Source organism: Haliotis asinina, chromosome 9, assembly GCF_037392515.1.
Source record: "Haliotis asinina isolate JCU_RB_2024 chromosome 9, JCU_Hal_asi_v2, whole genome shotgun sequence".
In the NCBI taxonomy this organism is placed as follows: Eukaryota; Metazoa; Mollusca; class Gastropoda; order Lepetellida; family Haliotidae; genus Haliotis; species Haliotis asinina.
This window is the reverse complement of record NC_090288.1, coordinates 8,722,312-8,794,400: the sequence shown is the minus strand read 5'-3', so window position 1 is coordinate 8,794,400 and position 72,089 is coordinate 8,722,312. Positions and strand designations below refer to the sequence as shown.

The window sequence follows — 72,089 nt, the reverse complement described above, 5'->3', positions numbered from 1 at the left end:
TTTTTACCCCAAGATATTTCTTACAAGCATATAAATATTTCTAAAGCATCGGAAACTCTGGTTCCCCATATCTCAGCGCCATACCACAAGATAGGACATATTTTAGCATTAAAAATCTTGAAAAATGAATTGTATGATAAGTCACCAAGTGGTTTATGCATTTGATAATGCCTGATAAGATTTTTCACCTTGCAGTGAGGCTTGAATTATATGCATGGAAAGATGGTTTGTAAAATTAACTCCTAAATATTTATAAGAATTACTTGTTTCAATAGCAGAGCCTTTGTGATACCAGTTTTCACCTTTTGCCAAATTTCCACCATTTTTGAAAGCAACGATTTTGGTTTTAGTTTTATTAACAGTCAACTTATAATCATTGCAATAATTTTCTAATTCATTTATCATTTTTTGTAAACCACCTTTTGTACTATAAAGGAATATGATATCATTTTCAAATAATAATGAAAAGATTTGAAACATATCTGGATGTAACCGAATTCCATTTGTACATTTTCCTTGGATCTGGATCGCCAATTCGTTGGTGAAAAGGGAATATAAAAATGGCTTAAGATACAGCCTTGTCTGACTCCAAGTTGACTAGTAATAGTGTCTAACAAATCATTATTATTTCTGACTCAAATCTTTATATTTTCATATATACTTCCCAATATTTTGAGCATTTTAGAACGAACACCATGTCGTGGCACAAGATCCAGAAGACCCAATGATCCTTGGTAAGGTGGTCCTACTTTGGTTACTAGTGGTCTATAGGTTGGTTTTACTGTATAATAAAATCATTCTGATGAAAATAATTTGTAAACTAATGATTCATACTGACGTATTCTATTGTTTAACTGTCATACATACCTTACCGTTATGTGCTTTGTTAACGCGTATGTAATTATAAGTAACTTGATCGCATCAATTTGTAACCCTAGTATTGCCGATGCGATGTAAAAACCCTCTCATCCACCCGTGTAAATCAATCCATCATGCATCCGATAGCATTAAATAGCTAAAGTTTATTTGTTTCTTCTTTGTTGTTATATGATAAACTACATCGAATATGTCGTATTCTGCAAGAATTTCAGGATCACTCTTCCACGTGTTATATGTGTTAATTTCTTTACTTGAAACTGTTCAACATATGGATCGCCAAATCTCTTTTCCTACCTTGATACAATATAACATAGAGCAAGAATAAAGTTTGTGGCAAACGGAGTTAATATCATGTGGATTATGATTAACTCAGGGGATTAAGTTGAAGTTGTATTGTGCCAAACCTTGTACACCATTATCCCGCATATGCCATTAAATTTGTTGACTTTGGACATCGCTACATCAACAAAGGGTCAAGACAATGATTGAAAAATGTAAGGAATTACCATCTAAAATTCACTAAGGAACCATGACCTGGAATTCTGAACTTCATCTGCAGCCTTTGGTCCCACGCACTGTCCAAAGCATGCTCTTTCCTGGAAGACTTCAGGGAGGGCCACGTGACTCTTCTTCAAACGTGGTTTGAACGTTGGAGCGTTGAAGGCCTCAGCAAAGTCCCAAAAAGCTCCATTGGGAACTGCTAACGTTCACAACAGACCTTGAAAGACTGTTTATCACACCACTGTGATGGGCTAGGTAATACATATTTTGGGTGGGCGTAGTGGTTAAGGCGTTACCTCGTCACGCCGAACACCCGGGTTCGATTACCCACATGGGTGCAATGTGTGAAGCCCATTTTCTGGTGTCCCCCGCCGTGATATTGCTGGAATATTGCTAAAAGCGGCGTAAAACGTAACTCACTTACTCACATATTTTAAAAATTGTCTTGATTTTCAGTAAGTTTCAATGGTACAGGCATAGTCTTTCTTATTGAATAATATGATAACAATATTGATCAACAGATGGGTAAATGATTCGATAATCCTTGCATGACAGGTAATACAAGACGAAGTGACCATGACGATAATGACTACTCGCAAGTTGGGTGATTAACGTACAGTTGAATTTCATAATTATTGTTTTCATCTATCCTAGAAATACTTCAAAATACTGGCTTGAAATACTGACTTACTGCACGTAATGTTACTACCATGTTGTGTGAAACGGAATAGTTCTGAAACACAATTTGCTATCAAATAAGTATTTCAAGGCAATCAATTCGAAGATAGATGCAAATTTCTTCTGTTCATAATGGTCAGGTCTGGCTTTTCACTCAGTTGTTAGTGAGGAAGTCAACGCAAGTGACAAAAAAATGTAATTATAGAAAAATGGATTTTGTGGCTGAAAAGGTATCGAATCTATTTCATTTGTCAATAGCTTCTGATAAAATTCGTTTCACCGCTATTCTGTTGCTTTCTGTAATAAGGCCAAGAACGATTTGACTCTATTTGTACCTGATACCTGCGTCAGGTAATTATTGCCTAGATACTATATGGCACTTAATTACAGGAGTATACACAATGAACTGAAGCGGTGCAAGGCATCAATACTGGTTGGCGTGTTGTTCATTTATCCATACAGAGGAATTATAGATGCTGTTCGATCGCAGCATCTTTCATGCGGAATTAAACGACATCTGAAACGAACTTTTCTTATTGAGTATTGATTAAGTAAAGATAAATAGTTTCGTCATTGCTTTTGTAACAACGTGGGACTGATTGGTCTGTGCTAAGTTCACATTTGGACGAGGAGGGTGTGATGACAAAGGGAAGATAGGACTGTAAATTCAACTACATATTTTCTCAATGAGTAGAAAGCATTACTTACTTCTTCTCATTTGGATCAGTATTGATACTATACGTACCAATGTTGAAGTATTTGACAGATACTTTGGCTACCATATTCTAAGCGGGATATTGGAGTCTATTCCCTGTCAGCCATCTGACAACCTCTGCACAGTGGCAAAATGTAGTGGTCACTGTCGCTGCAATGCTGCTTGTGTTGTCATCAACTTCAACACCGCCACCAGTGTATGCCAGCTCCATGACGCCAGCGTTCTGAACAACAACGCCACCGTGGAGGAGAACATGCCCGAATGGGTTATCCTGGAACCGCAGAATGGTAGGTGTTTGTGAATACAATAAGGTCCTAACCATTCATTGGCCCCTGCATGTGTATGTAACAGGTGCCATTACTGGGTAGAATACCGCCAGCTGGGTTTGTGACAGGTGCCATTATTGGATGCAATACCTACCCCTGTTGCGAACACTTGGAATTATCATGATTTGATGGTCATTCGTGAACGCACATGTAGAGAGTCGGAATCTGGACACTTTCAATTGGTTTCTGAGCATTTGGGGATTATTTGATTTTCGTATCGGTGCAAATAGTTGGGATGGTGGTGTTTATGCGTGTTTTGGGGCTATGGAACGACTGTGAGTGGGTTTAGGATCATCCCGATATTTTGTTATAGCAATACTGGAAATGTGTACTTTTGCAACAGATTTGGTACTCCAGGAACGATGACAGCAATTTCCCAAATGAAACCCTTGTATTAACTTGAAACCGACAAGGGCATTAGTGATATTCTAATCGTGACATCGAAAAAATATCGATACAGAACAAGTTTATAATAATTAATTCATGTTTGAAATACTAGTTTCACAATACAGACGTATTAGGGCCAAGGAGGAAATGCATGAAAACAGGGGTACATAAAGACCATTGAATTTGTATCACGTAGTAGTGTAAATGTCGCATTGTAATCTCCCAACATATTGCTATTTCAAAATAGATATCCAAAAAGCAGACAAGAAAATATGAAATTAGCCAAATGTAAAACGCATGAAAACGCTCCCTCGTTTCTTTCAGATTGGTAGACCTAGTATAACCTGACAAATCAACAAACTTCTACAGTGATCGAGTCGGGTCTGTCCCTTCTACACAAGGGAAGACAATTGCTCAATATAAAACTCGTCTGGAAAAGTGCACTGGCTGCACTTGACTGCTTGAAATTCGTTTTCATGTTTTTCAATCATTTCAAACAAGATTACATGACCTTTTGTTCATTATCTTGCTCATCGTTCGCATGACAAAGTGCAGACGTACCTTTGCTCAGTATATTCATCTAACAATTTAACAAATTTCCCAAATTAAACTAGTGCTGAAAAGAAAGTATACAGAGTGTTTGACCAAACGTGAAAAGAAAACAAAAGTATATATAAATGAACATCTGTTTCAATTTCAATTGAGTATTCAATTGTACAATGTACAGCAAATGTACAATTTCACTTCATACAAAGTCAAAAGTACTGTTTGACTGACACTGAAAAACACGCGGTGTCATAGTTTGAACGTTTAGACAAGTCTGCTAAATGTAATCACATGTTGAATCAATCCTGAGTGTGACCACGACTAGGTTCACAACACCAGAAAACACGTCGACGCTCTGATAAGGAAAGACGTTAAGCGCGTTCCGTTGCCATTCCTGTAGGGGACAACGTTGCAGTTACAGAGCGGTGACTAAAATGAATCGCAGTACCTAGCTGACTTTCGAGGATATGCATTAAGCTTTTGAAGCATTATTATTGTACTATTATTGTACCAGTATTCCTTCATAGTCAGTAAGTCACATTAGTTTCCCTTCCGCCCAGGCCTTTCCTCAAATGCCCTAAATGAAACATGCCCAATTATCGCCTCATATCTCTCAGACTTCTTTTTCAAATTAAATGTAATGGCCTATTTTGATAAAAAGTATACATGATTAGAGTCTAGGCTTTCGGACCACCTGCATAGGTGAGTGGACAGCAGCTACAGGAATATGGAAGATCGGTGGTTTTAAATGCGTGAATGACGATGGGAACATGGCATAACTTTCACTCTGTAATGTTTCAGGTGCCCCAAAGTTTGGCGAGTGGACTCTCGTATTCAGAGCAACCGCTGGCATCAACCAATCAGCTCTTGAGGAATACATGAACTCCACTCGTCGCGACGACCAGTACACTATCGTCAACAAAGTCCCCACGGGTTGCTTGTCCCTCAACGGTTCAATCCCGTGTGACCGTCAATACAGAACCAGACATTTGGAGACGTGGGATCACTGGGGCGTTTCCCAGGTGAGATGTGTGTGGATTGCATTGTCGTAATGTATGTTACAGGTGATGTATTCATGTGTGGATTCCTTGATTGTAGTCTTACACATGATGTATTCATGTGTCTAGTGCATTGTAGTGCCACACGTGAAATATTCAAATGTGCACTGCGCACTTGTTCTCCATGTTCTGTTTTTCTATGTTTCCTGTCATAAATATATAAAGATATGTCCTATATATAGACTTCTATATTTGTATATCGATATCCCACAACATCTGAAGTAGTTATTCTTATTATTGACAAGCATACATTTACACACGCGCTATTTGCTCGCTCGTATAGATCGCACATCAAATATATAGAGCAACCAAGGTAAATATCAGCCTAATTTGTTAATCTATCACATATTTAGAGGTATCTATTTTGGATGCTCCAATGATGTGATGTTTTGATAATACATGTATTTCACAAGGCGTCTCGGTGCTCCCAAAGTCGTAGCTGACCGGGCGACAGACTGCGTCTGAACAGACGCTGATTGAAAACATGATAAGTGTGATTTCTCAGAAAGTAAATAAAGGTCTATTATTGTAGTACTATGATTCATGGACCTTCGGAAGAACTGAGGGACGGTGGGGTAGCTTAATCGTTGAACATTTGCTTCTCATGCGAAAAATTCGGGTTCGATTCCCTACGTGGGTGCAATATGAGAAGCCCATTTTGGGCGTCCTCTTCCGTGATATTGCTGGAATATTGTTGAAAGACTACACTTCCTCACTCACTCAAAAGAACGGTTCTGTATCCAGAGTCCGATAACCATGATTTAATTAGGACGAAATTCTATCTTAGGTTTTACTGGGTCTCTACAAAGATGGCGACACGATTGGCAACGTGACGTTTGATTGCAACGGATGCAGCGTCACTTCCTGGTTTGAACGTAGTCACGTGATAGCATCCTCGTGGAACGATTTGATGGCACCAGAAACAACCACCAACCTATTCAGCATTGAGGGGTAATTGACAGTTTTAACATTTAAAGATGTATATTGTACATCGGATATATCGTGACGGGTTTCAGGTCTTACTTGTGAGATATTGTTTAGGAAAATTGTCTGAATCTTACCACTTTCATTTGCAAAGAAATTCTTTCCTTTTCTCCATCGTACATGCATGTTAACTCAGTGATCAACATTTTTAATTTGGACTTCTATCAAACCTCTTAAGTATTTCTCTGAAATTCAAAGGGCGTTTCTCAACAGACGGCTTAAAACCGTTACATCAGCGTTAAGTTTAGAATCGACTTAAATATGGATAACAATTTCTTGTTTCTTGTATGTAGTGACGTACTGGTGTAAACTGTTGCATCTATATCAAGATACCTTTGCTGATAGTAGATCATGCAGGGTCAACATATACAATATTCACATCTGGCGTGTGAGGAATCCACAGACACACACGTACGCACGCACCTACAGAGAGTCAGTCACACACATTCTCTCTCTCTCTCTCTCTCTCTCTGTGTCTCTCTCTCCCTCTCTCTCTCACATACACACACACACACAGAGAGAGAGAGAGAGAGAGAGAGAGAGAGAGAGAGAGAGCGAGCCAGGTAATCACCGAGCGTGTGTTGTGAAATTTCACATGTGTAACGCGCACACGTGCCTATTCTACCAACAAATATGTAAACTTCAGCGAAAATTGACAACAACAATCATGATCGTTTGTCAAACAACTTTTTGTTCGGGTGTCCAAAATTATGACACAAATAATAAGACTTGGTTGGTCGATTTCATGTGGCAACCATTATAAACCGAACCACTTCGATGTCTGACTGGTCCTCATCCTGGAAAGGATGTGACGCTTGATAAAAGGCAAAGAAAACCAAACAGCAGTGAAAGCTACAAACGTATCCTTGAGTACATTACACGTACACGCATTTTGTTTCTAGACATGGCAATCGACATTTCGTCATCAACGAAATATACCTGACCTGTGATACCGACCAGGGCTGGTTGACGGTGATAGACCACCATCAGAGTGTTGGGTGTCCCTGGGAGGAACACACTACCAGCTTCCCTTACATCCTGGTCTCTGCTGAAGAAACAAGCACAAACTGGACATACGGCAGTGAGTGTAAATGTTTACGTGCATCACCAAGAAATCTTTAGACTCTCTGCTAGATAAACACACACACAGACACACACACACACACACACACATATATATATATGTATCTATCTATCTTCCTCCCTCTCTCCCTCACCTCATTGTACATACTTAATTATATCTCCTTCTACTATTGTGCTTGTATATGTTACAGTCAGATTGTGAAATCAGTCATTTCGTGAAAATGACTGAAAATTCCAGTCGAAATGACTAAGACTGCCAGCCATCTTTTTTTGTATAACAACAATCAATGTGCTTGAGTCATTTCATGAAATGTCATTATACATCTTAATCTACCAAAGTGAATCGCAATTCAAAATCACTTATTGATATTAACAGTAAATCTATTGTGACAGCGAGTGCTGCACTTTCTTTGAAGCGTTTACACTTGTTTGTTTGACACTTGCTGTGTCCAGGGCAGCCACACCTCACAAACCCCTGTCCACCACATATAGATGAAACGAAATTTCACGAGAGGACTGAAGCGTATTGAGTATTGTTGCACAACAAGTATTGTTGACGCCAAATGGCTGGCCATAGTCATTTCACGAATCGACTGAAATTTGTAGTCATTTCACGAAATGACTGATTTCAAAATCTGACTGTAACATATATATTTATGTATATATGTGGCTTCCTCTACGTTAATATGAATATGTTGTTAACTATATCATTTTCCAACTGACGAAAGGGCAAGAACTAGCCCAGAAACGTGAAAAATAAATCAGTAAGTTTTCACTGTTCATGTACTGTTCATACAACAATGCCAGTTTAACTCTAACCCCTTTGAACCAATGCCGAACAAAACAAAATATACCCGTTTGATAACGAATTTAATGCGACATTTGAGAGCAGATTCCATTGTGACGCTGTTTTTTAAAAGGTGACCTAAGAGCATGATTGAGAATGAACTATAAAGCAACGGTTTGTAACTCATAAATACACGGACATCGATACAAAGCAGCTGGGACAGTTGTAGAAGTTGTTGCTACAGGTCGCACCATGAGAAAGCACCTTTAGACGTAACCTGACGTACGTCTGGAAAATAGGTCATTGGCAATAGAGATGCAATACTGAAATCAGTGTATAAGGTGATTTTATCACTACCATTTTGTTTCAGACCCAGTCGCTGCCGACGTGATGGCGATCATGGTGAAGTTGTAGATGTTCACGTCAACGACCACCTTGACAAACCACTGCTGTCATGGCAACCATCACCAAACTGTCTTAGGCCCACTGCAACTTCTACACTGGCACAATGAACACACATCCTATTTGCTGGACACATCCATTGGACAATTTGTGTTTTTCTACCAATCCCGTCCGATGGCACTGTTATCTCACGCCGTAATATTCTGGTCATCTCTATTTGACTTTTGCGAAATAACAGGAATAACTGAATATGCTTTTTTGAAGTGTCAGAAAAAACTGCCAGTTTTCAATGTATACTGTTTAATGTGTAGTTTCTTCATAAAGCTCGGCATCATGGCAGTCATATCTAGGAAATGATAACAACAACGAATCATTCACCTCTTTTCCTAAAGTCGCAACGCGTTTGGTGCATCGTTTTATGACTTTGATGTAATGATCTATGTTTCCTGTACGGCTGCTGCTATATAATGTTTAATGTTGAACTGAATGTGTAAACTGAAGAGAAAAATAACACCTCTTAGCTGATTGTCGAGTCCATGTGAGAAATACATTTATATGAACGGTGATGCATAAGTAACGAGCGAAATGACGGAGATTTTATGGCCTCAACACTCCGTCTGAATCTAAACAGTTTCAGTCAGCACACAGATCCCTAAAAGTAAGACATTCTTCACAAATAAAAATCTGTGGCGTTTGATGTTGCCAGGAAGGTTGGATGATTGATAAAGATTGAGGATATGTGATGGCGAGAGTTCCTAATGACCGCTGGAAATTCCTGTCCTAAATATGAAACAGGTCAGAGACGATTACACGATGCCATTTACAGTTATGTTATGTTATGTTATCTTGTTATCTTGGGTTGATGATCGACAGATCTGTGTTTGCGTTTGATGAGGAACACGTTGGTCTTCATGAGGGACACGTTGGTCTTAGTAATATAGGACAAAGACGTCACCGTGTGTCGCACAGACCCAGACCCACAGATCAGTTGTACTTCTACCAAAGGGCACTAGTGGGGGTGTTGCCATGGCTACAGCTGTAAACAGAGCTACACTGGCAGACATCAACACAGTAAATCTGTAGTTCTATTTACTGATAACAAGATACAAGAGTTATTACTAACAGTATGGCACACCGGAAACTGTACATGACATATTAGATGCAGCGCAAACCAGTATAATACTTGTGTTTATTTCACAAAGTGGTCAGTCTGAAGTTCTGAACCAAGTGTTTCGATCGAAATGATTGAACTACTGCTACATTAATCGTTTCCCTGAGCACCTCTAGTGTTTGGTCTTGTCATCGACATTAGACACTTGATGTGTCAATGCTATATAGACGTTCTATTGATTTTCAATGTTATGTAGATTTGACACATAGATATTCAATTGAATATACATAAGTATCTGTAATAAATCTATATCATGCATGAAAATATTGGCTACGGTCAAAGAGTAGTACACATGTAGTGTGTGTGTGTGTGTGCGCGCGCGCGCGCGTGTGTGTTTTAAATTTTGAAATGAAGTTTAGATGATGAATACAAACACTCACTTTGTATCACGAAAGCCTCTTAAATTTGAAACAGCACATGTCTCTTCACAGAGTGAGCATTACAGTGAAGGAACACTATCAAGGTAGCCAGTAAACGTTATCACTTTCACTTTGAAAACTACACGGTTATAAGAGTCCATGGGTGTCAGTACAAACACGTTGGGAAAAGTTCCAGCTGTCAACAGTGGCACTTATGATTCAGCATCAAAATGGCCAGAAAATCGGTTTAAAAAGTTTTTAACATTCTTCACATGGTAATGCAATAAGCACAAAACTTTGTATCCACACGTCCTCAAAGGCATATGCTCACCTACTGTGCAAGAAATTAAACCCACATGCTGCAACTGATTGAATACCAGTAAATCAGAATTCGTAGCCCCACATGTCCACTAACGATTAACCAAACATGGTACAGTCTATTACAGCTCTTCTCTGCATCAGCCAAAGAGGCACAATCATTCAGCAATACTCCCACGACCCTCTGCACATTTCACTTGACTGGTTACAGCTTCAACTGGTACAGTCAAAATGATACCGATATGAATCACAATCTAACTCCAAACTGGTTCATGATCAAATATGAACGAAAAATGGGTTTAAGTTATAGATGCCTATTGTGTACATTTTTGAAAGTTTTCAACCGCGTAAAGACCCAGATATATTTTTTAATACCTGTTAAAGTAGCAGGGGAGACCAGTACAGCATTTAACATTTTTATCCCATGCAATATGAATTTATATGATGGACTTAAAGGTTCTTGATTTTCTAAGAGTTGTTGCTAATTCTAAATGAGGGAGTGGTGAGGTACTGGCTCAAGCTCCACATTGCATACCTCAATCAATGTCAGCGATGATTTTTGAATTTTATCAACACACAGTCGTACATGTCTTTCAGTTGTGCACACATATTCCATTCCTCAGGATGACTGTTAATGTCAGAGCTAAATAAGGTCACAGGCAAGATATCCTGAGCCTGATATCAATGATCAGAGAAGATTGTGCAAACACGAACTTGAAAGTGTTGAAAAACTGAAAACAAAATGAAGCAGATGGCGTCTTATTAAAAAATGATGTAAATCTTTCAAAATACCATGTTCCCAAGTGATGTCAGAAGCCGTTTCAAATTAAAAATAGATGCATGATGTTTTTTACAAAGGGTATTTTTATAAAAGTTTCTAACATTACAAACGGTTGATAGTACATTGATTTGTGCGGTAACCGCAATGAATTATTGGTTTCCAAATGCTACACTAAACGATGATTGACCGTTCATTACATTGACATGCAAACGCAACTAGTTAATGATATAGATCGATAATTGGAAGGATCTGAATTGTCTTTTTCAATGGGAACAACAATGACATTACGCCAAGGACATACCAGTCCTCATCTCTTAAAATCAGTATTATGTAAAAACTGTCACGTTTCCTCGCTACCATGATTGTGTTCGATCCCTCACTAAGAATGAATCAGAGATATGTGATCGATCAAATATAAGGTGGTTTTTTGCAATATAGTGAATGTCATTCCCCATCAATTTTCATATCTGAATTAAGTCTGACACAAGGCTCTTATTTAAATTTGAAAACACATGTTTGCCAAATCATTCGTCGCCCTCTTGGGAAGGATAGATCGCGGTCTCACAATTATCCTTGTGCGGACTGAATCAGCACGGAAATATCGATTTGTGTAAATGGTACTGTTTACAACATCCATATAGCATTCAAACATGGAGTGTGCAATGTCGAAGAAAATATCAAACACTAGAAGTGCTCAGGGAAATGATTAATGTAGCAGTAGAGTCGATTATGTCGATCGAAACACTTGGTTCAGACCTTCAGACTAACTATTTGTGTAATGCTACCTGGTACTATGTTAGTATTGTATGCCTCTGTAATACATCTATTGTTTACAAATCCTGATATATCATACAAAATGTACAAAATCTTGTACCTGGTCGGTATATTCAACAAGACTGTGATTTTAGAATGTAACGGCGCAAGAGATAATGATGTTTTCCGGTGTTTACGCATGTGAAAGGCTCCCTGTTTACAGCTGTAACCATGGCAACAACCCCAGAGTCCTTGGGTAGAAGCACTCCTTGGGGCAGCTGTTTCTGGGGGGCTGTGAGATACCCACTGACGTCTTTATCCTATATTACAAAGACCATTGGCGCCCTCATCAAACACAAACACAGATCCGTCGATCACCAAGTCAACATGACGCAGACCGTTTTATCATCGTCTCTGGCCTCTTTCATAAAGGGCAGCTGTTTTCACATTTCAACCTCCCAGCTTAGTCATCAGATATTCTCGGTCTCTATTAATTTTGAACACCCTCCTTGCAACGTCAAACACTTCAGAGAGTTTGCCCTTGTTCTTGTGAAAAGAACTTTTTACTTACATGTTTCTGTTTGTTTATACCGAGTTGTACAAGGCAACTCGACAATACCGTCAACGCGTGGTAAATGACCGACTTGGGAATTAGCCGGAATTAAGATGAAAGCATAGAAGAGTTCAGATTTCTTTAGTTGGTTACACAAGACATGACAAAAACAAAATACACGAATGAGGTGACATAATCGTGTTCACGGTCGTCCCTACACAGACATTGTAGAACTGGAATACCGGACTCCACTTTGACAATGTAGAGGCGAGCATATACATACAGTCCTTGACAACAATTGCCAGGCAAAGAACCAACAATGGGCAGAGAAACAGTAGCAGTTACTTACTCAGTTGAATGGATGACACACAACTAGGGGTGAAGTGTGTACGTGGGGGGAACCAAGAACAGTCAAAAGCACCATACATGGTTCTTTATGGAAGTGACAAAGGAACAGGGTGGCTGACAAGACAACTGACGCTTGGCTACATAGTTTTTGGTTTTAGAAATATTGTTGGATTGTTGACCTGAATTAGACACTATAACGCTAACAATATGCAAAACGGTATTGTTTATTTTCTCCAACGGTATTGTTTATACATTTAGTTCAACAAGGCTTTAAAAATACAATGGCAGCTGTATAAGAAACGTTAAGATGTGTGATGGAGTGTCAGCTGGACAACATAAGCAGATGGAACACGCGAACAAGGTGAATGATTTAATACGATTAGCATGTCCAAAGGTCATTACAACATCGTAGTCATAATCGTACATAAACACACACAAGTTCGAGGGAAGAGGTAAAGTTTTGTTGAAATTTTCAGTTTACTATGGCTGCCATGCAAGAAGATGATTTGCGAGCTTTATGACGGAACTCCATTATAGGCAATGCTTCAAAAACACTCATCTGTACTGACATGTGATACAGACTAAAGCATTGTCCTATGTATGTAAACATTGCTTGTCAGTTTGATGGCGTTTACCATGGCAACAGTGGTTTGTCAAGGTGGTTGTTAATGTGGACGTCTACAACTTCACCATGATCGCCATCACGTCGACAACGACAGGGTCTGAAACAAAATGAAAGTGATAAAATTAACTTATGAATCGCAAATCCATATTACAGATGTTTAATGTATAATTACACATTGTTCACAGACAGTCGCAAGTCAAATTATACCTGACGGTGCGTTCTCACGGTGCAACCTGTAACAAGAACTTATGCAACTGTCCTTCCCATCTATCTTTTACCTGTGTCTAGGCATGCTTTACAACCTTGGTTTAACAGTTCATGCTTGACCAAAATTCTATCTTTTCTTCTGCAGCATCACACTGGGCCAGGGAATCGAAACTGGCCTTGAACGTGGCGAGCAATCACGGTTACGACAAATCCAAGATCACCTTTTCTGAACGTACACTTTCACTCAGAAGCTGGGAAACAGCTGAACCGAAACACGAATCCATACAGACAAAATTCTAGTAACAATTACAGCTGTCTTTGTTCCTAAGGTTTACCCTGTTCTAGCGACTCTTTGTTTAGACAATCCGCTAATCAACTCCACTTTTCAAAGTATAAACGTCCGTTTGCTCGGCATTGGTTCAAATTAACCGGAAGTTATTGTACAATGCGGTTACAAAAGGTCAAAGGGTCTACCAGTTATAGTTCGACATAACAGTAGTTCGGTATTCTCACTCACACTCATATTTCCTTACAACCAAGCTGGTATTTTGCTGTGTTAAACAAAACAACCCCAACAAAACAAACAAACAAACTCACTGCCGTAGGTCCAGTTTGTTCTTGTTCCTGTGCGTGTAGTCAGGATGTAAGGGAAGCTGGAAGTGCCGTTCTCCCATGGACATCCATCACCTCCAGTTTGGTCCACCACCATCAACCAGCCCTGGTCGTTGGGACAGCCGCCATACACGTCGTTAATGACGAAATGCCGAGTTCGATATCTACAAACAAGATGCTTCCACGTGTTAGTATATTTATATATAAACACGTTTGTAGATTTCAGCGCTATTATGTTTTCCATTGCCTTTCAACAACAGTGACAAAACACTTCAATATCCACATCGAGAAAGACAACTTTTGTGGACATCGAAGTGACTCTATTTTCATCTTCATATAGCAGACGAGGCAATTTCCACAATAACGTGAAATTACCGTTGTGCGACTCTAAGTACATTTACAGTAGAAACTATTTATTTTTTTAACAACACGAATCCTTTGGAAAGTGTTTGTCTGCAGCTAATAACTCATTCTTAACATGCTGCCAGAACGTCGCATGATGTTGTGTCCATTTGTGCAAGCGCCAGAGGTCTTACCATGTTAGTAAGTTAGTGAGTCACAACGGTTAAGGCTTCCAAACTCGACAGCCAAGGCAGACAGCAAATAAACCATCACCAATCAGCAACAAAATTTACTATCCAACTAATCCAGTTTGACAAGTCAATCAAGAATCAGGACTTGATGAAGACATTTGGAAGTCATTTACATTCACGGCCACTAATCTGTACTCAACCAACACCAAGGGTACCACATGCCATCGGTATAAGAAGAAATAATTAGGCTATAAACACTATTTACGCAAATACTAATCAGATTTGACTGGAAACATGATATACTTTTTCATTTTGTAAATATTTTCTCAAAACTGCCATGTGTGATGTTTACTAATATTCATGATTCATATGAAATTTTAAAATGTTTCCCAAATCCTGATCAAGGATACTGCAGCGTATATCGTATCACAGTATATTGTTACTGATAAGATTTTGGAGAGGCCAGTTATGCGCTTATTGCAATATTTAATGTGTTATCTGGAAGCACTTAAAACAGCATGGACCTTTGCAGCATACAATGTAGTCTGGCAATTTTTGGAAACAATATATCCAACAGTGTGCTGCTCTCAGACTTGTGAGGATCCGGGTTAGAAAGTTTTTTTTAATAACCCACGCGTTTGTTACATGATTCCCATCTACTTAAGGTACACTTTCCCTTTGTGCATCAGTTACACCCGTTTCAACGATCACTATCACTTAAAAGTAGCTTGATAACGATGTAGGAATATACAGCAAAACGTCGTTCTGAAATACTTGCGTTGGAAATGTAAATTTTAAATTAGTAGGTAATATTTCTGAAAGGGATATTAAGTAAAGTCAAAGGAAAGCATACACCAATATCTGATGGTAGATATAATTGAAGCAAACAAGAAATGGTTATTCGATGGTTATGTTATTTACCATAGGTTTGTAGTGCCTTTATACAAATTTTGTAATTTTTACGTCAATGCATGCCATATTTTCCTCAATAATTCATATCCTGTGTACAGTACATAACTTAAAATGTTGAAATTGTTTATTACCCTTCAATGCCAAAGATGTTGTAGGTTGTATTTGGTGCTGTCAAATCGTTCCACGAGGATGCTATCACGTGATTGTAATGAAACCAGGAAGTGAAGCTGCATCCGTTGCAATCAAACGTTACGTTGCCAACCATGTCGCCATCTTTGTAGAGACCCAGTAAAACCTGAGATAGAATTTTGTCAGAATGAAATCATGTTTATATGATTCTGGATACAAAACCGTTTTTGGAGTGAGTGAGTGAGTGAGGAGACTCTAGAAATGGGTTCGAATCCAGATCTTTGACGTGACGAGTAAACGCCTGAACCACCTGGTTATCCAACAACCCCTCCGGTGATTGGAAATTTCGTGAAACATCATTCTCTGTAAGGCTTTTCCTAAATGATCCGAGATGTCTTAATTATCTTGTGCTATTAACAGTATCTGTTAGTGTGTTGGTAGGTAAGTCCGCAGTGTTATTGATGCGGACTAAAAGTTCACTCACTCACTAGTAGGTAAGATACAGTCGACGGAGTGGGATTAAAGTATCACTGGATTATCTGAGATTATAACTATAGATGTGAACAAGTTAAACAAATGTACCCGATGTTTACTCTGGACTGTTCTTTATATTTGATGATTTGATCTTTACGTTCAAACAAACAGAGCACGTGCAAATGAATAATTTATCAATAATAAGAACAAATACGTATTCTGTTGTCATGGCAAAACAAACTCTCATCTCCTAGGCCCATAGATATACACATGGGTATGTAGAGGTGTATACACATAAGACATATATATTTTTTATGATTACACAGCGAAAATTACTTTTCCTTACTAACCATGGCAGCATATGTATATCACTTGTGAAACAACGATCTTGCAATCCACACATGACCATACTACCTGTGAAATACCGACCATACAATCCACACTTGACTATACTACCTGTGCAATACCGACCATACAATCCACACATGACTATACTACCTGTGCAATACCGACCATACAATCCACACATGACTATACTACCTGTGAAATACCGACCATACAACCCACACTTGACTATAGTACCTGTGAAAGAACGACCACACAATCCACATTTGACTATAGTACTTCTGAAATAACGATCATACAATCCACACTTGAATATATTACAAGTGAAACTACGGTCATACAATCCACACTTGAACATATCACCCATGGTAAAACAATCATGCAATACACTTTTGAATATATTAAAAATAACATCTGTGAAACTAAGATCATGCAATCCACACACATCTCACATGTGAAACTACGATCATGAACTCCACACGTACCTCATCTGTGACATTACGACAATGCAATCAACACACATCTCACCTGTGAAACGCCCCAGTGATCCCACGTCTCCAAATGTCTGGTTCTGTAGTGACGGTCACACGGAATTGAACCGTTGAGCGACAAGCAGCCCGCGGGGACGTTGTTGACGATGGTGTACTGGTCGTCGCGACGAGTGGAGTTCATGTATTCTTCAAGAGCTGGTTGGTTGATGCCAGCAGTTGCTCTGAATACGACAGTCCACTCTCCAAACTTTGGAGCACCTGGAACATAACCAAGTTATTGCATGCCATGCTAACATTGATGTGATTGTGGGGCGAGAGACACATTTAAGAGCTTGAATTCACACCTTGTCATTCGCCATTACCAGAGCAGGCTGTGCTGGTAAACACTCTTTCTTTGTGTTCCTCTTCTGCAGTGACCCAGTTATATGTACCTCGTTTACCATATCGTTATCTATAACCAGTTTGAATCTTTTTTTTAAAAAAATTATTTACCCCACATAGGAACTCTCGAATACTCGATACAGTAGTTACAAGAAGTACTACATCGTCCGCGTGGTTCCTACAACTTAGTTATATCAGTAGCCTTACAGTTAAACAGTTATACATTCGAGAGTAAAACTGTCACATGTTTGATGCAGGAAATCTGCTTAATGCATGCTGGAGTAAAACCACGTCACACGTTACATCATACACCCTAAAGTGAAATTCCAAGATGTATCCTGCAGTAAAGCAATGTCATACATTATGCCAGGCACCATGAAGTGAAATTCCAAGATGTATCCTGCAGTAAAGCCATGTCATACATTATGCCAGGCACCATGAAGTGAAATTCCAAGACGTATCCTGCAGTAAAGCCATGCCATGCATTATGTCATGCACCTTACAGTACTGTTCCATGAAATATCCTTCAGTAAAACGAAGTCATAAATTATGTCATACATCATACTGTAGATCACATATCTTTCAGTAAAACTCTCAGAAAATTTTGCCAGTAAGGGGACGTCTTACACTCTTCAGCAAAAGGACGTCAGATCCTGTGTGTTGCACATAGATTATTTACTCTTTAGGAATCCTGAATGATGAATACTTCTCATAGTAAATCTATGGCATATCTCCTTCAGATCAGCTATCTCACGAAACATCAAGTTTCCTGCACCATAGTAACTCTATCAATGGCAATTTCAAATCTCAATCCAAAGCCGATTGCTGGATTCCCAAAGCAACATGTGTTCAAGAATCACAAACAATTACCAGATGATACCAGACGTTCTTGAAGTCAAACATAATTTTTTGTTATTCGGCTTTAGTGGAAATCTAGCAACTGATTGTCTAGATCTTGTACTTTGCCACCGCGGCTTCCACAGAATGAAAGTCGGACAACTGATTGTCTAGATCCACGTCATACGATGACACCCTACACGCATGCTTCACGCATCGAAGAAGGAAAAGTCCCCGACGCCCAAATGAAAAAAGGTGCCCAAACATAAATCTGAATTTGTGTTACACCAGTTATCAGCTTCTAGATCTGTAGCAAAATCATGAGCCTGCCCATGCACAGAATGTAGCTCATGAAGTGAACTAATTGTAATTTTCCCTATTATCTAAACGGAAATTCATAGTTTTTCTGTTGTTGTTGGCGGTGGTGGTGGTTTTTACTTTTTAAATTCAGGTAAATCTTAGAAGAGGAGAAATGCGTTTGCTAGAGGTATGTTAACTTTGCAGTCATGATTTATCATGCAAACAATGTTCAAGAGAAGGTACAACAGGTCGAGTAAAGTTGTGCGAATGATCGCCAGTTGCGAGGATATGATCGAACAACATGTAAAAGGAAACCAAGCGTTGTTTTGGCTGCAACTGAACAACAAACAAGAGCAGCAAGCGGACTCTTCTAGACAGGTTTTTTATTAAACAGTTCTCTTCCCTCGTTGAGTACATGAGCGGGACCCACTCCATCATTGTAGAAGCTGTGGATGGGACAGTTTGTTCATACATGACTGGGTCTTCCATTCTGAATAAGTGAGTGTGTTAATATTTCACGTCACATCGGTAATATTTCAGCCATATCGTGACGGGACCATTTAACACTGAAATGGAATATATGTATATCATAAAAACCTGTCGTCAAAGGACAGTAAAACAACTCGAATATCAAAGTTACAATTTAAAACGAGTGTGGAAAGGTGAAACCAATATCACTATTTGGACAAGACGATATAAAATACGAGCTATATACCATCTCTTCCATTCTGAGAGAGGCGAGAGAGCGTATCGAGGCGTTTACAATTGCCTTAAATCATATTTTCTTGTTATCTGTATTTTTATATCTACTTTGAAATACCAATATCCTGCGAGATTCCAACACGAGTATGCAATGAAGAGTTTAAAGCGGACACCTTCAAGCTGTCAACACTTACACAGTTTCGTGACTGAACTGATACAAATTCCAGGGTTCTTTATGTATTGCCGCTTCCGCTTATTCATCCATTGTCTACACCTTTTTATTCTAAAAGTACAAGTACTTTTAAACCTAAATTAATGCTGTATGGTAATTTACCAACTTCACATACAGATTATTACTTCTGCCCGTGTCGGTTGCAAGTTAACATATGACTTTCATTTTGGAAATCGATGTGTCAACGTTCAGAGGTGAAAACAACTGTTAGAAAAAAAATTCTAGATACGTCAGTTACCTAACCACGATAGTTCGTCTTCCGCCAAGCGCACACACGCACCACCATCACAGCCCCTCCCTCAGACAAAAATAACTCAAAGAAAAACGCTCACAATCATTAAGAATATCCGCCACTATACGCAATTGCCTTGTATTTACGAATCACCATCAAGTCATCACAGTTCCAGTTGTTTGCAAACATATCAAATAGTGGCACCTGACACAAACACATCAGATGGAACTCTGAAATGGTTAGGACTTCACTGTATTCACAAACACCTACCATTCTGCGGTTCCAGGATAACCCAGTCGGTCACGTTCCCCTCCACGGTGGCGTTGTTGTTCAGAACGCTGGCGTCATGGAGCTGGCACACGCCCGTGACGGTGTTGAAGTTGATGACAACACAAGCAGCATTGCAGCGACAGTGACCGCTACATTTTGCCACTGTGCAGTAGTTGTCAGATGGCTGACAGGGAATAGACTCCAACATCCCGCTTAGAATATGATAGCCAAAGTACCTGTCAAATACTTCAACATTGGTACGTATAGTATCAATACTGATCCAAATGAGAAAAAGTAAGTAATGCGTTCTACACATTCCGAAAATATGTACCTTGTTGATTATACAGTCCTAGCTGCCCTGTATCGCCGCACCCTCCTCGTCCAGATGAGAACTTCACACAGACCAATCAGTCACAAGCTGTTGGCACACGATTTTCGTTTATGTGATCAATACTCAGTAATGATCTTGTCTTTTTTAGTTCGTTAAATTACTTGAGAAACATGATATGATCGAACATCGTTTACACTCATTTGTTTGAACAGCACAACATCCATTAATGATACCTTGCATCGCTTCGCTTCAGTGTATATACTCGTGTAATTAAGCGTCATATATATACTAACAACAAAAAAATAAAGCTACATGCATTTTCAGTGTACTCTCTTTATCAATCTCGATAGCAATTTTGCGGTATATTAGTGGAAGGGTAAATACATAACCTTCCCTGACTGTTTCATTGATTAACATTGACAACATCATCCGAACATAACCACCCTCAGGAATAACATATAAAAATATGTGGAATGAATGTGCTCCACTCTCCACACTTGAACCCTGATCGGTGTAAACCTACCTGTAACCATTACTCTGATACAACAGACGGGTGCTGACTCAATTTTTATGGATGATAATGCCCGAGAAAGAGCTGTTAATGATGTTGCATAGATCAATAACATCAGAGAATATAGACTGACATGCAAAACCATCTGATCTTAATCGGATTGAACATGCCTGGGACATTATCGGAAGTCGTGTTTACGGTCTCCATGTTCACCCTCAGACGCTGGATGACCTTGAACAGGCGTTACATCGAGAATTGCAAAACACAACAGTACGTTTAAGGCTCATTTGGTCAATGCAAAGACGTGAGAGTCTTGCATTTGTGCTCATGGTGGTCACCGAACACTGCTTCACTGTCCAAAACTGAAGTGAACCGTACTGTTAACATTTTGCTCCATCAATGCAACATATTTTGCACTGCGTTTTCACGGGTACATGCTTTTGATGATTTGTAAGTCCATTATTGCTCAATATAATTTCATTTTGTTAATCGTTTGTACACATTTCACCATTCTCTTGCATCATTCCATGATTTTTCAATTTCAATAAATAAAAATGTAATGAGACTCGTGTTGCTTGACTTTTTGTGAGGAGTATAATCTGGAAATTAATTACGCACCCAGGTATCAGGTACAAACACAGTCAAATAAATTTAGTTGCTGGTGTTGTTACGAAAGCAACTGCAGTGTACCCATGTAATGGATTGTGTCAGAAAGAGCTCAATACCCTCACAGCCATAAAATCCATATTTCCCATGTTTATGTATGTTATGACTGTGGGGATAGTAGACATGTTTTACATGCCCTTGCATAGTCTGTGGCTGCTTGTGTTGACTTCATTACTACCAACTGAATGCAAAGCCGCCAGACCCAACCATCCTGAAAAGATGCTTCAGGGACACGCTGTATTCGAGAAGGTTGCGTTTCCGTCTCTCCTAGAATTGATTTACTTGAAATATTCATTAGGCTCCGAATTGTATTTCAGTATTACTTGGTTTCACACAACTTGGCAATAACGTGCAGCAAATCAGTATTTCAAGCCCATCAGTTCGAGGGTAGATGAAAACTGTAATTATGACATTCGACTGTAGGTTAATCGCCCTGTACGTGAATACATTCCTCAACCTTGTAGTCGCTGCGTGTTATCTTACACATCAGCTGATCAATATTGTTATGGTAATATTCACTCTGGATGACATTACCAATAATAATTGAAACTGAATAGCAAGAAAGGATTCTTTAAAATATGTGTTACTTAACTCACAATGTTGATTAACAGTCATTTAGGGTATGTTGTGTACGTTTGAGGATCTACAAGGACTTTAAAATTTTACTGAGACCTTAAACGCTGTAAAGCTCTTCTTGGAGAAAGGGCCATGTACCTTTCCTTGAAGTCTTCCTGGAGAGATTTCAGATTTCAAACATTATCATGACTCTTTGAACAAAGGATCCAGATACAGCTGTAGGAACACATTAGTGACATAAGCCAGTCGATTAAGGGATAATGTTTGCCCTAAGATTGTCATAAGATTGCCATAAGATTGCCATAAGGGGTTGTGGTGTAAAAAGTCTGAAACTCCAGTTACCCTGAACTTAATCATAGCGCACAAAGCAAAAACTGCATTTGTCACAAATATTGTTCTTACTGTATGTTTTAATGTACTATGGTAGGATAGGAATAGTTCACAATCTCAGGAAGAGATTTGGCAGTCAGTTTGTTGAACAGCTTCAAGTAAAAATAAAGATCAGATCTAACAAGTAGTCATAAATGGTACAAGTAACTATTTGACAGACGCAGCCTTGAGATAATTCAGTATTGGTATTGAGACATTTAATGCTAACGATGGAATAACAGATCGACGGGGGCGAATGAGTGATTTGAGGGGTGAACTTCTCAATATACTCTTTAATGCTCCGCAGTGTCAAGGTACTCAAGTATGTTCTCTGTCATAGCCGTGGGGTGGGGGGGGGTGGGGGTGGGGGGTGGGGGGGGGGTAGCGCTTTCTCAACACGCGCGCTCGTAATCCATGGAAGAGGGATAACTCTACGATCACTCGTCAGAAACCAGCCACTCGTCCACCTTACCGTTGACCATGGGGTCTTACGGTATTTCTGCCTCCTGCATTACTTCCCAGCAGATCTTACACCAGGGAACTGTGGAAGTGTTAACCAATACAGAGAAAACACCCAATCACCATTTATGAATTACATTACGAGTTGATATTATATACTTTGGTTTTTGCCAATAAGGAAATACGGTATGGAGGTATCACAGTGTATGTCAGCATCTGTAATATGGAACTTGATTCCAGGTCCAAGTCGTGGTACAAGCTTGGGTATATTTTGGAACAATCTCTGTAAGGGGATGATTGACACAACTGAAAGGTAGATTTGATGGGTTTGAAGGTACAGTAACTTATGCGGGAGGGATCATATCAAACGACGCTGTTTAATGGAACGTTAGAAAACCATCAAGAATGACACCCCATGCACGTGTGTACGGCTACTGCACGAGCAATCCATGTGTTTAGGGTTCGTGATAAAGTGGCGGTGCATTCATATGATATCTGTCTTTGAAAGGTTTATTAACACTTATACTTCATATCCAAATTGAAATTGCAAGTTCCCTTAACTTTTTTAAGAGTATGAATATCCCTAGTTCTCGTCGAATACTATTAGGAGGCATTGCCAAGGAAAATATAGTGAGAGAGAGATTCCTTTTTAATTGCAGATTATCAACCGAAGATCAAACATTTCATATAAGTGTAAATACAGGAAAGGGGGCAAAGGTACAAAATTGATATACATGTATATACAATTATTTTAATCAAGATAATTACCTAAAGCTACAGTTTACATAAGAATATACATTTACATGTATACAGTTAATTTCTTCAAGAAACTTCAAAGAATGGACACCCACCATTAGAGATCAGCAGAGGTCAATCAGTGTAGCATTGTAGCGGGTGTCGTCGTATTCGGCAAATGTATAAAATAAATTATAAAATAATTGTTTCCAATGTCTCTTGATCTATTTTATCATTTTCACCTCCAGATAGAAAAGAGAGAATATCGAGTTCACCCTGTGATTCAATGGCAACATAGTTTTCCACTTCAAGAATGTGAATCATAAATGAAAAAGAAATCGTTTCTCTCAGTGTGAAGTTGTTCGCAATGTGCGAGTGTATGAAAATCTTAATCATACGTATATTTGTTACACAGGTTCCATTCTTTAGACATTTTGCCACGTGATGAGATTTCAGGACATATTTATTTGGAGGGCATGTTTATAACATATATAGATGTAAGTATGCTAATTGCCAGAGAATGTGATACTTTTACTTGCAATGGACCCGTGCATATAGCGTCATGCTTGTAGTAATTGAGGTTTGCTTAATCTATCTGTATTCTTTGTAGCTATGTACAGATGTACTTACAAAGTTTCGCCATTCGTACTTTGGGGGAATACACCCCTTTAAAATATGTTTCCATGTGTACATATGTGTACACATGTATGCAATACTGATAGTAGATCATCACAGATTGAAGGGTTTTTTGTAGATGTGGTCATTGCTGCACAAAATATGTTTTTTGCAAAATTATTACAAGATATTTTGCATAGAATGAGTTTACATTTGTCGATATAACCAGTAAGCGTCCACAATCCCAAATTTGCAATAGTAGAGTCTGTGGGTGATCTTTTATCAAGCAAAATGTAGTTGTGTAAGTTCAAGTGCATCGGATTGATGACCTCTAATGTTAGGTAATATTTCACACCCATAGAGACTTGTATCATTCTCAGCCAGATTTTGACACATATGAAGGGGTGGAATTGGGAGTGATAAAGTCCCACTGATCTTAGGGAATGTATACTCTGTCTTGCTTTCAGACAATATCTGCCAGTTGTTGTTTTTGTTGAGAGATTGTCAGTTAGGAGAGCACCTCCATATGTAGTTGATTCAAAATGGAGGGGTGGGCGTATCACCAAGGCGGTATTGAAGTTGGGTTGTAGGTCAGACGCCATTTAGGCATGTGATGAAACGAAGTCTACTCGTAACTGTAAAATTTTAGGTGATGCACTAACAAGGGTGGTATCGTCAGCAAGTAAGACTGCAGGAACATGCATACCGCATACACAAATACCACAAATGGCTTCTCTGAAAGATGTGATATGGTCATTTATAAAAATATGGAAGAACAAAGCTGAAATAACCAGACCAGACTCGTGAGCGTCCGGGTTAGAATAGGCCTTCAGCAGCCCATGCTTGTCATAATAGGCGACTATGTTTGTCGCAAGAGGCGACTAACGGGATCGGGTGGTCAGACTCACTGACTTGGCTGACAAATGTCATCGGTTCCCAGTTGTGCAGATCGATGCTCATGCTGTTGATCACTGGATTGTCTGGTCCAGACTCGATTATTTACAGACTGCAGCCATATAGCTGAAATATTGCTGAGTGCGGCGTAAAATTAAACTCACTCACCCACTTTTTTTACCAACACCTTGCTTGACACAATATGTGTCTGATCTCTCACCGTGGTAACAAACAAAGGATTCGCTGTTAGTATAGCAGTTCCATGTAATTCATAAAATAATCCGCAGTACCAGATTCTGTCAAAGGCTTTTTCGTTGTCAAGAGAAAACAGCAGAGTCTCTATGCATATAAAAGTGAATACTTTCCATGAGTGTGAATACAGACATAATTGAAATTTATCGGGAAAATCTGGCCTTGATTTTGCTAACTTAAGTGCGATTCTTTTCGGAAGTAGTTTTTCAAAAAGCCGAGACAAGACGTTAAGGTGATACCTGTGAAGTTCCGTGGGTCACTTTTGTCTTTTTCGCCCTTAGATATTGGTATAACCATACCGAGTCTATATTCCTTTGGGACATACTGAGAGATAGTGATAGCACTGAATAGTCTGCATAGGTGAGAGATGATAAAGTCACCTGCAAAGATGATGTGTTCATTTGTTGTTCTGTCAGGACATTTGTTATTATTCAGAAATGCAATGACATCTTTCACCTCACTGAAAGAGAATTCCTTTCCCAGAACTTCGACATAGTCGTGATGGGAGGTTTTCATATCAATAACCCGTTTAGATATATGATCTTTAAAGTCAGAATCAAATTCCTCTGACTCATGTGGTTGAGCTAAATCTGAGAGGTATTTCCCCAAAATTCTACAGATGTCACGTGGCGTTGATCCAGTATTTTTTCCACATTTAAGAACAGGGACATTCGTAATCGTTGCTCTCTGTCTTCCAACAGTTTTATACAAGAAGTTTACATCCATTCCGGCTGAAACTTTCTGTTTTCTGATTTCTGTCAGCTTTTCCTCTTTATAGGTCGAGCGTGGTTGAAATGTTGAATTGGATCACGAGGTTTATGATTTTCTTTGTTTACCACTGTGCGGCGTAGCGCATGCTGCAGTGAGCATTATCTGACCCGGCTCATTTCCCAACTAGTTTTATCCACCGTCATGACATGGAGATTTTATGTACGCTTCACGACATTAATCACCACTTACGAATTTCACTCACGGGAATTCGATGATGATGATGATGATGATGATGATGATGATGATGATGATGATGATGATATGATATGATATGATACGTGTATCACACTCTGGATCTTGATGACGATGACAATGATGGTGATGATGATGATGATGACGATGATATGATATGATATGATATGATATGATTTACGACATAATGCGTGTTTAGCACGAGGGACCTCGATGATGAGGCATCGTAAACAGATCATGTGACCTTTCACAGCCAACAACAGAGCACAATTTGGATGGCTTAGTTCAAACATTACATATTGTTCATTATCACTGTCATTTGTAACACAAGTAAATGATTACTAATTGCCCTTTTTGTCCGAATAGGACACAGGTCAAATTGTGGTGACATCGAGATTATTTGTTATGAATAAACGGACAATATCGATTGATACCTTTCGCATTTATCCATTGTTCTTTTTTCATACTAAACACCATGGCTTTGCTATTTTGTGCTTGAACTCGGCTTGCTGAGTTGAAGTCCTGTCGCAAAAGCGAAACGATCCTCATATGGAAAGCTCTAAAGCGACATCACTCTCATTCCGACTCATTTTGACAACAAACGCTGTAATGCTGAAACACTCCTGGTTCGTTTGACGTACAGTTACTTAACATAAAAGCACAACAATAATGTTGAAGTGACTTTTAGCAGTACATTAGCATTGACTTAGTCATTTTGCACTTCCACTCTATTGTAATTGCCGTGGAGTAATTTGTATTGATTTGTATTATACTGATTTCCCTGTACTGGTCATTGTGTAGTGTGTACTTGATGATTGATTTCATACTGAATATTGTTATACATCTGGTTTAGGTGTTGTTTATCTTAGAAATCGATATTTTTCAGAAATCGATAATTAACGGTTAGATCATTACAACGACACATGACAGATACTGCTTCCGTGTTAATAGAGATCATATTGGCAACTGGAGTTCCGCAGTTCCTCAGGACCACATCAATGGCCACTATGTTACTCTTAAACTACTCTTGTAGAAGGTATCAGCCAGTAATTGATTGGAAAAATCTGATCTCCTCCACACTTCGGTGATGTAATAGAGACACTCTGTCATGAAGGAGTGATACAAATGGTGGTAAAGCCAAACCTATCTGAGCTTTTACTTTTCCTTTTAAGTGCTGATTTCCTTTTTTAAATTCAGTAACATATTTGTAGATGAAAAGGAATGGTGGACTTGGTATATCTCCATCATTTTTACCATAACGTTTGATTGATTTCTTTTAACTAAATTATTTAATCTTGTGTCAGTGACTTTGATGTACGCGATTAGAATGTTTATGTCACTACGAAAGTGTAATTACAAATGTGATACAGTCACATTTGACCACATTCTAAAGGGACATTGTGTATTCATCTCACGCTTGTATACATTTATTATCAATCCATGGTTTGCGAAGGGGCAGAGGACTTACGAATTAATTCACTATGAATATTGCCTGAAAGACCACTGGATATGGTCAATAATGCTCTTAATACTGTGAGGTGAAATTGTTCTAGCATAATAATTGAAACGAATGATGATAAGCAGTGCGAAGGTGGACCAGCAATCAGATTAATTGGTTTACGGACTTAACGTGTATCACTTCCGCCGATGTCGTCAGGAACTAACACTCACATGTTTAGTTCATCATGCATTAGTTCATCATGCATTAGTTCATCATGCATTAGTTCATCATGCATTAGTTCATCATGCATTAGTTCATCATGCATTAGTTCATCAATAAAGTAGCAAAAGTAAGTGTCAGGCTAGCTATTCTCGAAACGTTCGTAGCCCTACGAACTTCTTAAGCCCATTCTTAACACATTGGCTACGATCAAAGTTAAGAATTCTTGGGGTTACGAACGTTTCGAGAATAAAGGCCCAGGTAGATCAGAGAGATGAAGATGCACAGTCATTATTATTAATATGCTAATATTTATATAGCGCCAATATCCAGTTAGCTGCTCAAAGTCGCTTTGTTTTCCCCTCGATCATTGAATGTCCGTCACAACGGCACATCGTATTTTCAATCTCAGCTCCTTGCGGATCATACAACTATTGCAGCCAACTAAGCGCACTGAGTTAATTATATCCATACGAGGTACCCATTCACAGCTGGACAAACTGGAACATGTAGCCAAGTCCAAGTTTACTGCACGTCGCAGCACCTGCAACTAGGCGTTTGTACGTATTCGTGTGACCACCATCTGGTCATCAACCAAAGGAGTCGTTGGTCTTTAAAGTGTACAGGGTTGCAAAGTGTACACTAGGGGTTGAAGCAACACTGAAAGAGCCTTCACAGGAGGGCTGGATTCCGGCACCTTCAGACTCGCTGGATTGCTAGCCTGGCGCCTTATCAGATGTAAAATATACAGACCGTTCTGCCCTTTCAAACATGAATACATACTGACATACAGAATGTGGTCAAATGTAAGATATCTTGTATCTGGGATTACGTATTCTTAGTAAAGTACAGATTCTAGTACTCTTGTTTGGTCGAGTCCCATCTGGGATTTGAATTCACAGACTCAGAGTTTGGCATATAATAACCAGCACACAAAGTCAGCCATCTAACCCACTTGCCACCGCGGTTTGCTCATTGTGCAATTTTTAAATTGTACTCATGATATATTTCTCACTGATTGTATGCAAGTTATATATTTCTTGCAACAATATCTACAGGTTATTTTCGAAGGTAGAACTTGTTTGTATCCATTAATGTTTAAAGGGTCTACGTTTAAGTTGTAGTTAAGCGAATAACATCGCTTATTTGTATGTGACTATTCATATGATTTTCAAAGCTCTTTTGTTCATTTTGCCAAATGAAATGTGTTTCTGAGGTTAATGAAATCTGGGTTTTCTTTGGTACCAATGTTTTATATTTCACACTTAAAATAACTAAACATGCTTCAGTTATACGAACATTCGAACGTCGTAATTGTACCAAACTGTGAAACGGAATGGATCTAAAACGCAATTCCTCTGTCAAATAGTATCTGAAGCCAATCTTGACGATGGATGGGTAGCTGACCTTCACGAAGCAAATGTGACTTTTTTTCAAATGGTCGGGTCTGCGAGTTTTCATTCATTTGGCAGCAATATTAACAAGTGGCAATAGATTAGATAGGGTAGATAACCCATCCCGTGATATGAACACAATGGTGCCTCTCATTAATCAAAAATTATTATGGGAAATATTGACGAGGCTGTGAAGGCATTCAGCTATTGCATTTGTCACTTACTTACAACAAAGGTACTTCTATCGGTCTGATATAGTCACTAAAACACTAGCAGTTATTTGACTCTGTATGAACTTGACAACTCCGTCAGGTTATTATTATCTGGACTATTGTTGACATTTATCACACTGATAAAGACCCTGAAGCATGCGGTACAAGGCAGCATTAATGGATCGTGTGTTGTTAAATTACACAAAGACGTGTACATGTTGTTCGATCGCATCATCTTTCAAAACGAATTGAACGACCTTAGGAAGTATTGATCAAGTAAATGTAAAGTATTCCGTGTGTGCTTCGTCAACAGTGTGACTGAATGACCTATATGAAGTTTGCATCTGGAATGAGTGGATAACACAAAACGGATAAGATGTGATATTGTAGTATTTCACAATGGACAAACATCTTTACATACTTCTACTCATTTGGATCAGTATTGATACTATATGTTCCAATGTTGAAGTATTTGACAGATACCTTGGCTATCATATTCTAAGCGGTATGTTGGAGTCTATTCCCTGTCAGCCATCTGACAACTACTGCACAGTGGCAAAATGTAGTGGTCACTGTCGCTGCAATGCTGCTTGTGTTGCCGTCAACTTCAACACCGTCACGGGAGTGTGCCAGCTCCATGACGCCAGCGTTCTGAACAACAACGCCACCGTGGAGGGGAACGTGACCGACTGGGTTATCCTGGAACCGCAGAATGGTAAGTGTTTGTGAATACAGTGAAGTCCTAACCATTTCAAAGTTCCATTGGATGTGCTTGTGTCAGGATCCATTACTGGAGAAGAATGCGCTCACTTATCTGCAAATTACATTTATACCCCTAAATAGATGACTTGGCTTGCTCGGAGAACTAAGAGAAAAATGTACGGGATCCCAGATAGAAACCTATCGCTACTACGTCACAGTTGCACAACAGATGGCGCTGGATGGAAGGCGATACCAGTTTCTACTTCCTTCATAGCGTTTTCAGTTTGTCAAAGGCCATGTTTGTTTTAAAGAGATGTGTAGAAGGCGGATGTGCTTTAATAAGTCCGGGCGATGTAGAGGTAATGTAATGTGAGGACCTTGTTCTGACTTGGAAATCAGCGCACATCTATCTCCATGGGCGTTATATGCACTGGCTTGTTTTTCTTGACCGGATCCTTAATGTCGTGTTTTGATCATCATTTTGTTGGGTAAATCTCTTGGCAGATGTTATAAATTAAACTTTCATTTAATCATACTCAAATCTCTAACACGCCCCAGTACAAATATGATGTCGAATTGTTTAAGTATTGTGAAAAGCTCGTGTATTTGTAGTCTTGTGCATTTGTAGTTTGTAAAGAACCCCTCATGAACGATCGTTGCGAAGGTTTCCAGAACTCTCCCAATTCTACATCTCCGTAGACCTAAAGATTGACTGGAATTCTATCTTGAACCACGTATTGTTTTAATGATATCACACACAAACAGAAGAAACTATATACTGCGGAATATTTCTAATGTTGAGAGATGATTTCCAAAATGAAACCAAACGGTAAACCAGAATCCCACGCGAATACTAAAGGAAGTCATCAGCAGTTTGTGAAATCGGTAAATGGTCATACAAAATGAGTTCACAATCAGTGATTTCTTGTACCAGGAAAGAAGTGAATAGATGGATAGATGCGCATGCGATAATACTACAGCAAGACTATCTTATAGCACTATAACATACATATACTAATATTATACTCCATCTAAACAATGCTATGGCAGTATAGCATACTAAGGTGATACCACAGCAACACTATGCTATAGCACTATCCTATTATATCCTATCCTATTATACTATAGCAAGACGATGCTGACTAAAAGTGGGAGATGTAGAACACTGTTTTAATTGAACGTGTCTTTGGTAGTTTCACTGTTTTATGGCAGGATGTATAACATTTCTGTACTGTACATGGGGTGTAGGCAGATTCTTTCTACCGAACAGATGACGTAGATTTCAAAGGTCTTTGAAGTAGTGAAAGTAGTTGTCCGTCCGTGGTATCATTGCCAGGGATTGAATTATGGTATTCATGTTATGTTTTAAATGCGTGAATGTCGATGGGAACATGGCATATCTTGCAATGTTCCAGGTGCCCCAAAGTTTGGCGAGTGGACTCTCATATTCAGAGCAACTGCTGGCATCAACCAATCAGCTCTTGAGGAATACATTAACTTCACCCGTCGCGACGACCAGTACACCATCGTCAACAACGTCCCCACGGGTTGCTTGTCCCTCAACGGTTCAATCCCGTGTGACCGTCACTACAGAACCAGACATTTGGAGACGTGGGATCACTGGGGCGTTTCACAGGTGAGACATGTGTTGATTGCATGATCGTAGTTTTACAGTTGATATATTCAAGTGTGGATTGCATTAAAACGGTTGCACTGTTGACATATTCAGTTGTAGACTGCACGGTCATAGTTTCATAGGCACGTTCTGAAAATAACATGCTAACGATGTAAATGAAAGGTTATATAATAACATCGAAGTTACGTATGATAACGAAGCATAGGAAAATATCTGGTACTACCAATTCAATGCATATTTATTTCCATTATCGACAATTATCGATTTACATACACTCTGTTTGATCATCCGTAAAGATCAAACTGCAAGGACTTGTTTTTTTCCACAACCTATCTAAAATGAACAATAGTCCTGAGTATATATCATGCACGTTTGTTTAGGTGTTATGCGTATCCAGTGTTATCTATATTTGATTCCGGTTCTGTGGTGTAGCCAAATGATATAAGCGTTCGCTCGTCATGTCGAGGGCCCTGGTTCGATTCCGCACCTGGGTACAATGTGTGAAGCCCATTTCTGGTGTCCCCAACTCTGATTTTGCTGGAATATTTTGAAAACGGACTCAAAACATAATTACTCACTCACTTACTGTACACTGCTGCTATTTCGCTAGGACGTCTCTTTTCCCTACTATAGACAGTTTGAGTAAAAAGATATTGTTTCGAAACGTTGTTCCTATCATTGACAAAGCCGACTATCTAACGAAATTCTATCTCAGGTTTTACTGGGTCTCTACAAAGATGGCGACATGATTGGCAACGTGACGTTTGATTGCAACGGATGCAACGTCACTTCCTGGTTTGAACGTAGTCACGTGATAGCATCCTCGTGGAACGATTTGATGGCACCAGAAACAACCACCAACCTCTTCAGCATTGAGGGGTAATAAACAATTTTAACAATTACAGAATATAAACGGCTCGGGAAACTGGATTTGATGCCAAAAACGTATCAAGGTTGAAAGCATTGAAAAGTTAAGGTCAAAAACACAACCATCAAATGACCATTTCATGTTTAATCCTTTTGTATCCGCCTTCAGACATTAGTGTAGCTTTCGTTTGACCGGCACTTTATTAACTATCACTTTCAGCAATACTTCATACTACCTTGAAATCCAGATTCCCTCCCAGTTATTATATATTTCATACGCTTTCAAAACTACATCTGAACCTTAAACCTACCACTTTGATTAGAGAGGCCAACTGGTTTCTTTTCTCTTGCCGATGACAAGGTGTACAGGTGTGTTCACCCAAATACCAAACAATATCATTTTATATTCATATTAAACTACAACTTTTTGTTCCACTTACTCCCTCCTTTGATCAAGTGACGGACTAAATTGTAACGTTGCCGAAACTCAGAGGAAACTTACAAAATACATCCATCTGTGACAAAAATATGTATGATTCTGAACAATTGACTTTTTTGCATGTGTTTTCACAAAAACATGGTAGTATCATTAACTGATAGTCTTTGATCGGCCTTTGAGAAATTGGTGATTCAACCTAAATATGAATAACAACTTCTTACATAGAGTGACATTGGTGTAGATTGGTATCGTTATCAAGCTACTTACAGCTGATAATGAATCATAGAACATGAAACATAGGAACTTACCTGCAAAAGAAACTACACATGCGGTGTTTAGGGATTGTCTCAGCCAAAAAACCAACCCACACAGAAACAATAACAAAACACCGTTAACTGTTTGAAAAGCGTTTTCACTGTGACTTACAAATGACGCACATTGTGTTTGTGCTGCTTAAACACCATAGATATCATTTACAATGTTGTGCGTGCGATATCATCAGTGTCGTGGTTTGATTAAATCGTAGGTGCTTGTTATGCGCCGATAGTATCAAACACAGTCGTTGAGGTAACTCGTGATATACCTGTTAAATATAGAATATCACACTGAGGTAAAAGCATATTACCCAGCCTTGGTTGTCCAAGAGACATGTTTCGTTTGGAGTAAAAATATATGAGAATGTATGTCTGTATAAGACAAACTATCATTTATTTTATTTATGTTATTATTGGATGTTTATATAGACTACATATCCACGCAGCTATGCTCAATGCTGTGGTATATTTTCCTCTATCATTATGATTAGATGTCAACCTCAACGGAACATCTTATTATTAGTCTCAACTCCCCGGGGAATATACTAATCTTGAAGCTATTATGTGCACTGAGGTAATCGCGGCTTTCGCATCCTAACACCCCCATTCCACGGAGATAAGGTTGTTCCTTTTTTCCAGGTATCGGCATGATCCGACGAGGCGAAAACGTCCCATGAAGGAACTAAGCTCAGAGCTTAGTTCGCCATCGGACGTTATTTCCGGTTGCAAATGGTCTCAGTGTCGGATTAATATCGAGTTAGTCACGTGTGTGTCACATTCGTGTTGTGCGACTATCGGACACGTGTAGCCGAAAGTCTGACGGCTGTCTGATTAGTGTCCGATGATTAACAGTAGCACTGAATAAATTGAAGAATGCCGTTCTATCCTCCATTCTCGGTTTATCAATGCGTCTGATGTAGTGCCCATATAACATCCTTCTATCGACTGCCGATTTTGGCAACAAATTCGACATGTATTGTGTCAGTATCCGATTACCATAGGAATCGTAACCGATTCGTCGGACTGGTGTCGAGAGGGTATTGAAAGAGTCAGATTTCTGTCAGATCACCCTCGAATTACAATGCGATCGCAGTCGGATCACTCGGACGCCGCCGATTAATATTGCGGACAGACATCGGACCGCCGATAGTCGGGTGAATTTTCATCGGAAATATATTTTTGCAATATTGAGATCAGATTGGCGTCAGAGGAGGTTCCGATGGTCTGTGGAATATGGGCATTACGAATAATGAGACACCAGACATCAGACTAATGAGACACATCAACCAAACCGAACTACTTCGACATGTTCACCAGTTTGGTCTCTGTGATTACTGAAATGGTTTTTAAAATGCAACGAAAACGATGGTAGTACGAGAGCTCCAAAATACCTATGAATTGTCCACATAACAATACGTGCACGCACCTTGCTTGTAGATCTGGCAGTCGACATTTCGTCATCAACGAACATTACAACGGTTGTGGAAACGACAAAGGCTGGTTGATGGTGTTGGACCGATATGGAGGTCATGGGTGTCCATGGGAGGATGTTGCTACCAGCTTCCCATACTTTCTGACCACCGCATCAGGGGCAAGCACAAGCTGGACCTACGGCAGTGAGTGCAAATGCACACAGAGTGTAATTTAACGCCGCTTTTACCTGACATTGGCTTTACTCTATGTGGGTAATCGAACCCTGATCTTAGGCGTGACGAGCGAACACTTTAACCACAAGGCTACCCCACCGTCCATGTAAATGTACACATTTTGTACGTGTTTATTGTTTAGCAAAGCGATATGCCAGGTGACGACTGTACGTAAATAATCAACGAGTCAGTTATTGGGTGAGTGAGTGAGTGAGTGAGTGAGTTGAATTTTATTCCGCTTTCAGCACTGTTCCTGCAATATCACGGCGGGAGACACCAGACAAGCCACCGCTTTAACCGCTAGGCTACCCTACCACCCGTTCAGTTATAAATGTCCTGAGCATTGGTCCACACAGTTTGGTTATGGAGATGACCAAGCAGTCAACGTCACATATTCAATACAAACGTCTACTTGTACAGTAGACTATGTTTATGGGAAAACGCTTGTAACGAATAATGGATATAACGAACGTTCGGTCTGTCTTGGCACCTTTCTGTAATTTAGAACTGCATGTGGCGGACTGCAAGTGGTTAAACTGAACTAAAATTAGTTGTCCAAGTGAGCTCTTTATATCCGCAGTTTACTGTACATGCAATGACGCCCAGTTAACCTGAACCCATTCAAAACCGGGCTAAAGAAAGTATACACTTTGAAAATTGGATTTCATCAGGAATTTCGAACATTATCAACACGATTCAAAACTGAAAAGAGTCGCCAGAACAGGACAAACAAGTACAAAACGCGGTGCTCGTATCACCAGTGTCCAATTCTAATTTGTTTCATGCAATAATGGGTGTGTACTTTCTTTGCCCGGTAGTGTACAAGCGGTGCTAAACGACTATATTCGGGGAAAATCTGGCACTCTCCTCATATCGAACTAGGGGTAACTCGAAATTTGTCCGAATGGCTTCGTGCTTTGGTTCAGCTGTTCCCTTGGCTTCTAGATGAAATTGTAAGTTCACTTAAGGTGGACTTCGGTGTATTGTAGTCCTCTTGATTGTCCGTTACGTTCAAGACCACCTCCGATTCCTCTCTTGGTAGACTAGTTAAATAAGGAATTTCGCTGCAGTATAAACGATGACCTAATATTAGGATGAGCTGTCAAAACTGACGTTTCAGATCAATCAAATCGGTCAGTGCAAAACCGCTGGGTGGGACAGTTGTTGCTACCGTGAGAACTCACCTTTAGGTATATCTTGACTTACGGCTGTTTTGGAGCAGTGAGTAATTATAAAAACATCTGTAAGTTGCGGTTTTGAATATATAAAAGGCTTTTATCTCTATTATTTTCTTTCAGACCGAGTCGCTGCCGACGTGATGGCGATCATGGTGAAGCTGTAGACTTCAGCGTCAACGACTACCTTGACAAACCGCTGCTGCCATGAGCTCTATCATCAAACTGTTGTCCATTACTACTTTCTGTGCTGACATAAAACAAAACGCTGGATAAAATCTTCATCCATCGGGCAATTGATGTTTTTTCTGCTCTATTCAATTTGTATAACATGCACACTACTTGAGATTCAAACCCACCTGATGGCATCGTTGTGTTTGAATGTTTCATGCCTAAATACGCACATCAGTTACGTTTGACTTTTGCTAAATGTTTCGAGAAGTACCTGTTAACTGTCTGCCGAGTCTGCGTTAGATACCCCGTTATAACGCTGCAATACCAATATGATGTATTTATCAACGTTGTGCGGTTCTGTATAGGAAAGCAATATATTGCTTCATTTTAACATTTTCATTTTTTAGAACGTGAGTAATAAATGGGATACAAAACTCGTTCCCCTTTCATATCAAACCCTTGTTCCTCGTGAAATAATTTTGCTTTGACACTCGCTAAAACTCGTGACAAACCAAAACGGTTCCACTTTGATTTGAAAGGGTAGTTCGTTTCATATCCTATAATTATGAGACGATGGTCAAACTGCCTAAGAACTGTGGAATGACGGATCTGTGTTTGATGAAGAACGCGGGTCTCTTGCTATACATAACAAAATCACAATTTGGTTGGAAATACTGAAACACTGTACAACAGTTATAACAGTTATAACTACAGTCCGTCTCATTTCATTTGAGACCAATGAATTGCTTACTAACCCAAAATCTATTAATTGAAAAAAACAAATAATGAAATACCCACCCCACCCCCTCCACACACACGCACGCACGAACACACACACACTTAGCTATATCATCAGACCTTAAATTATTGTTTCACATTTTGTGATTTATTTCAGTTTTAGTCAGTCAAATCATCGGTTACCAATTGCGCACATGCTCATGCGGTTGATCACTGGATTGTATGATCCAGACACGTTTATAAACGCCATATAGCTGGAATATTGCTGAGTGCGGGGTAAAACTAAACTCACTCACTTACTAGTCGGTCAAATAAACAGTAAATCTAACACATCAAGCCAAACTATTACATGATATACAGAAAGGATAATATGTAGACGTTCATACTGTAACGGACTTCATGGGGTGTTTTGTAAAACTGTTAGCCTTCCAAACATATTTACAGAAAATAGGTAGATATAGTTTGTTTGCAGTGAAAACGTGATTAATTAATTTCACTTTAAACACTAGAACAAGTCATATAAAGTGAAATTATGATTGCGAATTCTCATAATTTTACCTTGCCAACTGAACATATACATTTTATTCAATTTAGGATAAAAGTTGTTGAACAAAACGATCAAAGATTGAAATCGCTGTTGGTTTCTATTGATTTGCAGCTAATATTAGCATAACGTATGTATAATAACACTGCACTGCAACACGATAGATATCAGGTACTTTTGCAACAGGAAAAGTCTATCAGGCACACATTATGTTATTTCAAGGCATCACAGTAACGCGCTGTTAACCCGACTCGGTATGATAGCCATTTAAACGGAAAGTGGCGGACTTTGCCGATTGACATCCGTGTCAACATTTTCAACGGTAAGTCACGGCAGCCATTGTGTGCTATTACTGATTGTGTGGTTTTCAGGCTTTCTGGGTTGTAGAACTTGTCCACTTTGCTGGTTAGTTGGAACACTGCCAGAAAAAGCTGAAATCATCAATTACATGACACCACACAGCGATTGTTTGGAGAAAGAATGAGTGCCAGCTCACGTGCTAAAAATAGATCAGGAAAACCCGACCGTATTTGAAGCTGACACTGGGCTGAACGGTGAGCATTTGATCATTTTCAAACTGTCTCTATACTTGACATTTCCATGTCTTCATACAGTTAAGGTTGATGTAAGCTGAAAGGACTGAGTGTCTGTGAAGTTTGTGTAAGTAGGTAATATAACGCTATTTCGTTTATGCTGATGCCATTACCGTCTGAGTTCATGACTACGATCTCAGCTAATATTTATGTCTTTAACACATCTATGAATTGTAAGATTGTTTCATTCCCATAATAGTAAACAGAACTTTTCAGACTTGTAATTCACATAGTAAGAACACTAAATATATAAACCATCAAAAATAATCTTTGATATCTCACGAAAGTGAAAGCGAAACTAGGGACTTGTCATGAACGATAATTGTACCGCCACGCATTCATCAGCGCTTTCAGTTTATATTTTCCGCAGTGTTTAACTGCGTTGTGGATATAGGAGGTTCACAAGACTGTTTTGTTCTAATTGCAGATCTCGTCAGCTAAGTCTAGAGAAGAGACACACATGGGTATGTATACGACGAGGTGGGGTAGTCTGTGAGAAATGTACCATGAAACCAGTTTGGGTTGTGTAACTCTCTCCATGTCTTTATATGGTGTTCATTTGTTTCCTTCTTTATATTTGTTGTCGGGTCTTACTTTGTGAAGTTTGTGACTCATTCGATAGATCGGCGGTGAGAGGGAGGTGCTTGAAAGATTAAGGGTGGAGGCTGTGCGGTGACAGTATTCCAAGATTGTGAGATGGGTGTGGGCACTCGATAGTTTGGGGTGAAGGATGCTGGTGAGCGATAGATTGGGGTGAAGGGTGTGGGTAATCGATAGTTTGAGGTGAAGAATGTCGGTAATCGATAGAGTGGGGCGAAAAGTGTCGGTAGTCGATAGAGTGGGGTGAAGAGTGTCTGTGATCGATAGATTTGGGCGAAGAGTGTCGGTGATCGATAAATTGGGATGATATAGCTGGGATGTTATACAGTACTTAAAATACAGCGTAGAGAGTGAGATACTCGATACACTGGTAGTGTGGGTACTGGGTGGGAGGGGTGGAACTTCACAGACTGAGTATTAGAATTTGTGGTATAGATATTCGACAGGGCCACATTAGCCATTTCAATGACCTTGTAAAGTTTTATCATCTCTTATCGCAGAGTACTGAAGCTTTTCCTCAACGTAAGGGTAAAATTAAGCTGAATACAACTATCAACAGGGACACACAGATAAGATACAACGCGCTGAGGTGTAACATCATCCAGTGACGAGAAAATCAGGTGCAAATACCTCATTCTTCTAGTGACGAATGCAGTAGTCACAAAACTCTTTCCCACACGTCATAGCCGTAAGAGGCGACTAACGGGATCGGGTGGTCAGACTCTTTGACTTGGTTGACTTATGTCATCGGTCCCCGATTGCGTAGATCGATGCTCATGTTGTTGATCAGTGGATCTTCTGGTCCAGACGCGATTATTTACAGACCGCCGCCATATAGCTGGAATATTGCTGAGTGCGGCGTAAAATTAAACTCACGCACTCCTAGCAACTCCCTTATCCACACGTCATAGCCGGCATCGGTTCCCCTGTTGTAAATTAGTTAAACCCCACATGCTATAATTTATTAAAATTTTCTGTACTCTCTGGTGAACCCGAAGTGGTACAGTTAAAAAAAACCTACAGTTCATTACATCCTACCCCATACTATTAATTAAACCCACACATTGTATAATTCATTAAACCCAACACGGTCAGTTAGTTCAACTTCACATAGAACAATTAATAGGCCCTACGCTGTGAAAAATGATCAAACCCTATACAGTACAATTAATTAAACCCCATGTGGTACAGTACCTGAAACCCCACTCGGTACAATTAATTAAACCCCATGTGGTACAGTACCTGAAACCCCACTCGGTACAATTAATTAAACCCCATGTGGTACAGTACCTGAAACCCCACTCGGTACAATTAATTAAACCCCATGTGGTACAGTATCTGAAACCCCCCTCGGTACAATTAATTAAACCTCATCTCAACTAGTTAAATTAAACAATCGTGAAACAATTAATTAAACCCTACGCGGTACAATGTAACACCATACCGTACATTTTATTGTTACACAGAAGTACCTCTCCTGTGTACCAGCTGCATATTACAGCTGTATGATTGGTTACAGCTTCATCAGGTAGGATGTGGGAGTGTCCAGCCTGTACCTTGATCAACCTACCGGACAGACGGTACTGCTCCGTGTGCTACGCCCCCAACCCCACCTTGCACGTGGACCCGCCCCCAGAAGATGACTTCCTGTTCCGGGGCTCAGAGACAAGTCTACCTGGAGGTGAGAGGTTATCCTATACACTTGACCAACACACTATGTCAGATAATTTCAATATGACCATTCTGTGAGGCGTTGTTTTGCATTTGGCTACTTTTTCATTTGATTAGTTTGTAACTCTAAATTTGTTAACCTGGTACCAGGAACACCTCCAGCGTTTTATGCTCAAATTTGGTTTTCCGTGTGTAAGTTGCAAATTATGATGGTTATTTTCAATTTGTTGTTATAAAATCACGTGTTTCGGAAGAAGCGAGTTTAACAAAAACTGGCACATCTGTCAGGAAATCCGTGTTGTTATCACAGTAATGTAACCAAACAGCACTGCATACTGGTTCGCTTGTAACGACAGGGAGATCGAGTACATTCGTCATGAGTGTGTTCGTTATTGAATGAGTATGGTCTTGCTCCGCAATATTCCAGCAATATTACAGCGGGGGATAGTCGGGACACCGAAAACGGGGTCCACACATTTTATCTATGTAGGAAATTGTTTGTTTCTTGTCTTCAGCATGACGAACGAACAATTAGGCTACACAACCGTCCCTGGTTTTGATATAATGACGTTGAAGCGAGGTAGATGTGAAGTTGGGTTTACTAATCGCGCTCAATATGACATCACTTACCAAACAACGCGCATGCGTGTGTTTGTGCATGTGAATGTGTGTGACGAAAGTGAAGTTTTCATCCTCCAGTCGTTGCTGCTTATCCCTATCTCCCACAAGGCTGGGTAACAACAATTACCTCTTGGTACGTATTTTGGTTTGACGGGTATCAAACTGCAAACCTGCCGCTCTCCAGACGATGTTTTGTCCACCAGACTACCGTCTCCCCTCGTGTTAAGACACAGTGATATAAAATGAATTTCCGTTTTAATTCCATATCAGAGTGGAGATGTAGTCGGTGCACCTACATCAACACGGACGTGACAGACCTCTGCGGTATTTGTGGTTCGGTTAAACCAGGCCTGAACTCAGTCTCTGGACCCGTTATGGAGGAGATGGAGACGGATTCTGCTAGCCACACATTCGCTTCTCCAACCAATCAAGGTTAACTATGCACTTGACGATACTGTCTGCAGTATAAATAACCATTTTATGAAAGTGCCTCTCTGCGCACATAGGCTGTTCTAATTTCCATCTAGTTACTTAACCATTTTTCGATAATTTAATCACCACGTTCGTAATTAAATTGTCACGTTCGTAATTAAATTGTCACGTTTCGTAATAATGCGTTTGCTAATATTACAAGTTAGTCACAAGTTGAGTGAGTATGATTTTATGCCGCTATAAGCAATATGAGAAATAGGTTCCTCAAACTGTACCCATGTTGGGAATCGAACTCGAATCTTCAGCGTGGCACACGTGAAGATGCAATATTGCTGAGTGTGGCGTTAAACTATATTTACTCACTTTGGCGTGACGAAAGAACGCTTTCATCACGAAGGTACCCCTCCGCTTCAGCTATATGTTGAACTGCTTTTATTCCAGACGCTGGTATCGACCGAGCCAGAGGCTCCTTCTTAAACAGTGAGATGCGGATCGTTCTTATTGGGCGGACAGGGTCAGGCAAAAGCGCTACGGGGAATACCCTTCTTGGTAAGGACATGTTCACGTCAAGGGCCGGAGGGTCGTCTATCACCAAGAACTGTAAAGGAGGAAATGCCACCAGGATGGGCCGCTACATCAACGTGATCGATACCCCAGGGCTGTTCGACACAGACATGACAAATGCTGAAATAACCAAGGAGATTGTTAAATGCGTCGGGATGACCAGTCCTGGCCCTCATGCTATCGTGTTGGTCACCAGGATTGACCGGTTCACTAAGGAAGAGCAGGATACGGTGGATCATTTCAGAGACGTGTTCGGAGATGGCATGACGAAGTACATGTTTGTGTTGTTCACGAGAAAGGACGATCTAGATCACGAAGGATCTAACATAGATGAATATGTGAGACATGTTCCTAAAAAACTCCAACAGATTCTTTCGGCGTGTGCTGGACGATACATCGCATTTAACAACAACGATCAGCAGTTTCGGAAGGAGGAACAGGTCAGTCGCTTTCTGGACATGATTGACCAGAATGTCCGGGCAAACGGTGGGAAGTACTACACGAATTCGATGTTCAGGGAGGCCGAAGCAGCGATGGTGAAGAGGGAGGAGGTGTTCAGGAAGGAGCTGGAGGAGAAGAAGAGGCGAGAGAAAGAGGCTATTGAGAGGGAGTTCCAGGAGAAGTACAATCACGACATGTCTGAACAGCAGGATATCATTGAACAGCTGCAGACGAGTATAACAGCAATGGAGGCTGAGCGGACGACAAGGAGGGATAACTCTGAAATCTCAGAGCTCCGGAAGCAAATCGCGGAAATGAAGAAAGAAGCCGAAAACGAGCAAGAGAGACGTAGACGACGCCACGAGGAGAGAATGGAGAGCCTGGAACGGAAGAACAGAGACTTGGAGAGACGGGCGAGGGAGAGAGCACGGGAGGCTGTTGAAAAGGAAGAAGAGTCTTCTCTTGAGGAAATATGGAAAGGAATCAAGCACGTTGGGAAGGGGCTTTGGAGAGGATTTACGAGCTTATTCTCATAAAGTTCCATCGAATATAACGTTATACTGTTTTATGACTTTAAAAGGGCTCTTCGCTGTATGTGCACATTGTGACCTTACATTATATATACACGTCTTGATTTGCGACACGCAAGCAAGGGGTAGCAGTCATAGTCATAATGCTATAATACAATTCGTGAGTTAAATATGCTTTAGTGATAGGCAAAATCAATATTTTCACAAATCATTAACTTAAATAGAACACTTTATACTGATGGCAAGTCTTGGTAAGATTAAGAAAAGAGTAAGTGCATGTTCGCGATATTCAGGACAAAAGAGATTGTGGTACATCCCTCCAGAAGTTGTTCGACCTACCTGATATTTACACATCCACTTTTATCGGGTGGACATGCATCCTTTCTGCTGTAGATATTGCCATACTGTCCTGTAATGACGCTTGGGATTCACTTTACTTGGGGGACATGCATCCTTTCTGCTGTTGATATTGTCATACAGTCCTGTAATGATGCATTGGGATTCACTTTTACTTGGTGGACATGCACCCTCTCTGCAGTAAATGTTGACTGATTGATTTTATTTCGTAGTCATTTACTAAACGTGACAGAGTCCTTCTTATATAAACTATGACATATGATGTTTGATTGTTTTGCCAACAACGTTTCCGTATGTTTACTTGACACGTTTAAATAATGTTCAGTTGTTTACAATCCAGTTATGTGTTAGGTTAAAACTGTACAATAAACACTCTCCTGACTTTCAAGCGTGCTGCTTCTTACAAACTGACATTATTTGTAACATTGCAATATTCTTCTGCAATATGTGTGTATTCATTTCTTCTGTTTCCATACAATGGGCAAATTGAAAAAAATGTTCTTCGTCCTGAAGCAATCTTATTGAATAACTCTTTTTACGATATATACACACAGTATTTTCAGCTTCCGACTCCGACTCGATACCTGAATTATGGTTTCCAAAGCGAAACTTTTTGAAAATTGTGTTTTAATGTTAGTAAAATAATCTTCAGGTCGAAGTGAGAACTTAAATTTTGCATAGAAACTTAATTCAACATTTTCATTTATATGAGCATTTTTGAAAAGATACCTTTTTAGTCTTTGCACAGAGGAATTTTAAGAAAATATACTTAATTCCGACACCTTGAATTAGCCAAGCAAAACTGAAACCATACTCAAACAAAATGTTTGTCTGCCAACATATCAAAAGAATACATCATTTTATATCAAATAAGTTTATATATATCTATACAACCTGTCATGGGCAATATTTTCAACCAGTATTTAATACATTTTGTTACATATGTTGCACATAATGGATACAAAGGTATCCTCTGCCGTAAATATTGTCTTACAGTCCTGGGCCCCGTTTCACAAAACTCTCGTAAGCCTAAGGTCTCGTAACTTTTCTCGTAACATTCCTACTTCCTGTATTACAGTATAGGAGGTACGAATGCTACGAGAAAAGTTACGAGACCTTAGGCTTACGAGAGTTTTGTGAAAGGGGCCCCTGTAGTGAGACACTGAGGTTAACGTTTACTTGATGGACATGTACCTTTTCTGCTGTGAACATTGCATTACAGTTGTGTAATGACGCATGGGGTATTATTACTGATTTTTGGTGGCCCGTAGAGGATTCTGAACTGTAACGTTTTCTTGACAGTATTACACTAGTGTAATACCGCTAGACGTATGACGTAATAACCATTTACAGTTATTACGTCGCGTTGCTAATATCAGGAACAATTGTATTTAACCTTGAGTGACTCGCAGAAACCTGAGAGTCATCACACTGTAGGCAGTTTCTATCAATATATGTTGGAGAGTAATAAACAGAATGTAACTGTTCCAGTTCAGTGAGACCCCAATAATCTGGAACCCATTCAAAACGGAAGTTTCTTTCAAAACATCTACACTAATATGTGATTTGCTATTACAGAAATTTGTAATCAGAACATTTCACTTGGAACGATATGATCCGGAATGGCGAGGTTTCATCAACCAACGTTAGTTCACCTTTGGTGCGAAGGTATTGTCATGTTGTTTCTACTGATACCCTTTGCGAAGAAAAAGGAAACGCCATATATCTACCCAGCGGCATTGCCTACATGGTCCTTTAGAGGGGCAGTGGGACTGTGCAATAGGGTAGCGTTTTCGCCCGATGATCCGGGTTCGAATCCCCCAAATAGGTAGAATATGTGATGAATATGTCTGGTGACGCCAGTCGTGATATTGCTGAAATATTGCTAAAAGCTAAGGTAATGCCTCTACTGCAAGGACAAAGTGAGACGTGTTTTGAGAATATGACATGCATGGCAATAGTGATTGATCGTGTATTGAGTATTTTATGTAGTAAATATGATATTTTGGAGTAAAAGATATGATCTTTAAGCGGTGATGATGGTGTATTTTGTTTCCAGTATATAGGTTTCGTCTCACATTTTACACTTTCAAGACGGTCAACCTGTCAGTGAACTTTCAGGAGACGTTGGCTTGTCGAGCTAGTTGAATCAGTGTCAAAACCAGTTCCTGCCTGCTGACCCCATTGTCTTCGTTTCATGACGCAGTGCGAAGCGGAAATGGTTATCGCATATCCGGCTCGGCTTTTTACGACATCTGTTTTTGTTTGTGACATCCTTCTGTGGCATTGCTAATGCATTGCAGGGACACAGCACCTTTGACATACATAAATAGTGTGATCTGGTTTGTCTGGAGCCCGATGACCTTGTACCCGTGGACACCCGGAATAGGATTGGCCTTCAGCAGCTGATGAATGTTGATCGGGTGGTCAGGTTTCCTGACTTGGTTGTGTCATGTCATCGTATCCCAGCTGCGTAGACCGATGCTCATGCTGTTGATCACTGGATTCTATGCTATATAGCTGCTACTTTATAAATTAACAATGGGGTTAATGTTCCCTACTAACCTTCACAAATTTCAGTGGAGAATACTGCTGCCAGTTTTAGTGATCTCCGAAGACAGCAAGCATAATCCTGGACCAATTAAATCTTTTTCAGTGCTGACAGGGCACTTCCAAACTAGACAGTTATTTCAAATCACACCAGACTATCTGCTGAAAATGTGTCTGACCAGTGCCGACAACTAGGATAGACAAGCTTTTTGATCTATATTATACCAGATAACATTGAGAAAACACGGAGACCTACCTTCGTCGATGGAATAATCATTTCTAAAGCCTTCCAGAAAGGTGTTATGAAATGATGAGGGGAGTAACAATTGTGTAAAGATTTTGTGTAAACTTCACAAAATCAAACCACCATGAACCAATAAATGCAGAAAGTGCCACAGATCGCGTTCCGTACAGTTATTACGAAATGTTCATGGTTTTGAAAGGAAATTGTCAGGTCCGTGATGTTGCCCGTTCATATTGGGAGGAACAATTACGCGTGGAAGTGCATGCTAAATCGGCAATATTCCAACTATATGGCGAAAGTCTGTAAATAACTGAGTCTGGACCACACAGTCCAGTGATCAGCAGCATGAACATCGATCTGAGCATTTCCGGATCGATGACATGTGTCAACCAGGTCAGCGAGCCTGACCACCCGATCGCGTTAGTCGTCTCTCATGACAATCACAGGTTACTGACGGTCACTATTACGGGTCTTTTCCACATCGAAGATACTTTACCTACCAAGAATATACTTTACATATACCCAGAACATACTTTACATCTATATAGAAGGTACTTTACGTCTGCATAAAATACACTTTACATCTACGTTTAGGATACTTATATGCATCTTCGTAGATGACACTTTTATCTATGCTGAAAGTACTCATGTACATGATTTCTTAAATAAACATATATGACATTCCGGCCAGGTACCGATGAAGACATGCATGTCCATCAAAGTTCTTTTCTCTCTAGGTTCTGGGGGAAGCTTTGGTACCGAATTTCATGCTGCTTCAAAAATGTCTCCTCGTAATACACAGGTCTCAGAAGACACTCCATGCACGATGTCCTGGTATCCACCTGGTATCCAAGATGACTACTATGCAGCATTCGAGCGGTCTACATTTAGCACACCACCAAAATTCATCAACTATATATAGCTATATAATCAGAACCGCAATCCTCACCACCAGCAACACACCAACAGGACCATCCATCCATCCACTGCAGAGTCATCATCATCATCATCATCATCATCATCATCATCATCATCATCATCATCATTATCAGAGATTGAGGAGCGGCATCAACACATCTACAACAAAACCGCAAGAGAGCTGCTGGTGGACAGTTTGGCCAAACGCAGTCGTTTGGAACATGTTGCTGGAATTCCAGGTGATAATGTGACAATACAAATCCCCCTTGAAGATCGTGGCAATAATCACGAAATGATCACGACATATCATGGGTGTGATATTGGACAGAAGAATGAATGACTTGTATCGAGTTGCTGTGAAATCAGGTATCTTGAGGGAACGCTGGTGCAGAAGTCAATTTTACATGTTCGCTCAAAACCCTTGGTCCATGGTTGACAAAGAAATTGGACTGTGTCAAGCTGTGCAACAAGAATCAGTCTGTGGTGGTCAAAGATACACTACGTGCAATTCTTCGTGAAGAGCTAAGCAGTTACAAAGCAGGACTTAAGTGTAATAGCCGTTATCATTAAGGCTTGGATTGCCACAATGAATATACTGATGATTTTGGATTGCCACAATAAATATACTGATGATTTTGTTTGTCCCTTAACGACTCCATGTCAGGAAATGAGTAAAAAACTTAGGAAATCAGGAAATGTGTAAACTTCCTGGAATTTTAAGGAAATATGTACATTTACTGAGGGAAATTTACACATTTGCTGATTTGACACATCTACTGCAATATATGCATGTACAAAATGTCATTTAATGGAACCATCCGTTTGATATTCAGTGTGGGGCGGTGGGGTAGCCTAGTGGTTAAAGCGTTCGCTCGTCACGCCGAAGACCAGGGTTCGATTCCCCACATGGGTACAATGTGTGAAGCCCATTTCTTGCTGATTCAAAAGTGTCTCCTCGTAATACACAGGTCTCAGAAGACACTCCGCGGTGTCCTGGTATCCCTCGAGTCGGAAAATGTACTTATATTCCTCCTTATGTAACGTGTGTCTTCTGAGACTTGTTTAACATGAGGACACTTTAAGCAGCATGAATTTCCCCATCACATCGGACCTAGCGTGATGACGTCAGAGATAATGCAAACCTAGTTCCATGATGCATGAATTACTCTTGACCTAGTTTCAAGACGTCTGACCTAGTCTCGATCATCTGTAGTTATGCCATTTGTATTGTCAATACGAAGTGACGATCTTGCAGGTCTCCGAATTTGGTCGAGATATCTCTTTCCCTCTTGAAACAGGACTGGCCATTGGCCAAAGGACTTGCAATGTGCAGAGTTACCTCCCTTAATAGTGCCAGTAACCTATGCTCATGGATTCAAAATGTTCTCCGCATATTTTCGGGTCCGACAACGCCGGGAACATGGGTTTTGAAACGCCTAAACCTGCATCACATCAGGCGTTCCTGATTGGGGAATCCCGGTCAAAGCGGCTTCATATACCAGTCCACTCTAATCGGAGTTATGACTAAGAAATATATTTACATTCCAAAATCCTTTCGGCCAAGCGGGAAGTGACAATATATATATACCTAGGTCATCTGACGCTCCAAACAGATTCCAAGAATCAAACTAATCCATAAACACATTCTTGGTACTGCAGTTTGTATACAGTGAGACCGACCACTCATAGCCTAGATCAATATGACGTTTATTGATGGTAACCAGTCACTGGATAGATCAATACCTACGTATTGGCCAACAAGGTAGTGACTCTTTCAAGGTATGTTAATGTGTCTCCACGAAATACCGCTTCGGTGATTATTGGGCAGAGATAACAATGACATAAGAACACTGATCGCGTGGTGTCTCGCTCACAAGTCCCTCCCGACTACATAAGGAACGCTCTGATTTCAGGTAAGTATGTACCTGCCATCCTCCCTGTACTCTTGAGTTGTGTTTTAATTCTACTGTTTTCTTGTTGTAATTGTAAGTATTGCCACTTGCAGTATTTGAATGACGTGTTCAAGTTGGGACTTACGTTTGCCACGTTTTTCTTGCCTTGTCAAAAAGGTATTTAACTCACTTGGACAAACATCAGGGAGCGTTATTTATCCGACAATTTGTCGACATTTTTTATAGTAAAAATGTATAATTTATGTGTAAGTTGTGTTGCTCACAACGGGGATGAAATAGTACCGATGTGACTTCACTCACTCGATATCTTCCTGAACTGACAGAAGAGACGAACCCGTGTCTTTTCACTAAAATTGTTAAATGAGTTCAAGATAACGGGTTGTCAGATATTTATACTGAGATATTAGTATACAGCTGTCATTTTCCCTGTTCAATTTACCAGCGTGTTTCATGCCTGACGTTTTAGAAAGTAGACTAGCCAACTATTTAAAAAAACAAAAAAACAACAAAGAAAAACCCCGAATTAACGAATCGTCATGTGGCATTGGAAAATTTTAAGTGATTCATGAATGAAAAAGTAGAAAACAATGTTTTAGTGTATGTAGAATGAACCTCGAGACAAAATGCAAAGTGTACTGAACTCCGGTTTGATAATTATGGCAATAAGGATGATCTTCTATGTGTTCTGTCAACGCTGACCTACTGTTAAAAATATTCATATTTATACAGTTACTCTCAACGTTGACCTACTGTTAACAATATTCATATTAATACAATTACTCTCGACGTTGACCTACTGTTAACAATGTTCATATTGATACAATTACTCTCGACGTTGACCTACAGTTAACAATATTCATATTAATACAATTACTCTCAACGTTGACCTACTGTTAACAATGTTCATATTAGTACAATTACTCTCGACGTTGACCTACTGTTAGCAATATTCATTATAGTACAATTACTCTCAACGCGTCAACATTTAAAGAATAACCCAATTCAACTCCGGAAAAGGTTCCATTTGGCATAACCATTTCTGCCGGATGTGTTACATTGGGGATTCCTGTTTCTCAGATCCATGTACCTGTCTAGTATGAAGTTCCATCGGGGATTCGTACTTTCACTTTCAGAACGAGGCACATAATCACTGACCAACTAAGGGAATTCACTAGGCCGAAACGACTTTCGCAATTAATAGTCTAGATCGCGTCCCGCTGACGAGTGTAACTTGGCACGGCTCCCAAGGCTGAAGCTATGAACACACAAAGCCTTTCAGAAATTGCTCAAATGCAAGATATGTTATAGTTGTGATCAGTCAGGCATCGTATATTCAGACCACTTTCTGTTCAATACTTCACTCCTTCTCTAGCCTTTGTGATACTTTATCTTGAAAGAACCCCTTTCAAAGACCGTTAAGCGTTAACACTTTAATACCACACTGTCCTCTCAGCCAACTTCTATAACATGTGCATGATCTATACATCTGCAACTTTCAAATGGAACGTACCTCATGAACCATTCCGAGCGCCGTTCTGATCGCTTACTCTCAATGTCGTTTTTTTGTTGTTGTTTAACGCTGCACTAGGCAACATTCCGTCTACGTGGCGGCGGTCTGTAAATAGCCGTTTTAAGATATTAATGTATTGAATGTGAAAATACCAACCTCGATACAATGTGTGAATTGTAAATCAGATGGTCAGCATGTCCCAAATATAAACCATACAAGATATGTAGGGCAGGAAAGGATATCTATTCATTAGATGTCAGTATCAATTGGTCAGATGTCAGTATTTGATTGGTTTGTAACTCTAAATTTGTTAACCTGGTACCAGGAACACCTCCAGCGTTTTATGCTCAAATTTGGTTTTCCGTGTGTAAGTTGCAAATTATGATGGTTATTTTCAATTTGTTGTTATAAAATCACGTGTTTCGGAAGAAGCGAGTGTAACAAAAACTGGCACATCTGTCAGGAAATCCGTGTTGTTATCACAGTAATGTAACCAAACAGCACTGCATACTGGTTCGCTTGTAACGACAGGGAGATCGAGTACATTCGTCATGAGTGTGTTCGTTATTGAATGAGTATGGTCTTGCTCCGCAATATTCCAGCAATATTACAGCGGGGGATAGTCGGGACACCGAAAACGGGGTCCACACATTTTATCTATGTAGGAAATTGTTTGTTTCTTGTCTTCAGCATGACGAACGAACAATTAGGCTACACAACCGTCCCTGGTTTTGATATAATGACGTTGAAGCGAGGTAGATGTGAAGTTGGGTTTACTAATCGCGCTCAATATGACAACACTTACCAAACAACGCGCATGCGTGTGTTTGTGCATGTGAATGTGTGTGACGAAAGTGAAGTTTTCATCCTCCAGTCGTTGCTGCTTATCCCTATCTCCCACAAGGCTGGGTAACAACAATTACCTCTTGGTACGTATTTTGGTTTGACGGGTATCAAACTGCAAACCTGCCGCTCTCCAGACGATGTTTTGTCCACCAGACTACCGTCTCCCCTCGTGTTAAGACACAGTGATATAAAATGAATTTCCGTTTTAATTCCATATCAGAGTGGAGATGTAGTCGGTGCACCTACATCAACACGGACGTGACAGACCTCTGCGGTATTTGTGGTTCGGTTAAACCAGGCCTGAACTCAGTCTCTGGACCCGTTATGGAGGAGATGGAGACGGATTCTGCTAGCCACACATTCGCTTCTCCAACCAATCAAGGTTAACTATGCACTTGACGATACTGTCTGCAGTATAAATAACCATTTTATGAAAGTGCCTCTCTGCGCACATAGGCTGTTCTAATTTCCATCTAGTTACTTAACCATTTTTTGATAATTTAATCACCACGTTCGTAATTAAATTGTCACGTTCGTAATTAAATTGTCACGTTTCGTAATAATGCGTTTGCTAATATTACAAGTTAGTCACAAGTTGAGTGAGTATGATTTTATGCCGCTATAAGCAATATGAGAAATAGGTTCCTCAAACTGTACCCATGTTGGGAATCGAACTCGAATCTTCAGCGTGGCACACGTGAAGATGCAATATTGCTGAGTGTGGCGTTAAACTATATTTACTCACTTTGGCGTGACGAAAGAACGCTTTCATCACGAAGGTACCCCTCCGCTTCAGCTATATGTTGAACTGTTTTTATTCCAGACGCTGGTATCGACCGAGCCAGAGGCTCCTTCTTAAACAGTGAGATGCGGATCGTTCTTATTGGGCGGACAGGGTCAGGCAAAAGCGCTACGGGGAATACCCTTCTTGGTAAGGACATGTTCACGTCAAGGGCCGGAGGGTCGTCTATCACCAAGAACTGTAAAGGAGGAAATGCCACCAGGATGGGCCGCTACATCAACGTGATCGATACCCCAGGGCTGTTCGACACAGACATGACAAATGCTGAAATAACCAAGGAGATTGTTAAATGCGTCGGGATGACCAGTCCTGGCCCTCATGCTATCGTGTTGGTCACCAGGATTGACCGGTTCACTAAGGAAGAGCAGGATACGGTGGATCATTTCAGAGACGTGTTCGGAGATGGCATGACGAAGTACATGTTTGTGTTGTTCACGAGAAAGGACGATCTAGATCACGAAGGATCTAACATAGATGAATATGTGAGACATGTTCCTAAGAAACTCCAACAGATTCTTTCGGCGTGTGCTGGACGATACATCGCATTTAACAACAAGGATCAGCAGTTTCGGAAGGAGGAACAGGTCAGTCGCTTTCTGGACATGATTGACCAGAATGTCCGGGCAAACGGTGGGAAGTACTACACGAATTCGATGTTCAGGGAGGCCGAAGCAGCGATGGTGAAGAGGGAGGAGGTGTTCAGGAAGGAGCTGGAGGAGAAGAAGAGGCGAGAGAAAGAGGCTATTGAGAGGGAGTTCCAGGAGAAGTACAATCACGACATGTCTGAACAGCAGGATATCATTGAACAGCTGCAGACGAGTATAACAGCAATGGAGGCTGAGCGGACGACAAGGAGGGATAACTCTGAAATCTCAGAGCTCCGGAAGCAAATCGCGGAAATGAAGAAAGAAGCCGAAAACGAGCAAGAGAGACGTAGACGACGCCACGAGGAGAGAATGGAGAGCCTGGAACGGAAGAACAGAGACTTGGAGAGACGGGCGAGGGAGAGAGCACGGGAGGCTGTTGAAAAGGAAGAAGAGTCTTCTCTTGAGGAAATATGGAAAGGAATCAAGCACGTTGGGAAGGGGCTTTGGAGAGGATTTACGAGCTTATTCTCATAAAGTTCCATCGAATATAACGTTATACTGTTTTATGACTTTAAAAGGGCTCTTCGCTGTATGTGCACATTGTGACCTTACATTATATATACACGTCTTGATTTGCGACACGCAAGCAAGGGGTAGCAGTCATAGTCATAATGCTATAATACAATTCGTGAGTTAAATATGCTTTAGTGATAGGCAAAATCAATATTTTCACAAATCATTAACTTAAATAGAACACTTTATACTGATGGCAGGTCTTGGTAAGATTAAGAAAAGAGTAAGTGCATGTTCGCGATATTCAGGACAAAAGAGATTGTGGTACATCCCTCCAGAAGTTGTTCGACCTACCTGATATTTACACATCCACTTTTATCGGGTGGACATGCATCCTTTCTGCTGTAGATATTGCCATACTGTCCTGTAATGACGCTTGGGATTCACTTTACTTGGGGGACATGCATCCTTTCTGCTGTTGATATTGTCATACAGTCCTGTAATGATGCATTGGGATTCACTTTTACTTGGTGGACATGCACCCTCTCTGCAGTAAATGTTGACTGATTGATTTTATTTCGTAGTCATTTACTAAACGTGACAGAGTCCTTCTTATATAAACTATGACATATGATGTTTGATTGTTTTGCCAACAACGTTTCCGTATGTTTACTTGACACGTTTAAATAATGTTCAGTTGTTTACAATCCAGTTATGTGTTAGGTTAAAACTATACAATAAACACTCTCCTGACTTTCAAGCGTGCTGCTTCTTACAAACTGACATTATTTGTAACATTGCAATGTTCTTCTGCAATATGTGTGTATTCATTTCTTCTGTTTCCATACAATGGGCAAATTGAAAAACATGTTCTTCGTCCTGAAGCAATCTTATTGAATATTTCTTTTTACGATATATACACACAGTATTTTCAGCTTCCGACTCCGACTCGATACCTGAATTATGGTTTCCAAAGCGAAACTGAGTCAAGAACCTTTTTGAAAATTGTGTTTTAATGTTAGTAAAATAATCTTCAGGTCGAAGTGAGAACTTAAATTTTGCATAGAAACTTAATTTATTTTTAATATATTTTACATAATTTTCATTTATATGAGCATTTTTGAAAAGATACCTTTTTAGTCTTTGCACAGAGGAATTTTAAGAAAATATACTTAATTCCGACACCTTGAATTAGCCAAGCAAAACCGAAACCATGCTCAAACAAAATGTTTGTCTGCCAACATATCAAAAGAATACATCATTTTATATCAAATAAGCTTATATAGATCTATACAACCTGTCATGGGCAATATTTTCAACCAGTATTTAATACATTTTGTTACATATGTTGCACATAATGGATACAAAGGTATCCTCTGCCGTAAATATTGTCTTACAGTACATTTTGTTCTGCTGTGAACATTGCATTACAGTTGTGTAATGACGCATGGGGTATTATTACTGATTTTTGGTGGTCCGTAGAGGATTCTGAACTGTAACGTTTTCTTGACAGTATTACACTAGTGTAATACCGCTAGACGTATGACGTAATAACCATTTACAGTTATTACGTCGCGTTGCTAATATCAGGAACAATTGTATTTAACCTTGAGTGACTCGCAGAAACCTGAGAGTCATCACACTGTAGGCAGTTTCTATCAATATATGTTTGAGAGTAATAAACAGAATGTAACTGTTCCAGTTCAGTGAGACCCCAATAATCTGGAACCCATTCAAAACGGAAGTTTCTTTCAAAACATCTACACTAATATGTGATTTGCTATTACAGAAATTTGTAATCAGAACATTTCACTTGGAACGATATGATCCGGAATGGCGAGGTTTCATCAACCAACGTTAGTTCACCTTTGGTGCGAAGGTATTGTCATGTTGTTTCTACTGATACCCTTTGCGAAGAAAAAGGAAACGCCATATATCTACCCAGCGGCATTGCCTACATGGTCCTTTAGAGGGGCAGTGGGACTGTGCAATAGGGTAGCGTTTTCGCCCGATGATCCGGGTTCGAATCCCCCAAATAGGTAGAATATGTGATGAATATGTCTGGTGACGCCAGTCGTGATATTGCTGAAATATTGCTAAAAGCTAAGGTAATGCCTCTACTGCAAGGACAAAGTGAGACGTGTTTTGAGAATATGACATGCATGGCAATAGTGATTGATCGTGTATTGAGTATTTTATGTAGTAAATATGATATTTTGGAGTAAAAGATATGATCTTTAAGCGGTGATGATGGTGTATTTTGTTTCCAGTATATAGGTTTCGTCTCACATTTTACACTTTCCAGACGGTCAACCTGTCAGTGAACTTTCAGGAGACGTTGGCTTGTCGAGCTAGTTGAATCAGTGTCAAAACCAGTTCCTGCCTGCTGACCCCATTGTCTTCGTTTCATGACGCAGTGCGAAGCGGAAATGGTTATCGCATATCCGGCTCGGCTTTTTACGACATCTGTTTTTGTTTGTGACATCCTTCTGTGGCATTGCTAATGCATTGCAGGGACACAGCACCTTTGACATACATAAATAGTGTGATCTGGTTTGTCTGGAGCCCGATGACCTTGTACCCGTGGACACCCGGAATAGGATTGGCCTTCAGCAGCTGATGAATGTTGATCGGGTGGTCAGGTTTCCTGACTTGGTTGTGTCATGCCATCGTATCCCAGCTGCGTAGACCGATGCTCATGCTGTTGATCACTGGATTCTATGCTATATAGCTGCTACTTTTTAAATTAACAATGGGGTTAATGTTCCCTACTAACCTTCACAAATTTCAGTGGAGAATACTGCTGCCAGTTTTAGTGATCTCCGAAGACAGCAAGCATAATCCTGGACCAATTAAATCTTTTTCAGTGCTGACAGGGCACTTCCAAACTAGACAGTTATTTCAAATCACACCAGACTATCTGCTGAAAATGTGTCTGACCAGTGCCGACAACTAGGATAGACAAGCTTTTTGATCTATATTATACCAGATAACATTGAGAAAACACGGAGACCTACCTTCGTCGATGGAATAATCATTTCTAAAGCCTTCCAGAAAGGTGTTATGAAATGATGAGGGCAGTAACAATTGTGTAAAGATTTTGTGTAAACTTCACAAAATCAAACCACCATGAACCAATAAATGCAGAAAGTGCCACAGATCGCGTTCCGTACAGTTATTACGAAATGTTCATGGTTTTGAAAGGAAATTGTCAGGTCCGTGATGTTGCCCGTTCATATTGGGAGGAACAATTACGCGTGGAAGTGCATGCTAAATCGGCAATATTCCAACTATATGGCGAAAGTCTGTAAATAACTGAGTCTGGACCACACAGTCCAGTGATCAGCAGCATGAACATCGATCTGAGCATTTCCGGATCGATGACATGTGTCAACCAGGTCAGCGAGCCTGACCACCCGATCGCGTTAGTCGTCTCTCATGACAATCACAGGTTACTGACGGTCACTATTACGGGTCTTTTCCACATCGAAGATACTTTACCTACCAAGAATATACTTTACATATACCCAGAACATACTTTACATCTATATAGAAGGTACTTTACGTCTGCATAAAATACACTTTACATCTACGTTTAGGATACTTATATGCATCTTCGTAGATGACACTTTTATCTATGCTGAAAGTACTCATGTACATGATTTCTTAAATAAACATATATGACATTCCGGCCAGGTACCGATGAAGACATGCATGTCCATCAAAGTTCTTTTCTCTCTAGGTTCTGGGGGAAGCTTTGGTACCGAATTTCATGCTGCTTCAAAAATGTCTCCTCGTAATACACAGGTCTCAGAAGACACTCCATGCACGATGTCCTGGTATCCACCTGGTATCCAAGATGACTACTATGCAGCATTCGAGCGGTCTACATTTAGCACACCACCAAAATTCATCAACTATATATAGCTATATAATCAGAACCGCAATCCTCACCACCAGCAACACACCAACAGGACCATCCATCCATCCACTGCAGAGTCATCATCATCATCATCATCATCATCATCATCATCATCATCATCATCATCATCATTATCAGAGATTGAGGAGCGGCATCAACACATCTACAACAAAACCGCAAGAGAGCTGCTGGTGGACAGTTTGGCCAAACGCAGTCGTTTGGAACATGTTGCTGGAATTCCAGGTGATAATGTGACAATACAAATCCCCCTTGAAGATCGTGGCAATAATCACGAAATGATCACGACATATCATGGGTGTGATATTGGACAGAAGAATGAATGACTTGTATCGAGTTGCTGTGAAATCAGGTATCTTGAGGGAACGCTGGTGCAGAAGTCAATTTTACATGTTCGCTCAAAACCCTTGGTCCATGGTTGACAAAGAAATTGGACTGTGTCAAGCTGTGCAACAAGAATCAGTCTGTGGTGGTCAAAGATACACTACGTGCAATTCTTCGTGAAGAGCTAAGCAGTTACAAAGCAGGACTTAAGTGTAATAGCCGTTATCATTAAGGCTTGGATTGCCACAATGAATATACTGATGATTTTGGATTGCCACAATAAATATACTGATGATTTTGTTTGTCCCTTAACGACTCCATGTCAGGAAATGAGTAAAAAACTTAGGAAATCACGAAATGTGTAAACTTCCTGGAATTTTAAGGAAATATGTACATTTACTGAGGGAAATTTACACATTTGCTGATTTGACACATCTACTGCAATATATGCATGTACAAAATGTCATTTAATGGAACCATCCGTTTGATATTCAGTGTGGGGCGGTGGGGTAGCCTAGTGGTTAAAGCGTTCGCTCGTCACGCCGAAGACCAGGGTTCGATTCCCCACATGGGTACAATGTGTGAAGCCCATTTCTTGCTGATTCAAAAGTGTCTCCTCGTAATACACAGGTCTCAGAAGACACTCCGCGGTGTCCTGGTATCCCTCGAGTCGGAAAATATACTTATATTCCTCCTTATGTAACGTGTGTCTTTTGAGACTTGTTTAACATGAGGACACTTTAAGCAGCATGAATTTCCCCATCACATCGGACCTAGCGTGATGACGTCAGAGATAATGCAAACCTAGTTCGATGATGTATGAATTACTCTTGACCTAGTTTCAAGACGTCTGACCTAGTTTCGGTCATCTGTAGTTATGCCATTTGTATTGTCAATACGAAGTGACGATCTTGCAGGTCTCCGAATTTGGTCGAGATATCTCTTTCCCTCTTGAAACAGGACTGGCCATTGGCCAAAGGACTTGCAATGTGCAGAGTTACCTCCCTTAATAGTGCCAGTAACCTATGCTCATGGATTCAAAATGTTCTCCGCATATTTTCGGGTCCGACAACGCCGGGAACATGGGTTTTGAAACGCCTAAACCTGCATCACATCAGGCGTTCCTGATTGTGGAATCCCGGTCAAAGCGGCTTCATATACCAATCCACTCTAATCGGAGTTATGACTAAGAAATATATTTACATTCCAAAATCCTTTCGGCCAAGCGGGAAGTGACAATATATATATACCTAGGTCATCTGACGCTCCAAACAGATTCCAAGAATCAAACTAATCCATAAACACATTCTTGGTACTGCAGTTTGTATACAGTGAGACCGACCACTCATAGCCTAGATCAATATGACGTTTATTGATGGTAACCAGTCACTGGATAGATCAATACCTACGTATTGGCCAACAAGGTAGTGACTCTTTCAAGGTATGTTAATGTGTCTCCACGAAATACCGCTTCGGTGATTATTGGGCAGAGATAACAATGACATAAGAACACTGATCGCGTGGTGTCTCGCTCACAAGTCCCTCCCGACTACATAAGGAACGCTCTGATTTCAGGTAAGTATGTACCTGCCATCCTCCCTGTACTCTTGAGCTGTGTTTTAATTCTACTGTTTTCTTGTTGTAATTGTAAGTATTGCCACTTGCAGTATTTGAATGACGTGTTCAAGTTGGGACTTACGTTTGCCACGTTGTTCTTGCCTTGTCAAAAAGGTATTTAACTCACTTGGACAAACATCAGGGAGCGTTATTTATCCGACAATTTGTCGACATTTTTTATAGTAAAAATGTATAATTTATGTGTAAGTTGTGTTGCTCACACCGGGGATGAAATAGTACCGATGTGACTACACTCACTCGATATCTTCCTGAACTGACAGAAGAGACGAACCCGTGTCTTTTCACTAAAATTGTTAAATGAGTTCAAGATAACGGGTTGTTATTTATACTGAGATATTAGTATACAGCAGTCATTTTCCCTGTTCAATTTACCAGCGTGTTTCATGTCTGACGTTTTAGAAAGTAGACTAGCCAACTATTTAAAAAAAAAAAACAAAACAAAGAAAAACCCCGAGTTAACGAATCGTCATATGGCATTGGAAAATGTTAAGTGATTCATGAATGAAAAAGTAGAAAACAATGTTTTAGTGTATGTAGAATGAACCTCGAGACAAAATGCAAAGTGTACTGAACTCCGGTTTGATAATTATGGCAATAAGGATGATCTTCTATGTGTTCTGCCAACGCTGACCTACTGTTAAAAATATTCATATTTATACAGTTACTCTCAACGTTGACCTACTGTTAAAAATATACATATTAATACAATTACTCTCAACGTTGACCTACTGTTAACAATATTCATATTAATACAATTACTCTCGACGTTGACCTACTGTTAACAATGTTCATATTAATACAATTACTCTCGACGTTGACCTACTGTTAAAAATGTTCATATTGATACAATTACTCTCGACGTTGACCTACTGTTAACAATGTTCATATTAATACAATTACTCTCGACGTTGACCTACTGTTAGCAATATTCATTATAGTACAATTACTCTCAACGCGTCAACATTTAAAGAATAACCCAATTCAACTCCGGAAAAGGTTCCATTTGGCATAACCATTTCTGCCGGATGTGTTACATTTGGGATTCCTGTTTCTCAGATCCATGTACCTGTCTAGTATTAAGTTCCATCGGGGATTCGTACTTTCACTTTCAGAACGAGGCACATAATCACTGACCAACTAAGGGAATTCACTAGGCCGAAACGACTTTCGCAATTAATAGTCTAGATCGCGTCCCACTGACGAGTGTAACTTGGCACGGCTCCCAAGGCTGAAGCTATGAATACACAAAGCCTTTCAGAAATTGCTCAAATGCAGGATATGTTATAGTTGTGATCAGTCAGGCATCGTATATTCAGACCACTTTCTTTTCAATACTTCACTACTTCTCAAGCTTTTGTGATACTTTATCTTGAAAGAACCCGTCGTATCATTCAAAGACCGTTAAGCGTTAACACTTTAATACCACACTGTCCTCTCAGCCAACTTCTATAACATGCGCATGATCTATACATCTGCAACTTTCAACTGGAACGTACTTCATGAACCATTCCGAGCGCCGTTCTGATCGCTTACTCTCTCAATGTCGGGTGTTTTTTTTTGTTTTTTAACACTGCACTAAGCAACATTCCGTCTACGTGGCGGCGGTCTGTAATAGCCGTTTTAAGATATTAATGTATTGAATGTGAAAATACCAACCTCGATACAATGTGTGAATTGTAAATCAGATGGTCAGCATGTCCCAAATATAAACCATACAAGATATGTAGGGCAGGAAAGGATATCTATTCATTAGATGTCAGTATCAACGGCACATCGCACTATCAATCTCAACTCCCTTGGGAGTATGCAGCTATTGCAGCCACTAGCCCCAAGTTATCGCAGCTGTCCCATCCTTATGAGGTACTCACTCACAGCTGACTGGACTGGGACATATAGTCATAGTACTTTGTCTGAGTCTACTCCATGTTGATGTACCCGCAACTCAGGAGACCACCATCTGGTCATCGACCAATGGATTCGTGAGGGTTGTTTTTGTTTTGTTTTGTTTTTGTTTTTTGGGTTTTTTTTGTTTTTTGTTGTTTTGTTTTTTTGTTTTGTTTTGGTTTTTGTTTTTGTTTGTTTTTTTTTGTACAGGGTTGCGTACTGTATACTGGGGGTTGTGATTACACTGAAAGAACGCCCTCCATGCCAAGAGACATGTACAAATAATACGATTAGATCACCCTCGGCATGATCTATAAAGGCAAATGCTGCGTCCGATCTATGATATTTATGAAGCATAGTCGACGGGATCGGATGATCAGGCTCGCTGACTTGGTTGACACATGCCATCGTATCCCAGTTGCGTAGATTGATGCTCATGCTGCTGATCACGGGGTTGTTTGGTCGAGACTCTATTATTTACAGACTGGAATATTGTTGTATAGCGAGAAACAAAAAATAACATCTTTTAAATGAGTATGTTTTCTGTATAGACATAGTCTTTCTTCATGCATTATATCATCTCACTGATACTGTACTCCTAATTGCTAGATCGATGCTCATGCTGTTGATCACTTGATTGTCTGGCCCAGATGCTCTTTTTACAGGCCCCGCCATATAGCTGGAATATGTGTGGTGTTGAACATCGAACCAACTATACTGTACATGCTTACACTGGTCATAAAATTGTACTTTCCAGAAGGGCGGAAGGTTAGCTCGTGACGCCGCAGACCCGGGTTCGATTCTCCAAATGGGCACAATGTGTATAGCCCATTTCTGGTGTCCCCTCCGTGATTTTGCTGAAATATTGCTAAAAGCCATAGATCCATATTCACTCAGTCACTTTCCAGTGAGGGTTACAGAGCCATCACTACATATTTCATTTGTTAGGAAAATAGCACCAAAATGTCTTGCTTTCAGGGCATACGTCACTGAAGAGCTGCGTACGTCATCCAGGCTCGAAGCATGTGGAGGTGTTCATTCTGTACGTTAAACAATGACGACAGTGATCTTCTCTGTGCTGCATGCCAGACTGTAAGACAGGATCAGTATTCGGCTCAACACCAGGCGTCCCGTTATGAGTGGGGTAATAACCAACTATTTTATATTCTACGGAAGGGGATTGTGGTCCCGATCGATATGTATAGTCACAGTCAAATCTTCAATACGTGTACCTTTTCCTCAGAAAGACGTAATCGGAAGGGCAGTAATACGTTTTGAAAATGCAATCGAAAACTACATGCATCATGATAGTGAACCCGTGAACATTCGGGTTAGGATTAGTGTTCAGCAACCCATGCTTGTCGTAAGAGGCGATTAATGGAATCCGGTGGTCAGGCTTGCTGACATAGTTGACACATGTCATCGTGTCTCAGTAGCGTAAATCGATGCTCATCCTGTTGATCACTGGATTGCCTGGTCCAGACTCGATTATTTGCAGACCGCCGCCTTATCGCTGGAATGCAGCGTTAAACAACAACCAACCATCAAAATATTATAGTTGTTGATGTCAATATATTTTAATGTCAATGCTATGTTTGTCGCTCTCAAACTACATGGTCGAACTTACAAATTATTCCATCGTTTCAGGTGCAGGGGCAAGGATGGGGCCATGCCCGACCTGTTTGCTGCAAAATGCATTACTTTCGTGCATGCTTCATGGCCCACTTATGCATGGCCTCTACGGGGAAATAGCCGGTCCTCAAGGTGAAAGACAAATACAAATGAATGTAACCTCTTCGAATAGCAATATCCATTCAGAAAACCAGTGACGAATATATATCTCGAACTTGGGATAACTTAGAGTATTTGCGCAGATCCCTTTAACGGGATAGATGGATTCTGTGTGTAACAGTTGTAGAGCACAATATACTCAGTTTGTTGACTTTCATACGCCGACACGCTGACAATGCCGACATGTAACACGTGGTCCTGGAAGGTGATTCCGTTTAGAAGTGGTTCCCCAAGTCCCTTCTGGTGAAGAGGATCAGATAGTAATGATAAGTGATATAGCAATACCAATCACTGGATCGCCTGATCAGGACTCGCGTATTATCACACTCGCTCACACTGGAACACATCATCCACCTTCCTGACTGACAGTTATATATTATATATTTTCACAAAAATATATATCAGACTGACAGAATCTAAATGTACGCAGTTGTTACTTCAGGTGGGATGTTACGTGGACACCGAGGAGGGATAGACCCATTTTCAGGCTTTGTGACACCACTCCAGTATGAAGGTGAATATTGCTAAAAGTGGCGTAAAACTCACTCACTCACTCACTCACTCACTCACTCTGCCGGCAGGCAATATGTTTAAAGAGAGCATTTTGTACTGTATAATTTGGTTGCTCATACTTAAAGGGGTCGAATAAAATAACAGATCTTTATTATGCAGTTATGTTTCTAATTTCATTGTTTGGGAAATATGTAGTTCAATCATCGATATGCTTATGATTGGTCGACGAGCCCAGGCCGTCTTAACGGAGTTGCAGTACCTTATGATGGCGTCGTTGCACGGACACCGGAGTTTGCTCTGACTGAGAAGTTTGGTTTGCCAGCTTCTGTGCTGTTCAACTGTCCAATCCAAAAAAGATACACTCACACACGCAGAGTCAAGCACATTGTGTATTGCAGAGGTGTTTTAATAGATGAATATAAATCGGCTAGAAATGCCACTAGAGAGCTTACTCAAGAATGCTAGATACTAACTCCAGTTTTTTATTCGATACCTCTAGCCATGAACAGGGCATCAAACAGGCAACAGTTCCCCATGGCAGCACCGACATATCCCACCAAGCGACCCATGTCAGCGATTAGAGGGGCTTCAAGAATCCCAACAGAAGGTAGGTTTGTTCAGAATCCATTGCACGTTTCTCCAAAAGCAGACGCTAAACTTGAATATGCGACCATTCTTCTTGTGTATACTGGATTGCACAGTACCGTACAAACCCATGTACTGTGCGAACCAGTGCTCAGTCCGGTTAATGTACCACTCAGTACTAGTCACAGAGACCGAGCATGATCCTTAATGAAAGAATGGCGTTCTAAATGTTTACAAAATATATTTGTGACAAGACTGACATCTTTTATGGTCTCAAAAACTCAAAGGATATATGAATATTTGGAATCTGAGCTATATCCACTACTTGGATACACCTACTGAAAAGGTATATTCTGTGAGGCATTTGTCACTATGCTGGACTACTCAATCGTTACAATTATAATCACAGTAGATGCCTCTACGTCCACTGGCAATCCTGAAGCCGAGAGCAGTGCCTCCAACGTGCAACCGCGTGCCAGAGTGACTCCAAGAATAGTAAAACCCTCGTCAAAGACTGAAGAGACGGCAACAACATCAGCTCATGGTAAGACACTGATAAGAATTTGTTGAAATTTCTTTTAACGTTTCTTCCATATCCTCTTTATTGGTGGGCATTTAAAACTACAATCTACTCTATTATCTGGATCTACTAAATAATATTCACTGCTAACCTGTCTAATCGGAGGCATCAGTGACGCAATATTAAATATGTCAATAATAATTCAAACATGTAAGTGCCCCAACAACTAGGAATTTCAAAAACCCTTATGAATGTTTAGTGGCAGACTCCCGCTTAATATCAATGGCCAGATCTAAAAGTCTCCAAACAAAACTATAGAGAAAATAGGTCTGGCGAACTACTCTGGGTGGTTTGTGGTTACATATGAAATCAGGATTTGACTATCCACAGTTACTGGACAAGGAACACAATCAGCAGCAAATCCAAAAAGTGAAAGAAGAATAGTGCTGCTCGGTAAGACTGGCTCCGGAAAGAGTGCAACAGGAAATACAATACTTGGACATAAAGCATTTTTATCAAAACCCTTTGGACTCTCAGTTACCAAGACTTGCAACAGAGGAAGTGCTGATAGATTTGGACGAAGATTACAAGTGATAGATACACCAGGGCTGTTTGACACAAGGATGTCCAATGCCGAGGTATCCAGGGAGTTGGTCAAGTGTATTGGGATGGCGGCCCCGGGGCCACATGTCTTTGTACTGGTTCTCAGGATGGATCGGTTTACGAAGGAGGAGCAGGACTCAGTGAATCACTTCCAGAAGATCTTCGGTGATGGGATGCTGAACCACACGCTTGTGGTGTTCACCCGGAAGGATGATTTGGTCCATAACCATACGACCTTTCAGAGATTCCTGAATGACGCGTCCATGGAACTCAAAAGGTTTCTTGAACTGTGTGACAACCGTTGTCTGGCCTTTGATAACAGAAATCCATCGGATGTTGATGTTAAAACATTTCTTCAAATCATGGATAGCATCCTTATACAAAATGGTGGCAGTTGGTACAGCAATGAAATGTTTTTAGAAGCTGAAAAGGCAATTCTTCAACGCGAAAACGAAATAAGACAACAATTTGATGATGGTACTCGCGATACATTAGCAAAACTGAAACGTGATTTTGATGAACAAATACAGCAATTAAAAGACAAATGTTCAAAGGAGATTTCAAGGTTGGAAAAATTACATCAAGAACAATGTTCTCGTCCAACCGGCATGCCCACACAGTCAGAGATACGGGAACTGGAGGAACAACTGCAGGAACTGAGGGAGTATCAAGATGAAGACAAGCGGAGACTTCAGGCGGAATATACAGCCAAGGAGGGAAAATATCGAGAAATAATTGCAAACGCAAACCGTGATTACAGAGAAATAGTCCGCAAGGAGATACAAACTGAAAACAAACTTACCATGCACAAATTTGGCAAAATGATTTTAAAATTCGTGACTGTTCTTATTCCAGTAATAGCGGGTGCTTTGGGAGTTATATAGACTGGTTCTCATCTTTCACGTTGACCAATCTGAAATCTAAGTCCACTTCAAAGTGAACAATATTGCATTATCATACAAGCCGCCTGGTTGGCAATGTAGCTTATTATATACACATGAGCATTAATTAAGCACCACCCATTTTCATGCTAAGAGATTGTGTATAACACATCGCACTGGTCATTCATGATATGGAAACCAAACATATGGTTATAATTTCGTTAATTGAAACATCTAAAGTGCCAGTCCATCACCTACCAACACTGCTGCTACTTTCGGCTGTTATTTACAGACGGTCGCCTGGGGGCACTTAAAACGTTGTCAATAATCATGTCCAAAACTATTGTCACAGAGACAATGTCTGTGGTCCAACGTACACAAAGTTCTCAAAAAAAAACGTTCACTGTTCAATCATTAGCCAACAATAATGCTGAAATCAGTACTTGGTGTATCCTCCCCTCGCACGGATAACTGCTGCAAACCTCCTTCTCATGCTGGAAAGTAAACATCGAATGCGTATCATTGGAATCCTCTGCCATTTCTCATGAAGAGCCTTAGCTTATTCCTGTACATTTTGAACAGGTGGATCCCTTACTTGAACTTGACGCCCCATAAAGGTTGCTCATAAATGCTCATTTAGGTTGAGGTCAGGGCTTCTCGCAGGCCAAGGTTATCTGTCAACTACGTTGTTCTGCAAGTATGCGATAACAGCTCTGGAACGATCCAGCCTTATCGTCTATAAATACTGGCTGACTGGCTATGGGGTGGTTATCAAAATGGGTGACAACAGCAGCTTCCAGTACTTCCTGTTGGTATGTCTGACCATTGAGCGTCCCTCGAATGGTGATAAGATTCAGCTTACAGTCATAGCAGATACACACCCACACCATTACAGGGTTCAGCTGCATGGATCATCCGCCTCATTACTCCTTCTCCAAACTCGCCAACGGCCATCACTAACACGAAGAAGAATACGGCTTTCTTCGGAGCAGTGGATCATGTGCCATGTCCTCATATTGTGGTTTTTTGCCGTTGATTACACCACGCCAAACCAGCTTCAAGCATACCAATAATCTGCCATCTGATATTTTCAGAAAGCCTACGCCTCGGCATGTCCAAAAAATGTTCAATTTCAGCTCTGTTCACTTATTGATGCCATTTCACCTTTTTATACACCTCAGTCGCTTGTACTATGACATAACTTTAGCATGAAAAGCATGCATTTGAGTCAGCACGTGAATTTCATGCTAAGTGCATGTGTATTTAGATATAACTGGTTGACTTCTCTGTTTTGATCCCTTTTTGATTCAATCGACAATTATTTTTGGTGGTGCTTAATTAATGCTCATGTGTATATGTTATCAACCTGCATAATACAATAACAATGGCCTCATATGGCTGTAAAAAGACCCCCCACTCAATTTAGTTCAAGAGTATTATTCCATGAAAACAATTTGCTTTACAAGCTGCTGTATACAAGGCCATTGCCTTCAACTGTGATTATAGTTTCGTTAATGACTTGCCAGGAACATGTATACTGAATACACATCTAATGCATGCTATGTTTGAAGTCCTATGCTATGAAGATAATATTGTTTGTGTGAAAGGGTGGTATTCATAATACGACAGTCAGACAGTACTATCCTTATTTGTTCTATACAGCTTGTCTTGTTACAATTCGATAAGAGTTTATCAAACGCCAATGTTTTCCTTGGTTTGTGCTTTTCGGAAAAATGTTTTTAGGTACGTAAGGCTTCTGGGTTACTAGGCGTCCGGATATTTCTCAGGAGTGTTTCACGAACTATGTCCATTTTCATAGCTATATGCAGTTGTAATCTACATATTGATACACACCTATTGATAAACATCTGTTACATTTTTTTAACCAAAACTGAATTCTAAAAAATGTCATTTGCAGTGCTATACTTCTGTATCTGCGTATCAATTGATAATTTCATACCAGATATATAGAAATGAACAGAAATTATCTTTGGCAAAATGAATACATTTTATTGTAATTCCCAGTAAAACAGTTGTTTATATTTGGTGTGCATTCAGACAGCAACAATGAACGTCTACGGACCACAGACTCTCTGGAGAAAGAAATTCGGATCGTACTCATCGGTCGCACTGGGTCTGGTAAAAGCGCCACCGGCAACACCCTCACGGGACAGAGGCTGTTCCACTCCAAGGTAGCAGGTCAGTCAGTTACTAAAAAATGCAAACGTACATCCACTCAACGGTACGGGTACAGTCTCCAGGTAGTGGACACGCCGGGATTGTTTGACACAGGACTGTCAAACACGGACACGATTAAAGAGGTGGTGAAATGCGTTGCCTTGACATCCCCAGGACCACATGCAATCATTTTAGTGACGAGAATAGATCGGTTTACAGAGGAAGAGAAAAATACAGTGGAACACTTCAGGGCTGTGTTCGGCGAAGGAATGATTGAGTACCTATTCGTTATCTTCACGAGGAAAGACGATCTTGATGCTGAGGGGTCAAGTATAGAAGACTTCGTTCAAGCAGTCCCTCCGGAACTGAAACAGCTCCTTGCTGATTGTAATCATCGATATATTGCCTTCAACAACAGACTTCCGCCTCAAGACGATGCCCAGGTATGCGAACTGCTCAACATGATTTATGACAATGTAAAGAGAAACAATGGAACGTGCTACACAAGCGAGATGTACAAGGAAGCTGAGATTGTAATGAAACGAAGAGAGAAACAACTCGCCGAGGAAATGGAGGAACACGCAAAACAGGAACGACAGAAGTTAGAGAAGGAATTTCAAGAAACTGTAAAGAAAATGAAGGAGGACAATGAGAAACATGTCAAAGGTCTTCAAGATCAACTCAAAGTTTTAGAAACGTCCTCAAAACAATCTGATGAAATAAATGCTCTGAAGAAGGAGATTGCCAATGCAAAGCAACAAGCCCAGTTTGACAGGGACGTGAAGGACCGAGAACATAAGAAGGAGATGGAGGCAATGGAAAAGAAGCTGACAGAGGACCAAAAAAAGGCTCGTGAAAAGGCCCGTGAGGAGATAGAGAAGGAAGAATCATTGGGTATCTGGGATGGCTTGAAGCAACTTGGCCGAGGAATAAAGAACACATTCTCGCGTTTGTTTTCAAAGAAGTGACACGGCATGCTTCTATGTGATATTTAAATGTAGACAGAAACAGTGAAAAGTTGAATTTTGTAGGACTGAAGCAACAATATTTAGCTACAATGTACATGGGCGGAATTCTTAAGAAAACTATTTATCGATTATATTAATCCCACCTGAATAAGTACATATCGTTAGTGTTTGTGTTCACTAGCTTATTGCAATACAAATGACTAACCCCTTTCCGCACAAATATGTGATAAAAGCAGAATATTCATTCTGTACTAAAGGGCATGTATATAGAAGATGTGATAATTGTTATGACAGTGTCTGTGACGGGCCATAGTCATATGGGTGTTCCAAACCTACCCTTAAAGACGACCATATGGTTTAAATATTAGTTCTTTCACAACAATCAAAGTGTTTTGCATAAAGAAACATCAGATGCACATTTTAACTCAAAATCTACATGTTTGAAAACTATTACTCAGAAACAGTAGAAGGCAATCGAAACATTTGAGACAAATGCACGTCTCACACTGCCTAACACGCTACATAAATGAAGGTTCTACAGATGACTAGCCTCTTTGTTAGACATGCCCTAATGGTATCAGCATAACATTTATATAGTTAAAATGTATGTATACATTGTAATGATAAGTAAAACTACCTGTAAGTACATATACATATGTAAACCTTATCAGCGAGTGAGTGAGTACGGTTTTACGTCGCTTTTAGCAATATTCCAGCAATATCACTGGACACCCATCACTGGTGGCTGACACTAGAAATGGGCTTCATGACATAGCAATGAGGACATGTGTCTCATGTGTATAGAGGTAGTCTGTGATCTATGTTACGCTTCAGTGCTTCACTTTTTGTGTTAATGAACATTAGTTTCAATGAATGAATGAATGAATGTGTTTATTTCCGTCAGAGTTGAATTCGATAATGATACAAATCATGTACAGTACACCACTAGCATTAAACACAATGGAGCGACATTTGTAGCAAAATGGAAGTATAGTGCACTGCTCCTTAATAAACAACTGATAATGTACAATGTGTGGGCAATGGGGAGATTGTGTTCAGTAGATGTACAGTTGATTTTTCTTCCGATTCCATCCGAAGTTACTGTGTTATGTATTCCCATGTATCATAATCAATTGTTACAGTTAGGTCATGCAAATCTGCGCAAGAAACACTGACCATATCATCGTCGACAAGCATATGTATTTTCATGTATATATTAAAGTCAAGTTTATCAGTGTAAGCAGATGTGAAGACTTTATTTCCGTCAGGCATAAAACATCCACAGTGCAATACTACTCATAGCAATGTCGATTACGATTGTTACATTCTTTTGACATTGTTGCTTATAATCAGATTTGCAAAATTTTCACTTAAATATTTACTGAAAACTCTCAATACTACTGTGTACTGTTGGCAAATGGGTGTTTATATATATGCGTGCTTTAAGCACGATGTGGGGGTAGGCTGATGAAAATGCATGAATGCATGAAGTTTAGCATTTCAGTTGGTGAAACCTCAGGCATGGATATAGTGCAGACAGGCTTCTGGGAAATCCGCGGGGGTCTAATATATCCATACCACAGTATTCACAGTGTTAGGGTTCGAGGGCAGTGAAGCACGATTACGAGACGGGATTTACTGTCATCTTTTCAATGACAAGACGTCAAGGATACAAAGACGTTTGCAAACTGAAGTGCCAACTGCGTAATAGGGGATTGATGTGTCAGCTCAAATGACACCAAAGAATTACAGGTGTGTTTTTGAAGATTTGCCAAGTTAGGGTATAATAGAGTATAATATATTACACCCCTGCCTCATGGTATCAGGGCTATTCTACACCACCCGCCATACAATTCCTGTCATATTACTTCTTCTTGTTTTTGAGTGTAACGTAATAGAATCTCTGCGTAACCAAAGTTTTATTTGGTACTCTCGACGCCGCTATGAACTGTATTTCAAGCACAATAAGGCGCCTTACCCCAGTATTCATTACCGAGAAGATTCAGGTTAGAACTGTCCCGAAGCAAGCAGTGCCTGTAGTAAGAGGCGACTAACGGGATCGTGTAGTCAGGCTTACTGACTTGCAGAGTTCGCGGTGGTTGACACTAGATCACAGCCTGCTTGTGTCATTGGAGTTCGCTGTTACGTTTGTTATTAATCACTGGATTATATGGTTAACACTCGATCTCTACCCTGCTTGTATGACCTTTTGGAGAGTATTATGTGTAATATTTTATACACTTTCATACACGTACAACCCCTGCTCGTTAACTTAGTTCAGAGTGGGTGAGTGAGTTGGCTTTTACTGTGTTACAATGTGAATGACCCCCCCCCCCCCAATATTTATGAACAAAGTAAAAGTGGGTTCCCCATGCGTGTCATGTACAGCATCCCTGACTCCACCTTCCATCCTCCCAAAATATCTTTGTACTTTACCCTTAAAGATGCCTGAGATGACACTGATGATATGGAAATATTGTCTAGGGAAATCGTCTACTTGCATAGATGACTTTTTGAACTCTTTATATTCTGTGTTCATGTCAAAAGTTTACTTAAGTATCTTATGTGAAGAATCATTAAATGCCAATAAATTTTAAACGCCTATAATCTTTCCAGTTCATTTATTCAGTTTAATACTATAAGCTTGAGAATAAATATACAACATGTCATGCATGTAAAATATCAAGTGCATATGAAGATGTGATAGATTCTGCGTGATGACAAGATCCAAGGCACAATGTTAGGACCTAACTTTGAATATAAGTTTATAGTCTTTCGGCATGTTTTTG

General features: G+C 40.0%; 7 protein-coding genes across 10 annotated transcripts in view; 5 read left to right on the top strand and 2 right to left on the bottom strand.

Moving 5' to 3' along the window:
* Positions 1-8,392, top strand: part of LOC137296571 (uncharacterized) — a 13,296-nt gene extending 4,904 nt beyond the window's left edge. Inside the window, exons 4-8 of the mRNA XM_067828375.1 lie at positions 2,887-3,060; positions 4,834-5,054; positions 5,878-6,041; positions 6,977-7,155; positions 8,315-8,392. Of these exons, the coding sequence (XP_067684476.1) occupies positions 2,887-3,060; positions 4,834-5,054; positions 5,878-6,041; positions 6,977-7,155; positions 8,315-8,358 (782 nt within the window). The 3' untranslated portion in view covers positions 8,359-8,392. The remainder of the gene's footprint in view (positions 1-2,886; positions 3,061-4,833; positions 5,055-5,877; positions 6,042-6,976; positions 7,156-8,314) is intronic.
* A 4,538-nt stretch (positions 8,393-12,930) lies between these two features.
* Positions 12,931-20,775, bottom strand: LOC137296552 (uncharacterized). The gene is made up of 6 exons (XM_067828358.1): positions 20,766-20,775; positions 19,912-20,157; positions 16,995-17,215; positions 15,650-15,813; positions 14,059-14,237; positions 12,931-13,351 (listed from the first exon to the last, which is right to left on the bottom strand). The coding sequence occupies exons 1-6, from the start codon at positions 20,773-20,775 to the stop codon at positions 13,308-13,310; spliced, it is 864 nt and encodes a 287-aa protein (XP_067684459.1). The 3' UTR covers positions 12,931-13,307.
* Positions 20,776-30,055: 9,280 nt separating this feature from the next.
* LOC137296550 (uncharacterized) lies at positions 30,056-36,957 on the top strand. The gene is made up of 5 exons (XM_067828355.1): positions 30,056-30,263; positions 31,666-31,886; positions 32,602-32,765; positions 34,944-35,122; positions 36,451-36,957. Exons 1-5 carry the CDS (start codon positions 30,056-30,058, stop codon positions 36,492-36,494), a joined length of 816 nt encoding a protein of 271 aa, XP_067684456.1. The 3' UTR covers positions 36,495-36,957.
* Positions 36,958-38,260: 1,303 nt separating this feature from the next.
* Positions 38,261-55,710, top strand: LOC137296549 (GTPase IMAP family member 8-like). The gene is made up of 8 exons (XM_067828354.1): positions 38,261-38,337; positions 38,804-38,840; positions 40,496-40,657; positions 41,539-41,700; positions 42,142-43,238; positions 47,342-47,543; positions 51,794-51,955; positions 52,397-55,710. Exons 2-8 carry the CDS (start codon positions 38,837-38,839, stop codon positions 53,494-53,496), a joined length of 2,889 nt encoding a protein of 962 aa, XP_067684455.1. The 5' UTR covers positions 38,261-38,337; positions 38,804-38,836; the 3' UTR covers positions 53,497-55,710.
* On the top strand, positions 53,729-69,448 carry LOC137296547 (GTPase IMAP family member 4-like). The gene is made up of 5 exons (XM_067828353.1): positions 53,729-53,758; positions 57,436-57,640; positions 64,065-64,172; positions 64,560-64,694; positions 68,213-69,448. Exons 1-5 carry the CDS (start codon positions 53,729-53,731, stop codon positions 69,298-69,300), a joined length of 1,566 nt encoding a protein of 521 aa, XP_067684454.1. The 3' UTR covers positions 69,301-69,448.
* On the top strand, positions 64,859-66,157 carry LOC137296403 (GTPase IMAP family member 9-like). The gene is made up of 2 exons (XM_067828202.1): positions 64,859-64,880; positions 65,061-66,157. The coding sequence occupies exons 1-2, from the start codon at positions 64,859-64,861 to the stop codon at positions 66,155-66,157; spliced, it is 1,119 nt and encodes a 372-aa protein (XP_067684303.1).
* A 2,458-nt stretch (positions 69,449-71,906) lies between the features above and the next one.
* LOC137295885 (cytochrome P450 1A5-like) overlaps positions 71,907-72,089 on the bottom strand; it is an 11,463-nt gene continuing 11,280 nt past the window's right edge. For all 4 annotated transcript variants that reach the window (XM_067827450.1, XM_067827448.1, XM_067827449.1 and 1 more), the window contains exon 11: positions 71,907-72,089. This exon is cut by the window's right edge. In XM_067827450.1, coding sequence (XP_067683551.1) covers positions 72,041-72,089 — 49 coding nt within the window. In that variant the 3' untranslated portion in view covers positions 71,907-72,040.

Coding starts and splice junctions, on each gene's coding strand:
- LOC137296547 (XM_067828353.1), top strand. CDS start 53,729: ATGGCAGGTCTTGGTAAGATTAAGAAAAGA. Junction 57,641..64,064: donor ACATGTTGCTGGAATTCCAG/GTGATAATGTGA, acceptor CGATACCTCTAG/CCATGAACAGGGCATCAAAC. Junction 64,173..64,559: donor TTCAAGAATCCCAACAGAAG/GTAGGTTTGTTC, acceptor TTATAATCACAG/TAGATGCCTCTACGTCCACT.
- LOC137296403 (XM_067828202.1), top strand. CDS start 64,859: ATGTCAATAATAATTCAAACAT. Junction 64,881..65,060: donor GTCAATAATAATTCAAACAT/GTAAGTGCCCCA, acceptor GACTATCCACAG/TTACTGGACAAGGAACACAA.
- LOC137296549 (XM_067828354.1), top strand. Junction 43,239..47,341: donor GATTTACGAGCTTATTCTCA/TAAAGTTCCATC, acceptor CCTCACCACCAG/CAACACACCAACAGGACCAT. Junction 51,956..52,396: donor CGCTTCTCCAACCAATCAAG/GTTAACTATGCA, acceptor TTTTTATTCCAG/ACGCTGGTATCGACCGAGCC.
- LOC137296550 (XM_067828355.1), top strand. CDS start 30,056: ATGTTGGAGTCTATTCCCTGTCAGCCATCTGACAACTACTGCACAGTG. Junction 30,264..31,665: donor TATCCTGGAACCGCAGAATG/GTAAGTGTTTGT, acceptor GCAATGTTCCAG/GTGCCCCAAAGTTTGGCGAG. Junction 35,123..36,450: donor CACAAGCTGGACCTACGGCA/GTGAGTGCAAAT, acceptor ATTTTCTTTCAG/ACCGAGTCGCTGCCGACGTG.
- LOC137296552 (XM_067828358.1), bottom strand. Junction 15,814..16,994: donor ATCACTGGGGCGTTTCACAG/GTGAGATGTGTG, acceptor ATTCTATCTCAG/GTTTTACTGGGTCTCTACAA. Junction 13,352..14,058: donor AACAAACTGGACCTACGGCA/GTGAGTTTGTTT, acceptor ATTTTGTTTCAG/ACCCTGTCGTTGTCGACGTG.